The 70563-nt window shown below is 43.7% G+C and overlaps 7 protein-coding genes across 9 annotated transcripts; 2 read left to right on the top strand and 5 right to left on the bottom strand.

Moving 5' to 3' along the window:
- Positions 1-11235: 11235 nt before the first annotated feature.
- Positions 11236-12948, bottom strand: LOC117580178 (cytosol aminopeptidase-like). Its single transcript, XM_034266537.1, has one exon. The coding sequence runs from the start codon at positions 12860-12862 to the stop codon at positions 11297-11299; it is 1566 nt and encodes a 521-aa protein (XP_034122428.1). The 5' UTR covers positions 12863-12948; the 3' UTR covers positions 11236-11296.
- A 13302-nt stretch (positions 12949-26250) lies between these two features.
- Positions 26251-27699, top strand: LOC117580179. Of its 2 annotated transcripts, none has more exons than XM_034266539.1 (3): positions 26251-26368; positions 26435-26557; positions 26695-27699. In XM_034266539.1, exons 1-3 carry the CDS (start codon positions 26268-26270, stop codon positions 27185-27187), a joined length of 717 nt encoding a protein of 238 aa, XP_034122430.1. In that variant the 5' UTR covers positions 26251-26267; the 3' UTR covers positions 27188-27699. The 2 variants fall into 2 exon arrangements, with proteins under 2 accessions (XP_034122430.1, XP_034122429.1); XM_034266538.1 differs by having other exon boundaries at positions 26432-26557.
- A 1550-nt stretch (positions 27700-29249) lies between these two features.
- Positions 29250-29915, bottom strand: LOC117580182. Its single transcript, XM_034266541.1, has one exon. The coding sequence runs from the start codon at positions 29913-29915 to the stop codon at positions 29373-29375; it is 543 nt and encodes a 180-aa protein (XP_034122432.1). The 3' UTR covers positions 29250-29372.
- Positions 29916-41879: 11964 nt separating this feature from the next.
- LOC117579417 (cytosol aminopeptidase-like) lies at positions 41880-43725 on the bottom strand. Its single transcript, XM_034265296.1, has one exon. It carries the CDS (start codon positions 43720-43722, stop codon positions 42142-42144), a length of 1581 nt encoding a protein of 526 aa, XP_034121187.1. The 5' UTR covers positions 43723-43725; the 3' UTR covers positions 41880-42141.
- Positions 43726-43808: 83 nt separating this feature from the next.
- Positions 43809-44391, bottom strand: LOC117580524 (cytosol aminopeptidase-like). The gene has a single exon (XM_034267116.1). The coding sequence runs from the start codon at positions 44373-44375 to the stop codon at positions 43809-43811; it is 567 nt and encodes a 188-aa protein (XP_034123007.1). The 5' UTR covers positions 44376-44391.
- A 1494-nt stretch (positions 44392-45885) lies between these two features.
- Positions 45886-46608, bottom strand: LOC117580523. Its single transcript, XM_034267115.1, has one exon. The coding sequence runs from the start codon at positions 46606-46608 to the stop codon at positions 45886-45888; it is 723 nt and encodes a 240-aa protein (XP_034123006.1).
- Positions 46609-47486: 878 nt separating this feature from the next.
- LOC117579415 (probable ATP-dependent RNA helicase DDX20) lies at positions 47487-51325 on the top strand. Of its 2 annotated transcripts, XM_034265295.1 has the most exons (4): positions 47487-47824; positions 47875-49503; positions 49690-50147; positions 50202-51325. In XM_034265295.1, the coding sequence occupies exons 1-4, from the start codon at positions 47629-47631 to the stop codon at positions 51318-51320; spliced, it is 3402 nt and encodes a 1133-aa protein (XP_034121186.1). In that variant the 5' UTR covers positions 47487-47628; the 3' UTR covers positions 51321-51325. The 2 variants fall into 2 exon arrangements, with proteins under 2 accessions (XP_034121186.1, XP_034121185.1); XM_034265294.1 differs by having other exon boundaries at positions 47493-47824; positions 47875-50147.
- Positions 51326-70563: the final 19238 nt, after the last annotated feature.

The following is a 70563-nucleotide window of genomic DNA, read 5'->3' as shown; positions in this document are numbered from 1 at the left end:
CAAGGAACGGTCTACTACGAATGTTGTTAGCCAAATGTGAAATACAGTTAACTGTGTTTTGCCACTCCTCGCATATATGCATAACTGAATGAATGTGGCTGGGGCAGAGTGTGAGCGAGCGTTGCATGGCATTTGGTTAACAGAATGTGTGCACGTGCAAGCGCTGCCAAAGCAGGTGCAACTCTAGAAGTATCCCATCAGTCGCTTTCAATAGCCATTATGGTCGCTTCCCCTCCTAACTCTCACTCTCAGTGCTTGGCTGCTTCTTCGTTATATTCCCTGCTGAATAGAAATGCACTTCTAATGCCCATTCGAAGCAGACAAAAAGTTATGTTGTGAGCATTTCACATGTGCATGTACATCTGTACGTGTGCACTTGTCGAAAATATAGGGTTTAAATGCAGATTTAATTTGTATTATTTATTCAATAATTTACTTAATTTATTTGCTTGACCCTGCACATGGTTTCCCTCATTCACTGGCAAAAAATCTACTCTGGGACTGTTTACCCTCCTTTTTTCTGAGTGTATGCACAACCGACTAGCTGCTGCTCCTCCTCCTTCAGCTGCTCCTCCTTGTTGCCTTACTAGCTCCATGCATTTTCCTGTTCAACCAGGAGAGACCTACATGGGTGTGTGTGTGCTGGGGGCAAGTGAATGTGATTTGCATGGGGTTTAACAAATTGAAGTTGTTGCGGATGGTGTTTTACAGTTACGGCTTGCTTATCGCCTGGCTTCGAGGGCCTTGCCTTGAAAGTGGATTTGTAGCAACCACAAAAAGAAAAGAGGAAAAGTTCCAAGTGAAATTGTTACCCAGGGAATGCAACCTGTACTCGCAGGCACTTGCCCACCATTAGCCATACTTGGCCTGTGTTTGCTCAAATATTTTACATTTTCCATTGATTTCTACTTGCAACCCTATTCCTGACTTTTATTTCTTATCGGAGATTTCATTATTTAATAGTGAAACTTTTGGCGGTAGAACTTTCACAAGTTGAGTGTTTTTTTTGTTTAAAGTAATTATTTTGATACAAATCTGAAGCGAAAATAAGTTAAAACCCAAAAGTTTTCCCTGTGGTTTTCACGCACCTTCCTTTAACCCACTTTCCGTTTAGTTCTTTGGCTTTCTTTAAGGATATTTGTGGATTGGATTGGAAGCCTTAAATGGCACAGAATTGCATTGAGAATTGCAAGGCAGCAAATGAAATGTGGAAGAACTTTTTGAAGGATTTCCCCGCTCTGCCGGCAGAGTTCAAAGTACAATTTTTGTGCCTTTATGATGAACTTTTCTGGCAGCGTAAAAGTTTTCTGTTTTCTGTTTACTTGTTGTTTGTTTTGTGCCGTTTGTTTTCACTGCTTTCTGCTCTCTCTCTCTCTCTCTCTCTGTGTGTTTGTGCTGTTTGTTTTGCCGGGGAAATTCCCGTACGAAGGGCTCCCCCAACGCAACAAAACGTTCCGCTGTCACGCGTAAAATATTTTCACAATTTTCACCCTTCCCACTCGTTGCATGCAACGTGACTTAAAGAAGCAAAATGTACATTCTACATACTCACATGTTTATCTATCTACAAAAAGCATTTTTTGGCAACAAGTCTGTGGACGATACCCTGGGACTTTAAGGGCAAAAGGATGTGCTAGATCGCGCAATAAAATACAAGATTGGGGCATTAAAAACTCAGCTAAAGGTGGAGACACACGTGTCTGTGACTTCCTGAAGCTATCTAGTTATGAAATGTGTAAACAAGGACATCCATCAGTCGTTTCGGTGCATCTCACATGTTTTTTATACATTTTTCTCTTCACTTTTGCTTTATTTTTTGTTGTTTTGTTTGCGGTTCGGTTTGTTTTATGTCTTTTAATATGGCAACTGTGGTGCTCGTAAATTGTCTAAACCCAAAAGAAAATATGCGAGAGAGAGGGCAAGGGCTGGGCAGACTGTTTGGGGGTGGTGTGTATATCCTGCTGTGCAGTTGACAGCCAACCCATAGGCACTCCATGAAGTCGCTCAGCTGGCAATTGAAGGGGGAATTTCCGCTCTTCATGCAACATTTTCCGCACACTTTATGACAATTTTTGCCTTGTGGCCACTGGAAGCTGCGAAATCGTTGAACATTGTTGGCTCTTTGCTATTGTTGCTGCCGTCTAATGTTTATTTGTTACGATCGCTGAAAAAAGTTTGCTTAGCCCTTCACATTCAGCTTTTTGGGGAATACTTCATAGACTTTTATGTGTGATTTGAGAGCAAATATTAAAGAGATTTGAAGGAAGGAAAATGTGGCTAAAAGTTGCCTTGGGAAATTAACATTTCAATTGGCAAAGTAAAATGAGAAACGGACTCCAAAATGATCTCAGTTACTGCAGTCTTGATGCTTCCATCTTCTGCCTATCTTTTCTGCTTTTGTTTTGAATATCTATTTCAACTATTAATTTTCCTTGCACTCACATTTCCACAGCCCTGCCCAACCACTCCTTTTCTTATTTCAATCAAAATGCAAAATGCCATAAAAGTTTCCTTTCCATATAAAAACTGTTGACATTTTTTCCTGTGCGATTTTCGCACATCCTCACATTTGGCTATAAACGAAATGAATCTTTTATTTGAACGCAGCAGCTGATGCTGCAGGATTGCTGTCTCTGTGCTCATTGTGGTGCTTGGCTTGGGATTCTCCGACTTGATTAGTGGTTGGGAATGGAAGGCCAGGGCAGGGAATTACCCATGGGATTCCGCTGGCTGATTGGTTCTGTGCGAGGTTTGTTTTTCTGATTTTCTGTTGTTTATCGTTGGCCCGGCTCCCCCCAAACGCAAGGGTAAATCGAACAGCAAACGAACTCGCACAGAAATAAACTAACTGGAATTATTATCCTTGAGGGAAATTTTAATTTCGAAAAAAGGCAAAGAGGAAAAGGGAAAATTTAAATGGCAGAAAAAAAACTATCGCACCTTGCTGGTAATTTCCACGTAATTTGATGGCAAATATTTACTCAGGGTTTTTTAGTGTCCTTTCCATTAAAAGAACCCCTTTTTGTTTGCGCATCAAATTAAACGCGTTGGCAGGCCGCGGCCAAGGGTTCCGCTTCCACTTCCACTTCCGGTTGCCGGTTTTGTCTTTTACGTAAAATTGAGAGTCCAGCACGCTGCTGGCTCTACTCTGCTCACACCGTGGACCGTGGACGCGTTTCGTGTTCTGAGCCCCAGTCCAAAAGCAGGGGCCTGCGTCTCAGGCTAAGCGCGTATAACAGTTTGGCGCTCTCGCACAAAAGAGAGGCTGAAAAAACTGCCGCTCTTTCTCTTGGTGTGTGGGCGCGCGCTCTCTTTGGCTGTCGCTTGCTCTCTCGCTGCTGCTGTTGGGTTTGTTTACATTTACAAATTGCTGCGCAGGATTGAAACATAAAACGTGTGGCCACAAGCAGCGGTGTGGCGACTAGATGGTACCCTTTACAGCTCGAGGAATTGAAATTAATATGAAAACTACCAGCGGTAGCCCTAGAATTCATATATCTATGATTTTATAGGATTATCTTTGCCTGTCACAGGCTATCTCCATGTACACAGCATACCCTTCAACTTCACCATTACTGGTACTTGTTTTCTCAGTTTCATTTGTTGCACTTCTTCTCGTTTTCCTTTATTGTTTTTTCTTGCCACTGAAATGTTTATCGCCTGGCGCATTAATCTTTGAATTCTGGCTACCGTTCCCCCCTGCTCTGTGGCTTGACCTCCAATTAATTGCTTTCCTCTGCTGCCCTGACATTGAAACAATTAACGGTGGCCACCCCTCTGCACTGTCACCTCTCACCGCTCACCTTTCACCTCACCATCCATTCAACTGTCTGCAGTTTTTGCCTTTTGATGGAGATTGAGAACTGCAGTTCCATTCTGCATGGCAGCTAGTGGGGTCGGGGCGGAGGGTTTAAGCAATTAGTCTCTGTTTCAGAGATTGTTGCATTGGACAACCCTTCGGATAGAGATTTATCTGCTCAAAGGAACAATGGAGAACTGTCTGCATGGATTTTGTGGCATACTTTTGTGCGTCTTTGAAGAGTGATTCGGTTAGCTCACGTTCTTGACGTTCTTGCCATAGACTGAAGGATTGATTTACCAGATTACTTTATTAACACAAAATTAAATAATTTAATCATTTTGTACACAATTCTTTACTGCACATATTTTAGCGCTGCTTCAAATACTTCCCATAAATTTATTTTTACTGCCAACAACATATTCCATAAATTTTAATACTAAGCACATGACACCACATGTCACACAAAAGGTGGACCCAAAATATAAACACAACAACAAGGCACATCCTGGGGCAGGAGGACCCAACACATGTCAGAGTTTTGTGTAAAAAACTTCTTGAAAATGTCCAAGCGGCACACAGATGGGAGGAGACATGGGAGGAGCCTTGTCATACAAGGCTCTTATTTTGCATACACACAAGGACACACAATAGTGTTGGCCTTAAAAATATGCAAATATCCATTTACATAAACCAGCAGAAACAGGGAAGCGGCCGACGATACGAGTAAGTGACGACAATTTGCCAGACATGAGTGGGAATAACAAGCAACTTTTTGAAAATACACATACCAACATACACATGTACACACGTATAGCTATGTATTTGCATAGCTACACACACATGTACATAGATGCTGTCGGTCGTCGTATTTGAATTTAAAATTTGCATTTCCCACTGCCACTCCTCCTGCGGCTGCCGCTGGCGCTGCGATTTTCCTTTTGTTGTTTAAAATTTGCAAAGTCAACAAACTCTAAAACCCAAAAACGGTAATCGATCGATAGAGGGGAAATGCGAGACCGCAACGCGTAATTATAGCAAAATCCACTTGAATTTCCATTTTAATTGAGCTGCAGGCTGCAGCGGCGGCATTCAATCATTGCTAGAGACAGAGAGGGAAAGGCAGAGAGAGAGAGAGAGAGAAAGAAGGACACTCTGACGTTTTTTAGCTGGATTAAGTGGACATGCCATAAATATTTCGTGCTTTTTTCTGCTCCTCTGCACTCTGGCATTCAAGCGAAGCAAAGTTAAAAGCAGACTCGGAAAATGGTCGATGGCAAACGTCTCTCTGGGTTGCTTGAAGTGAAAAATTTCTTTGCCTTTACAGATTTAATTGAATTAATTTATGCCATAATGATGGATAATATGAAATATCACGAAAGGGTTTGTGCCAGGACATTCTGCGGCATAAGGAGATGCCACAGAGACAGCTTTTTCCTAATCGATGCATAAATATGTAATTGCACTTTAATGCCCATAAATTTAGCTGCCAGCAAATGGTATTTAAATGTTAGAAATACCTTAATTAATTGCCATTTTTGTGGCAATCAACGTTTAATTGGCTTTGCATTGAAACCACCCAAACAAAAGCTAAGCAATTCCTGAGATTGCTTGGGCCAGGCATCTTTTGCAAAATTCTTGTTGATAATAGAAATTTCCTAGAAATGTATACAAAATGGGAAACGAAACCCAACCCACTACTCGTTACTTCAATATCATTCTTGTTGCTAAACAAATATTTGCATAGCCGCCTGGCCGCAGTGGATAAGGAGGACAGCAGGGGGGAAGGAAAATTCAAATTATTGTTTTGTGTTGCAGAGATTTGGTTTCATATTTCTGACAGAGATCTATGGCCAAGGCTGAGTGCCACGACAAATGGGATGCGCTGTAAATATATATATGAAAAATATGTATCGAAAATGGTAAGATAAATGTAGCCAAGGGAGTGGAGTAAGATGGATAACGTGGAGAAAATGAGAAGAGAAATTGCATCTTATTTTCGGCATTGCATTTTTTGAATTATATAAATCCCAAATTATTTTTCTTAATTTAAGAAGTAGCTTCAAATCTATTTATGTCGCACGATATCTTGTCATTAATAGTCTGTTACCTACCCTTCCATGAGTACAACATGCCCCTTCACAAACTTCACTCTACATTTACCTTGGGCAAATAAACACAAAATGCGTAACACCAACAATATTTAGTAACAGAATTTTTGGACAATGTTGATGGCGCGCCGCAAGCGTTGAATTTTTAATTGGATCAACGGGAACAAAAGGCAAACGGGGCAACGTTATGGGGCCATACAGGGTGTCTGTCTCCTTTTATCTCTAGCGGCACATAATGAGGCAGAACATCAGGCTAACGACTTTTCCCAACAATGACTCTGCGGCGATGTGGCTAGGGGGGCACGCGTAGCACTTTCTAGTGTCATAAATGGCACAGAAGCAACATCAACAGCAAATGGCAATGGGAAAAACTGCGACAAGGAGAAGTGCCCTCTGGCAATTCACGTTTTCCATGGTTCACAGGAAGACAGCGAGAAAGTTGCGGCTAATTTCTACAACACAAAATACCACAGCAATGCGGCAAGCACAAATTTTACACAAAAAAAAGATGAACAAAAGCGATGTTTGTGTGGCACCTTTACGTAAGGAAAACTCTAGAAAAATGGTCAGAAAATTAAGAAATTGCGAAGAAAAACTAATTGAAAAATAAAACAACAAAACAAATAAAATGTGGAAGGAGTGTGGCTTGAAGTGCAGGAAAGAATATTTTGGAAATTCTCTGCTGAAGCTTAGCAGAATTAAGAATTTAAGAAATTAAAGCCCGAGGCTAATGCTATGCAAATACAGCTCCTGCAGAATGCATCCTGCAGCCCGCAGTCCACTGTAGAACCCACCCAAAAGACTTCAGCTTCAACTTCAATTTGGGCGCCGGGGAAGCGAAACTTTTTCCTGTCAAATTTAGCATTTGCTGGGCAGAGATGACTTGAAAGTTTGTGCTCCTCCTGCCAAAGTCTGCCGTCTGCCGTCTGCTGTCTGCTGTCTCTTGTCTGCCTGACCAAAAGCGTTTCTGCATCCGCTCGGATGCGAGTGCGACATCCATAAAACGGAACATCCTGGCCGGGTCTTACAATTATGCAAAGAGATTTTGCCAGCGAGACAAGACAGTGGATACTCGTGGGTTGCAGGAGCTGGGCATCTTCTTTGAGCAAATTTACATTTAATTTTCATTGTTAATTATGCAATTATTCATGGGCAAGTCAAATGTTGATTCTAGGCCAGATGTTTGCTCATTATGTGGCTTTGGGGGATGGCCACTGACTAGAGTAGTTTATGGCATATTTTGTACAATTATGTCAATAAGCCAATTGGCTTATAGACCAACAATTGTAGCCAGAACTTGGGTCCGAAAAATCATTAATCATTTGACGGCCCAAAACAGATTTTTATGTCGAAGAAAACTCATTCTTTTCCACTTTTCATGAGGCATAAACCAAACGTTTATCCCACAACAATGGCCACTGAGCACGTGCCAAACTATTTTCCAATAGCAGAACATTTCAGCTCGGGGGCATATGGCTGGCCAGAACCCTGTTATTAATGCCAACCAATCAGCATAAGCAGCCGATGTGATGATAATACTCCACGGAGGCAGCCCCAAAATATAGAATTGAGCGGGGTGGAGGCATGGAGAATTCATTTACAGACGTTCTGCCCATGCGGTAGTCATAAATTTTGGCCAGAAGCAAACGAAGAACAGAAGAAAACTAAGGCAAATAAAGCTTAGAGCGGGGAAGGAAGACTCTGCCTCACTTATCGCTGAAAGCAAATCAGCTTTGGGGGAAAACTAGTTTGGCCGCAGAAGTCAGTAGCGGAAGTGCTCGGAAAAATATGGAGAGAGTAGCACCAGAAGAATGCACACAAACACAAGCAAACAAATACACACAAAAGACTGAAAGGAAGTTAAAGAAACTGGAAAAATGAGGAGGAGAAAAGGAGGAATGGGAAGTGGAAAAGGAAGTGGCGGAGTGTAGTTCACAATATGATAAATAACTGATGAGCAAAGGGTGTTGCCAGTTGCCAGTTGCCAGTGTAGTCTACGGAGTGCCTGCCACTGCCTGGGGGAGGCTCCTGCCTAGCTTATTGAATGTAAGGACAACGATGCAAACAGTAAACCCCAAAGCAAAACAGTTGCACAGGCGACAAAACTCTGGCAAAAGCAAACCCAATATATGGCCAACAAACTGTCAGAGACTTTAACTGTAACGCCGCCAACTGCAACGGCCAGAAGTTGCTCTAAATTTTACGGCAAGTTTCTGTAAAAAGCATTCCCCAGTCGATCTCTACACAAACTTTTGCCGCCTGACAGTTGTTTAAGAGCAAACTGTAAGGATACATCAGGAACATTTTCAAAATACATTGACTGTGAGAACGTCATGAATATTAAATTGCGATTATTGCCTTTGGCAATGTGTTCCGTACTCGAACTCGTCCGAGTCAGCGTCGACATACTCGTCGTCCTCAGCCGCTTTGTGGCTGCCTGTCGTCAGTGTCGTCTCCCACGTCGCTGACAGGCAGCTGCCACACCCTCTGGTTGGACCCTCGTTGCGAGCTTAATTGAGAACCCACTTTAATTGAGTCAAATATTAACCCAAAGCTTTAAATTCTGTGCCATATGCAAGGCAAGGCAAGGCATGGATCAATCCCACCCCAAAGCAGCTGACAGCTTCCGTTTGGCATGGTTTTCGATCTGGTTTCCTAGCCCCAACCAGCGACGAACTTCCTCTCACTTTTATGATTGATTAATGGGCAAAGTGTGGGGAGAGGACTGAAAATTGGTTTGATGCCTCTTATGTGATTGGGAATTTGATTTATTGGCAGCAAACTAACTTTTTTGTGGGTGCAGTCCAATCAGCTTCCGAGGCAGTCAACCAAATGGACACACAGACTAAAATCCATTTGAACAGTGCCCCTGGGTGTCGCAGTGGCCTTTGCCAAGCTTCAAAACTCAAAAGTCAAACAAATTTCCCATCATTTTCACATTCAAAGTTTAACGCTACTGCCGTTGACTTTGTAGTTTTTTTGTTATTTTTTTTTAAGCTAAATTTTCAGTTATTAAATAAATTTTGAAACATGCAACGCACTCTGCTGGCTATGCTGCCGATTGTGGTCAATCGGGTTTGGAGCTCGACAAAACTGGTGATGGGTCGCTGCGATGGCAATCGCAATCCGCAAGAAGCACTCAAGATGTACCGACTGGCAAAATTCCCAGAAGCTGCCAAAAATAGCCACAACGGAGCTGGAGACGTAAGCTATATATTTTGGGTGCTGTAGTTATGGTTCTAATCGCTTTCATCTTGCAGCACAACCCGCAAAAGTATTTTTAAAAGAAAATTTTTAATGTGTCATTTAAATATTAATTGAAGTTGGCAAAAGGCCGGAGGGCTTTTGTATTGGGTTTCACATTTGTTTATGCCAATTGCAAATATAAATTTTTAGTAGACTTTTGTATGCATTTTATTTTATTTTATTTGATTAATTTTTGAGTCAGAGTGAACTTTTGCCTGCGCAAAACCTGTGCAAAAAGTGTGGCAAAAAGCGAAGAAAATCAAATTGAAAAAGTTCCATGTGGCACCCATACACACATGGCTACAACGTCTAGTCCCAGCATAACCTTCTTTTGTTGTAATATTGTATAGGCTGTGGGTTGCCCCTACCCCTCTACCTTTCATATGAGTCTACATATCCTAAGCACATTGTACTTGGCTTGCAGGATGCCTGGTGCCTGGTGCCTGCTGCCTGCTGCCTTTTGTGGCCGCTTGCTCAACTGTAATTGAATTTTGGCTTTGTTAACAAACAAATTATTGTTGACTTAACCAGGCAGTGGGCGTGGTCCGCCCATTAAAGATGTAAAGCCGAAAGCCTCAACAGCATTATGTTAATTTGCAATATTTTTCCACCACTTTTGGTCTTTGGTTAAGAGCTTAATTCAATTCGTTTGAGCGTACAAGTCCAATATGTGTAATGAAAAATGAAATAAATGGAAATTGCCGCATGGCCAGTACGTGTCAGGCAGCAAAGACCAACTATAGAGAAATGGCATCAGGCACGTGTATGAGCAACAGCAGCAGCAAGGATAATGATGAAAATGTTTAATATCCGAACAAAAGAGAAGAAACATTTTCCGCCTTTTCTGCTTGGTGTCCTTGTCGATTTATTGTGCAAACGGAAAGGAATTTTAATGAAATTTTAAATACCAATCAATGGGAAAATCTGAGTAAAAGTCTCAACCGGAACTACCGCATTTCTCTCTGTTGTTTTTGTTTTTTTAAGTGGCAATCCATTTGCACTTCACTTGGCATTACGTACATTAACCAGAAACAACAGAAACCCATTGAGTGGGGACAAGTTTAAAAGATTATCACAAGATATCATGGCAACAGAATAAACTGATAAATATATGTACATATATTAGGCCCCACCATAAAGTCCACCTGATACTATTATCCCCCACACATCCTCTCGTATTGCTCTGTTATTTATGATAATTCAAAGTAATATCCTACAGCAATTTCATCAACAAAGACACGACACAAGGCGACGGCCGGGGGATGAGCTCATGTGTAAATGCAAATATCCTTTTAGCTCTTGGGGTTCCGTGTATCAGCCCACGTCGTGCCCATTGAGGTGTCCTTGTGGATGGGCCTGAAAATGGCTGGAACGTGTCAAATGTGTGAAAATTGCCCACAATTTGTTTACCTAATTGGAGTGGGCAGGGGGTAAAGAGAGGTAGTAACAGGTTGAGGCTCTGTATCTTAGGTGGAGTTGGCTGAAAGTGATTCTTAAAGGTAATCGAAATTTGTTGATTGAACATACAAATGCTCGTATAAAATTGGCAAACATTTAACGGGTTGCTCGTTTAGAAATAAAAGCTTCCCAGGCAGTGACATTTTTTTGAAATATATTGAAATCAGTCGAAAATTCCTCGGACTTATAGAATTTTACTCTATTCAGAACTAGTTTAGTATAAGTGCAACTAATCATAAAGAAAGTGGTTCCTAGTTGCTACTGATAGTCACTTTCTGTCCGTGAAATATTTGAAAACAAAATCCAAACCGTAAAAATTGCTCCTTCATGCTGCACTTTTATAAGAACTAGTTCATTAGAAGTAGAACCACCAATAAAGCAGCGAGTTAGGAGTAATTTTGTTACTGAGAGCCAGCAACTGGCTGATGCTATGTCCCAGGCCAGTCGCAATTCCACGAAATTGTTCGAACTTTGTTCTACATTTTCATTTGTTTTAAGAACTAGTTCACTACCATAACTAGCGGAACTACCATAAAAGGTGTACGCTATTTTCCACGAAATAAAGGCTGATCTTTCGAAACTGTTTTAGAACCACAAAAGAAAGAATTTCTTAGTAAACTCCTATAACATTTGCTCTCATATTTATTGGTTAAAAATCAAATCGTGATCAATATTCGGACAATTACTTTTGTGCCGGGCAGGCCAATTGATAGATAAACTGCACCATGGTTCGCACGGGTCGCCCAGTCATGCGGCCGTGTGTCAGATAGGGTATGATGCCGTATTTGGTGAGCATGCCAGTGCCGCGTGTATCGAGATGTGCCCAATCGGAGCAGGGCACCAGTTCGTGCAGTATGGCAGCCGCCAGGCAGGACGTGGCAAGGCCACGGCCATTGTTGCTCAGATCGTAGCCCAATTCGTCGGTGACTTGCTTCTTGTAGTAATTCCACAAAGGCAAACGCCAGACACGATCGCCAGTGAGTGCGCCGGCACCTTGGAACTGCTTCCAAATGTAATGGGAATTGGAGAAGATGCCAGTGGCGCCGCCACCAAAGGCCTTCTGCACGCCGGTGGCCAGTGTTGCCACATCGACGACGAGGCGCGGCTTGTAGGCATTCTGTCCGTAGATCATTGGATCGGCCATCATCACGACACCGGCCTTGTCCAGGTCCCGCACAGCCATTGACTTGGCATTGAGCAGGGTGACGACATCGCCCGGCTTGCACGACATTCCCGATGGCAAATTCTCGCACAGCGGGATAATGCAAACAACATTAATCGGTAGCGAGAGAGCGGCGCAGCAGCGCATCATTCCCACGCAGGCAGCGGCGCCAGACATGGAGCCACGATACTCGTCCATGCCCCTGCACTTGCGCAGATTGAGGCCGCCCGAGTTGAAGGTCATGCCCTTGCCCACAAACAGAATGGGTTTGTCCTCGGGTGAGGTGCCGCAGTAGCTCAGCTCCATGACGACGGGCGGCTCACAGCTGCCCTTTGCGATCATTAGAAAGGAGTGCAGCTTCTGGTTCTCAATCCAGTCCATGGTGCGCACCTCGACAGTGATGCCACACGGACAGAGAGCGTCCACGGTGTTCTGTGCGAATGTTGTGGGCGTCATGCAGTTGGCGGCGGAATCGCTGAGCCGCCGCGCCAGGTTCTGGGCATCCGCCTTGAAGATGCCTCGCGTCCAGTTGTCAATGTCCGGGGAATCGTACAGCTCCAGTTTCGGTATCATTGGGGTATTCTTCTTGGCCAGCTGCTCGGTGAAGCGCCACGTGGCGAGGCCAGCGCCCTCGGCCGCCTGTTCGGCATAGTCCATGCCATCGACCCACACCTCGTGGCAGCCAACCTCCTGCAAGGATCGAGCACCAATGCCGGCAGCCTTGCGCACATTCTCCATGCCCTCGTCCAGCATCTCGAGCTCATTGAAGCCAATGCCCTCGAGCCCCACACCGACCACAGCAATGCTGCGATAATCCGGATCGACGCTGTTGAATACTTTGCCTCGGCCCAGCGCCCCGTTGATCTTTGTCTGGCAGATGAGCTCCGAAAGTTTGCCGTGCAGGCGGTCGTCCAGCTTCTCGCCGCTGGGCGTCAGCCTGGGACCCTTGTCGCCCTCCTTCTGGTAGAGACCCACCACGAGACCCTTGAAGCCAGCCGGCTCGCCGCAGGCACCGCGAATGAACGAGGACCACGGACTTGGCAGCCGAATGACTGACTTCAGGAAGCTCCTACGCAAACGATTCATTTTGAAAATTGCAGAGTGAAAAGCCAAAGACGTCGCGATAATAAAATCGAAATTCCACACTTGGACGTAAAAAACAAACACGAAGAAATGCTACGAATGATTTTTAAAATAAAACTAGAAATTTTTCACACAAATTTTTTGGGAAAATATACAAAAAACGTTAACGAGCAACGAACAGAACAAGACTAATGGAACATTATGGTTTGGTATGTGATGAATGACATTTAGACAGTCATTCAGTGACTGCTTTGTTTTTAGAGATAAAATATGGGACACATTCTGAATTTGTGACAGAAAAGATGGCCATCAAAATTACTTCAACAAATATGTCTACAACTGGTTCTACTGGGGTTTGCCTTCGTGGTGGGCCAAATATCCAGTAGAAATAATGTTCGCAAACAGAGCCAGATCCTTCAGCTTGATCCCGTGCCTGGGTCATAGTTGTCGCCAATCGTAAGTGAGTGGAACAAGGCACAGGCAATGGATCATTGCCACTCCATTGAGATCCGACTTGAGGTTTGTGTTCAGAAATTACCGATGCCAATCCACGCAGAAGGCTCCAAACACCTTGAATCAATGCAAGTGAAGCTGCCACTTACGCATGGCAGTGCTCCGTGGGATTTTCATTGCAGAAACTAGCGAAAGATTTGTACAAATTTCAGTGATTCAATAAACCAAAACGACTAACAGCTGCCACAATTATGTCATAATTCTTGATGAGAGCATCGGGGCAGCTCCTTTTAATTTATGTAAATGATTATCTGATTGATTAAACTACAAGCAGATTGTCAGATCATCTTCATTGCATTTGCTGGCAGCTTGATTAAGTAGCCAGAGTTCAGTGCAATCGCTGGTTATTATATCATTGAAAAGTAACACTTTTCCACTCTATTTGCGTAATTAGTGCCAAACAAATAGTCCATAAAATGGGCAATTAACATGCACAAATAATTATGGAAACAATGCTGTGTGTGCCGTTCGAATTGCAATGTTTTTATTGAATTATTCAATCGGAAGTTTATTGGGTTAAATAGTGTAAAATGGAGAAGCATTGAATAAAGGTAAATATTTGATGCGGAATTGGAAACAGCTGGACCATATGGGTATAACTTTCGTATGAGTTCTAGATAGTTGGATGCGCAAGTTTCTTACAGAATTCTTGGCTAACTTTAAAGTAATTCTCAAAGCACATTTGATTTCTTTCCTTTCTTTTCCCTAATCTATCCCTAATCTTTAATGTTTAAACTCCGCAAAATGTCCCTTTTCTATGTCTCTAATCTTTAATTTTGTAACTCCACAAAGTCACAACTGCTAGACTTTTGCTGTAATTTATTCAACTTATTTGGACCCAGACAACAAGCGCTTTTGGCTTAATCTACGAAGTTTTTTGAATGTCTGTTGAAATGTTTTGCTTTAATTTGAAAACTTTTATAGCAGAAACGAAACAGCTTGGACAGTGCTCCAAAACTTTGCCAAACAAATGTCCATTGTGGACCCCAAAGAGGACTGTAAATTAATGTGTGTGTTCGATTTTGGGCTGCTTAAAATGTTTAGTTAAATGCACCACAAAATGTGTGACTGCCAGCCAGGAAATCCAACCCAAAACTAGACATTTTATTCAATATAAATTCATTCAGATCTTAAGCTCTTGAAATGGCAGTAAAGCAAAGCAAAGCGCCAAGCGTAAGGATCCCCTGCACACTTTTCAGTTATAGTGTGGCTGCTGCTATCCTTTGGCCCTTGGTCCTGGCGAAACATTTTCGTGGCGCAACTTTTTGGCTTACCGGCGCAAAAGCTGCGGGAAGTTGCGCTCAGACCGGAACCCTGCCTGCCATAAAATGGTGTTGATGACGACTGTCTCGCTGTATGCTGTTGCTGCCAACAATTTCATTACCGCGCATTTAAAGTTTTGGCACACACAGACAGCAAGGATACACACACTCAGATAGCTAAACTCCACATAACCCACGGCATTGGTTGCTATTTCTATTTGTACAGCAGACTCATACACTCTGGCCCTCTTCCGCCTCTGTCTCTATATGCTCCCACTCGAGTGAACCTGAGCTCGTTATGAAGGAAAAACTTTTGCTGCGTTCTCAAGTGGCTTTTACAGTATCTGCTGCTGCTGTTTTTTCGGGGCCAAAGTTTTTCACCCGCTGCTTGTTTATTTTACTTTTTAATGAGAGGGACATGTCGAGATATCGAGATCCCTGGTATGTCCCTGGTAAGCCATTGCTGGAGCATTTGACGATTAGCCATTTGAAATGGTTGGTCAAGTTGTTGGGACTTTCGTAGCAAAAACTTTGCCAGCAATCCAATCCACACACATAGACAAAACTTTTGGCCAAAGACAGCAACTGAGAGAGGGAGACTCGGAGCTGAGTGTAGAAATTTGTCAAGTGCCCATTTTAGTACCCCCTTTGGGTAGGGCGTGCAACAGTTGAACTGGCAGTCAGTCGAAAGTCCACTCATCACAATGAGCGGCAGTGGATGATGGGCTCTCGTTGTCTATGCTGTCTGCATAATATTGATTTCAGTTCCTTCTCCCTTTCTACTCTTTTTTCCTTTTGCAGCTTATCCTCTTTTGAATCGGAATCCACACTCGTATTCCATCTGCCATCTCATAGTCTAGTGGCACAGTTGGAGTGTTTTTAATTCCAACTTTTTCCTTTGCACAAAAACGCATTCGTCTATCAATGAGAGTGAATCCGATGGAGGGCCAGCAAGTCATTGAAGGACACACAGGACAGGACTACTAACATTTGAATGTTGAACATTGGACACAGGACAGGACTACTAACATTTGAATGGGCGAACATCGGATACGTAGGATATGGAGAACTTTTGCCTTGATTTGTGTTCTATTGGATGTAAAGGTATTTTTATTTGCCTTTTTATTAGCACGGATAGCTGGAGTGGAAGGTGAATGGGATCTTCCTCGGTTGACCTGGATTTTATTTGGGTTTTCCCCTGCTTTTTATTTTGTTTTATCTTTGGTTTTGTTGTCTTGAAATGTGTTGCAGTATTTTTGGCACATGTTTGCGACATTTGGCCTGACATTTGCCTGCAATATTTGTGTGCATTTCATAATTGATGGATTTTCGAGCATTTTGTGAAGTGCAATTGACATTTTGGCCCGTCCTCAGCAACTTTTGCGCTTTTTACCAACTTCAAAATCAATAAACAAATGGGAAATTAATTCAACTTATATCATTGAAGAGACAATTATTTGTCCATGAATTTGTTTATTTATGCAAATGGGAAATGCTCATAGATGGCATATTTCTGGCCAATTTCTAGCATATTTTTAGCAAATTATTAGCTTCTCTTCTCCTTTAGCAATTCAAACTAATTGCCAAATGAAATAACCAAACAAAACTTTTCCTAACCCTTCCGCTTCGCCTTTCCCTTAGCTGTTTAGCCAAAAGTTTTTGCTCAGATTTTCGCCCATTAGTTTTTCCGCTTAGTTGCAGTTTTCCGCTTCCCAATTGGAAAGCTCGGACGAGTTGCATGTAAATATATAAATAATTGAGTTATATAGAGGGGGTGGTTCTTCTCATCATTTAAATTGAAGGCAAATATGTGAGAACGACTGCAAATTGAAAAGTTTAGCCCGCTCTCTCGAGCAAATTTGCAAAAGGTCCACACAGATAGAAAAAAAAAGAAATGAAGGAAATTGGCTGGCAGAAGCCAAGCCAAAAACCAGGCTAACACATACCTATACATGGAGTGTTGTGTGTGTGTGTGTGTGTGTGTGCCAAAGTAAGCTGCAGCTTAGCTGCCGAGGGATGTGAGTGGATGGATGGCTGGATGGATGCCTGACTGGCTGGCTGGCTGACTGCATTGGCATGTGTTTGATTTCCTTTAACGTTCGAATGATGTTTTCCTGCTCCAGAAAGAGCAATCAGAAAGTCGGGCTTGCACCTCCCCTTTGCTCCACATTCATCAAGGTTTTCTAATTGAGCATCAAACTTAATTGAAAATCATCATTTAGCTGATTGATTGATGGAGAATCCTGGGGCACACATGGCCTTCAGTACACTGTGCACTGTAAATAGTAGAAATTGCACTCTCACAGCGTAGCTTAGCGCAGTAAGGGACGAGTTTTTCGATGGGAAACGGTTCCTTGTGGTTTCATCTACTCTGGGATTGCTCTTTTCTTTCTTTCGGTGTAAAATGCTCCGCTGGACGTCTTAAATTTATCAATTAGCAAAGTCCTAGGCCTAAGCCGATTATGAAACAGACCAAAGGAAAGGTCTACGCATCTTTGCTTGTGGTCCAAAAATTCTGAATGGCCTGAAGAGAAATGAGCCCAAGTCGAAAATCTGCTTGTCAGCAACTTATCAAACAGGGAGATAGAGAGAGACAGAAAGAGAGAGAGAGAGAGAGGGAAACCAGAGAATTGAAACAGACAAAAAATGAGACTAATTAATTTAAAAAGCTCTGACAATCAGCGTGCCGTTAGCCTCTCACTCTCTCCGTCTCATTGTGAGTGCTGAAATGTGTGCAATATGTAAAACTTTGTGGGAGAGAGAGTGAGTGGGATGGCAAAGCCGCACCCAACACACTCTGACTGCAGTGCACTGGTATCCGCAGACATTTATTAATGTTAACGCATCAACAACAATAGCCTCGAATGTGGCAAGGGCGGTAGCGGAAGGAGGAGGCGTGGAATTAAATACGCATTTGCTCTGTCAGCTTTCACTTTAGCTTCCGCTTCAGCCATAGCACAGCCCATCTACGGCCTTTTGTTTTCCCCAAACCCAAAACGACTTTGAAAAGAGTGCGCAGCTCCATAAAAGTGGTTCGCAAAGGAGTCCTTGGGGTTAGAGAGGCTTACTTGAGTATCCACAGCCAACCCACTGCCACCCCACTGCCACTCTGCAGATAATAAAAATGTTAAGGTGCCTGGGCATATTATGAAAATGACATTAAAGTGACACACAGGATCAGGGTTGGGAGGAGACGAGCGCCATCTAGAGCGCCTGTCAGTCAGTTATTAAAGCTTAGGCCATCTATCTCGCTGAGGATTTAGTTCGGAACACCGAACGACTGCCTCCCCTGTTGTCTCTGGTGCCTGCAAAAGGCAATCATTTTCCGTATTTTACTTCAGCACTTAGCCAAAGAGCAGTCCAAAAAATATGCAAGCGGCTGACACTTGAAACGATTTGCCGGTTAAGCACCATTCAGCGTAGCTAAAGAACGCTTATAATTGATAGAATTTAGGGGAAAATTATATGCTAAAATGTAGCTAATAAAACAGAGGACAGAGTACAGTTTTGGTTGAAAAGTTAGATGTGCAAACTGATTATCTCCATTTACATGTAAATGCCCGAAACAATGCACTCATTTAAAACTTTTTATTGGAATTCATTAGAGCTATTCGAAAGTTTTTAGCGCAAACTAAACTCGGTAATTAGTACAAATTTATTTGTGGAAAGCTTTTGATACTGTGCAAAGTGCAAAGGCGAAATTTCGATATTCCTTAGCAGAAATATTCCAGAGCTAACAAATCTCTCAGAGGTAGAGTTCTATTCCAAGAAAGTCTTTCATTTTGCACATTTTTCCTCTGCTTTAAAGCTTTTTTGTTGCATTTATTTTTCACGTTATTTTTATGGTTTTTTTTTTGGCAGTTTCATTCCGCATTTTATCCCCGAATCATAGATTTTGCTTTCTTTTTTATTGTTTAGCCTCCAGAGTCACCTAATCCCATGCACCTGCATGTTGAAGCACTCAAACATAACTCATATGTACATTTCTTTTATGGTTTTTTGTGCTTAACCATTTGGCGCCAGTGGCAATTTGGCGTGCAAATAAATAAAACAAACAAAAGGCCAAGAGAAAAGGGTTAACCAAAGACGCCGAAGGTGGAGATGCTCTAACATAATAATAGTTTCATAAGGTTTTAAGCGAGTTCGAGGGAGTGTTTTCTTGTGTCGAAACTCCTTCCTTCTCTCTGTGCCAACCTGCTCTAAAATGCCACAATAGCCCCCATCAAAAGAAAGGGTACTCGACGTACAACAAAGGTTTATTTTCTGTTGTTGCCTGACTGCCTGCCTGCTACTGCTTGTGGCCACAAAAGTTATGAAAATATCAAACACGCACACACGGATGCAGAGTCGTGACAGCAGCAGCAGCGCCCAAAAGTCTGCATTTGCTAAACTGTTATAAGGCCAAAAAAAGTCCAAGACAGCATCAGAGTAGAACTGTGCTACCAGAGCGCATGAGCAAAGAGAGATGCAGAGAGGCAGAGTGGATATTGGGTCGGGCAGGGCGGATGCATTGGCAGCAACAGCAGTGGCAGTGGCAGCAAAAGTTTAGGCCAAAAAACGTAACAGCGGCCTGACCTTCATCATTCCCGCAGCAGCATCAGCATCAGCAGCATTCTGCTTTTTCTTTTTTTATCCTGAGCGCAGCAGCGAGAAAAAAAAATGATTTGCCTGTGTGTGTGTGTTGGCCTCAGCTTTTGTTTGGTGCTTAAATGCTTTTACGCTAAATGGAGCAGCAGAAGCCGCAGCAGCAGTCGAGCGCGGCACGGCCAGCACGTCATTGACGGCATTGATACGCGGAAGTTGGGCCCCACGCGGCGTATGCTTAATGTGCACGTGCATGGCTGGCTAGTAGAGTGTGTACATGGCGCTGGGGTAGCATGTCTAATGAGTTTGTTAACCCTGATCCTGGGAAATATGGGTAATATTTGTGGCTGGAAAAAAAGAACTCAAAGGGATACCCAAAAGGGAACACAAGTTCAGGAAAGTCCTTCCAGATATCTGCATGTTTCTCTATCTTCCTTTATTTTCTTCATTCAAATAACTCAACAGGGAAACTAGTTTCCTTTCACAGAGAGTGGAAAAGCCAGTCAGCACACTCGAATAACATTTCAAGCTCCTGCACAAATCATTTTGCATACAATCGATTTCAAATTTCCGTCTTTTTTGTCTGTGTTTTCATGTGGCAAGCCATTTATGCGACATTTACGATGTGTTTTGGCATCGGTGGAAATATGCTGAACATGATTGATGATTCGTCTGATTGAATTCGGTGGCACTGAAGTGCTTGATGGATTGTTGTCTGTGGCAAGAGCAGCATCCGTCGCAGCACAAATGCTGCCAGCAGGTTGTCAGGACGAAAATATATACCCAGAGACACACAGAAAACGAAGAAAAAAACATTTAAGCGGATTTCCCAGCAAACCGAAACAAAAGGAGTTTTTGTTTTCCATGTGGTCTGCGTGTGCGGAAAATTCTGTTGGTTTTTTTTTCATTCTGTTTCTTGCTTTTGTTCATGGCACAATGAATTTAAGAAGGAAATGCTCTTTCGTTTCATGAAGAGAGAAAGAAAAAGAAGCGTTTAATCAACTTTATGTGAAATAAATTATATACACGTATATTTTGGGTCTTAGGCAAATGCCATTAGGCTTATTAGAAGTAAAAGGAAAATGGGATGAAAGCCATGAGCAGAAACCAGTCAAAGAAGTCAATGAGATTAAGATGGATGATGCAGAAAAGTGCCAAGAGGTTGGGCTCATGAGCTGGAATAGAAAGGATGCAGAGAAGAAAAATGTTGTGAAAAGGGTAGAAACCTCGAGAGTCTAGGAATTTTTAATGAATTCAACATAAATAAACATAATCTCTCATCGTTTTGGGGTTTATGAACATTGGAAGTAGAATAAACGATGGGTTCTAGTTAATTATGAAAATGATTCAAAGGCAGTTGAAATATATTCACAAATCTGCGAAACAAATAGAAATACTCAGCCTTTTCCCTTTAACTTTACAAGTCCCTCCTAACCTACATAAATTCGACATAACACAGCCATTTAACGTTTCATACATCATCTCTTATTTTTTAAGTACACATTCAACCAAATCTGAGCAACATTTCTTTGCTTTTTGTGCACATAAAACATTCAGTTTCCGCTTTTATGGAAATTTTGCCCTTCAACTTGTTCTGTGCCACTTCGCATCACATCTTGTTGTACGGAATATATTGTTCAAAATATGTTTTACAAGTCATGTGCGAAAATGTGCTGCATCCAGAGCCCCCCCCCCCCCCCCCCCCCCCCCCCCCCCAACGAAAGCAAACTTTTCGCAGGGTCAAAATAAAGAGAACGAGAAAAAAACTTTACTTTTGGAATGCCATTTGTTCATTGTCCTATTGTTGCTGCTCATTTGGGTATGGGTTTTCAGTTCTTTCCGGCTGGTGTGTGGGTGGCTCGGTGTGTTTCAGGTGGTTGTGTGTACTTGCTGGTGCCATGGTTTGTCCTCAGTTTTTGCTTTAAATTTTCCCAATTTTTCTTCCCTTACTTTGACAGTTTTATTTTGGGGCCATGAATAACGCAGGTGTATGCAATCGTTTGGCTGTTTAATTGTCATTATCTTTTTGCTGGATAATAAATTTAACGGTGGTATTCGTACGATGCAGGAAAGTGACCAAAAAAGTTGGAAAAAGTTATAAAGTACGTAAATAATAGTGTACATTGATGAGTACAAGGCGAAAGAGGTCTCCGGTTGTAGTCCTACTCAAAGAAAGGCCACCAGAGTGTTTGTATAGAGATGATAAAGAAGAGCATAAACCCCATCGATTTCTAAAGATAAAAACAACAATGAGCCGATTCCATTCCTGCTGGAGGATAAATCTAAGCAGGTTTGAATTAAATGTGGAATAATCACAAAATAGGCAAATCCTCCAATCGATTTAATTTTAAGGGTATCTTCCATTGACAAATTAGAAGAATCTGTGAAGAGATATAAATACCTCTTGGGTTAGCTGTAAGCTGTTCTCCTTCAGCTGTTGGCAAATATTTATTTGAAGCTTACAGTAAACAAATAAAACCGCCTTTGATTGACTGATTAAAAGTGCTCAAAGCAGGCAAAAAGGGAAAAGGCACAGGCAAAGTCAAAGGCAAAGGCGGTTACTTCTGAGTGGTTGGATCAGTTTGAAGTGCTATAATTTCTAAAAGTTATTATTGTTGCTGATGTCTGCCTGAGGAGTTGGCAAACAAAACACACAAAATGTTGCCGTCACTGAAGTGCCTCAAGTGGGAACCAGACGTGGTTTTTTTTTTTGCCTTCTGCCCCACTTGCTACCCTCACTTGCACACCTCCCCTACACTTATTCCCCTACTTGCTGCCGTCTCTATCGCTCGCTCAGCTACTTGCAGCAGCCATTGCCCCATCTCATCATTTATCCCAACTGCTTTTGGGGGTGTGGGCGGACGATGACGGAAGTTTCAAAGTGACAGACAATTTTTGCGTTAACAAGAATAACAGCAAAAGTGAGGTGGAAACCGGAGCTGAGCTGAAAGCAATGGAAACTTTAGCCACATGTGTGTAAATATTTTTTTGTGTGTGTGCCAGCATCTCCCCTTCCCCTTGTAATGTTAGCAGTGGGGGTAGGTAGCATGGCGCCTGGCTCCTGGCTCCTAACTGCCTGCAATCCTGGCTCCCAGCTCCATTTTTCCCTCATCATGAGGAGGCGGCTCATCGTCCGCTTAGCTTCCTCTGCTTCCACGCTTTGTTGGCTGCTACAATTTTACAATTGACTGTTCTCTGCCCCAAAGGGGCGGGCGCGGGTGCTACACACCAAAGGTGTGGATGGAGGGGGCGCTGAGGAGGGGCTTGGAAGCTCATGAGAAATGGGAGTGTTCGTAAAACGCTTGACTTGTTTTACGCATTATTTACTTACTTTCGGATGCTGCCACATGCCGTCGCCGACCCAACTACGTGTACACGTGCTTGTGCCAGTATGTGTGTGTGTGTATCTGTGTGCTTTAATGGGGAATAGGAATGGGGCTAGGGCTAGGGCTAGGGGCGTGGCAAATGAACTAGCATGAAAGTAAGTTTTGTGGCAGACAGCAAAACGTTTGCTACCAATTAATTGTGTACTCTGTGGATGGCTATGAATGAATGAATTAGGGGTTGGGGCAGGGTGCGAGCGGTGCAGGGTGGGTGGCTTGGGTGGCTCTGCTGTAAATGTGGTGATGTGGCTAATGACCTTCCATTACATGTGGGTACTACATACCTTTCTACCGTACCCCTTAATGGGTCTGCCGTCCAACTGCCTCGTTTTATTTTCCACCCCTTGGTACAGCTCAGATGAAAATTAAAGATAAAATTATATGGAAATTCCCCCAAGACCATTAACACACGAATTTATCCAATAACAGCAGCAAGTAGGCCATTAAAAAAAAGTCCAAATATCAAATCAAAATTGCATCTACCTTTGCCATAAAGACAGCCAGAAATGGATCATAAAAATGTTTGAGATGTGACAAGATATCCGTTTAGCAATGAGCCAGTAAAAAAGAGAAATATTTTCATTTTCAAATGGTTTCAAATGCGCAAATAAAATGTGTTTAATGTCACTTACTTTTATCGTTAAGTAGTGCGCAGCTTGCAAGTTCTATTGAGAATCCTTGTCTAGACTTTGTCCAAAATCTTGAATAATATTCCAGAGTATAAACACACGAAAACACTGACACTCAAGATGCTCAGGCCACACACGCAAGATGCTAAATGACAGCCGGCTTATGCAACATTTATTTGATATTGTATTAATTATTTAACGCACGACACGATAAAACACTTTTGCCTCATTAATCCACAGAAAGAGATACATAGAGAGAGAGGGAAGACCGGAAGCGGAAGCTGCTAATGAAGCAGGCACAACGACACAAAACTGTGGGGAAAACCACAACCTAAACACACACACACACACATACACCGCACCAATACAGATGCAGCTGCAAAGGCCCCACGCCTTTAGTTGATTAATACGTGAAGGCTCAAAATAAATTTGAGGTTTTTGCTCCTTAGAGTATGGAGTGGGGTTGGGATGGACTTAAAACCTTACGCGACGGCAGCACTGTTGGTGAAAACTCGGCGCAAAATTCGACAGTATCTCTGTTGTTTCCTTGTCCGCGTCCGATGTTTTTGTGAGATACATTTAGGCGTAGATGGAAATTGAAAAACATAAAGTGGGAAAAGGACTCAAACACAGGTCGGAGTTGCATACGAGTGGCGTGTTGCGTTGGTCTCGTTTTGTATGCATAAAAGACTCAACTCCACAACGCAAACTAGCTCGAACATGCTCGACGTAAGCAGCGAACATGGCATCGAACAGCCGACTGGGTTCGGCTGTAAGCACCGCTGTAGAACACTTTGGGTGTGTATAAAAGTTTCGCAGTGCTGGTTTTTGCGTGTGGGGTGAAAGAGAGAGAGGGAATGTGAGCAAGTAGCGGGCTTGAGATTAGCTGTAACTACCTGAAAGACGAAATAAAACTGCCTTAATGTATGACAGCGCGACCTTGATTCTTTTGCCTACTCCACGAAAAGCATCAGCATAAACTTTGTCAACTACTACCAGGAACATATGTGTTATGACTAAAAGAAACCCCCAAATCAGTTCCGCCAATTTCCTTTTATTGATGCTGTCAGTGAACACAAAACTTTATGGATGCCCTCATAACGATGATGATTATGATTATTTACACAGCTCTTTTTGTGTGTGTTTGTGTGTGGGTCACATAATTAGGCCATTAAATACACAAGTTAAGTGTATATCCATTCGGCCGCCCAAACAGCAAATCAAAGAAGATGATAAACAAATTTCACTCTTGACAACCAGAAACCTAGGGCCATTTTAAATGGAGATGGCCATAAGGAAATCCATTTCAGACACAACTTTTCTTTTGGCGGAAAACGTAATTGAATTTTTATTGACATTTCTAGGAGAAGCGACCGAATCGAGAGGGAGGTGAATGACAGAGTTGCCTGGAAAATAAAGCGCAACTATTTTGCAGAAATTGCCAAGACAGACAGACAGACAGACAGCGAGTAAAAGGAGGAACCAAAGGAAGGAGTAAGAAAAGGGAGCATGAACGAAACAAAACCAAAAACTTGAGAAAATCCCAGGCAAATGAGAACACTGGATTTTAATTTGGTTTCTTTTCTTAAGAGGTTTCCCAAATGGGCTTGTGGTGTGGGTTGTTTATGGGGTGGGGGTACCAGGAATAGCTACAAATGGTAAATGCCTCGAGGGACGGGAGGTAGATACGATTCGAATGGGAATTTAAGCAGCTTAAGTTGCAAGTTGAAACCGAAATAATCTGTCTGCTTAATCAGGTTCATTTGAAGGGGAATTTGGCTAATTATACTCGTACTTACATATTGCAGTTGATGAATTAATATCAGCGCAGCCATTCTCAATATTGACTTGTGTAAAGTGCAGCAGCCTCAAGAAGAAATAGTATTTGATAGAGGGAGATGGCACTAGTGTTCTAGAAGCTTCTGTGCGCTCTCTCCACTGTTTCCGCTTCTCTCCAGCTTCGCTGTTGCTTCTAAGAGTATGCATTCTGTTTGCAAGAGAGGATTCCAACGGTAAAAATCATGCCTCAAGCAGGAGAAGTGTTCTAACATCATATATTCTGCTTCTCTGCCGCTTCTTTATGATTTTTTTGTTGAACGATTTCAGCGATGAATACAAAGAATTTAGCCGGTGAGCGATATATACACGTTATTACCGTTGTTTTTTTAACAGTCGGCTCACAAAGATTTAAGTCGCAGCCTGTTTTAATATTTACATCACGCGTAATTCACTTTTCGCGTTGGTGGTTGCGGCGTAATGAAAGCATGTGGATCGTGAGAGCGAGAGTAGGCGTAAGCATGGTGAAATTACTAATAAGGTGACGTCGTCCGCTGTGGGGAGGACCATGGTGAAATTACTAATAAGGTGACGTCGCCCGCTGTGGGGAGGACCGTGGTAAAATACCTAAGTTATTTCACCATGGCAACAACAATCGCTATTGCATTTCTTCGTGTGCTCTGCTCTGCTTGCGTCGGCGCTGAGCTCGGCACTTGGGGGAAGCTCTCTTCAGCACCACTTTGTTCACTATCAACAAGGTTTGATCTCCCTGCTGCATTCCTGCCCAATCCCCTTGATGAAGGTGATGGACTGCTGTTTCGCACTGCTATGACTCAGGCTTCACGTATGGATCTGGTCCCTGTTTCTCAGTGGGGACTGCTGGTCTGCCTTAGTTGAAATGGTAATTGTCTGTTGAATAATATTATGCCCATGAGTGTAACAGTGGCAGTACTTTTTAACTAAGCATCATATTGTTTAAATTATAAGAATATACCAATGCAACACCATGCATGGTCTCATCAACAACTATCGATACTCAAGAAAATATCGACAGCCCCATCATCGAACTGAAGTATCATTCAATTTCGCTGTAGCGATGAAATACCAAAAAAATATATACATCACAATACAAGTATATTTTTATTTAGAAAAATATCGATGTATTGATACATTTTTGACAACCCTAACTTTAATCCACTCGCTTCGCTTTTCGCTTGTCATTGCATTAATTTTCATTTGAATCGTAAAGTCAAAAATCAAGATGAGCAAGAAGAGCAATAAGAGCAATAAGATTGTGAAAAATAAAGCCAGTCGAGGCAGAGTAGAGGACATTGAAATGGCCAAGCAAGTGGCAACCCAAAGGTAAGAGAAACAAATATAAAACAAATACCGGAAAGCATATTCAGACGAAATGAAACATTCTAGCAGCACAGAGGAGCTCGAAAACCGCAATGAATCTGAGGCCAACTTCTTCCGCGACTACGTGGCAAAGCAAAATGGCTGCATGCAAGAGAAGAAGAACCTTGCAGAGGGGGAGAAACAGTATTGCTGGTAATTACATTTAAAGAATATATTTTGCAAATCCTACTAAATGCCGTACAAAATCATAATATGATTGATAATTCGCGGTGTATCGAGGGGATTCATTAAACATTTCTTCAACACCCTTTTTTTTTTATAATTTACAGCTCTTTTCATGCCGAATTGTTACAGAAACGCAGAAAGCCACCTGCCTCCTATCCCCTAATCAGCAATCCCATCTGGAATCGAGCTCTGGGCCCCATTCCACCCACCATTTCCACGCCAGGGTTCTCTTTCAATATTAAAAATCGGGACAACAAGAAGACCGGCGGGGTTGTAGAGGTGCCTGAGATCTTTGATACATTTGCATTTGGCGCGGAACTTGAGAGAAGGGGCTATAAGTCAAAGATTCAGTTGCCCGACTTTCGCAAGATTAAGCCAGGTCTATTCCAGAGGGCAATGATGGATGAAGATCGCCCTATCCTAGATGCCAAAAAAGTGCAGGCCAAGCCATCCACATCACAACACTCCGCACAGCCAGAACTGCCGCCTGATGTAAAACAAGCCAATGCCCTGCAGAATAAAATGCCAGGGCAGGAAAACAAGAAAACAGGAAAGAAAACACAAAATAAGTCCACCAAAAAGTCCAGCAACAACTAAATGTTGCAAAAAATACACACACAAAATAACACATAAATACAGATACAAGCAACAGAAACCGATACAGATACAGATTGAAATAGATATGAGATATGAAATCCAGAAACAAACAAACAAAAACAGGTTGGGCGACCATTTTCGCTCCAAGCTCCACCATAGACATATCTACGGAGTTGGTTGCAGCATGGAACCCACTAGATGATACGATGATAAGATGATAACCGCAAATATTTATTCGGTTTTAGCGCAAAATAAATAGTAAACCAAAATATATAAAACAAAAACCGACAAAAGACCAACGGAAGAACAAGTTTTTTATAACACAATTTTTGGATTAACAAAATAGAGATACAAAATCTCTCAAAAATCGCTCTCTATTCCTCATCCCTTATGCAGTGCACGGCCTAACTGAAACTGAAAATGAATTTCCATTTTCCTCTACATGGAAAATACGCTTTTCATTAGTTATGCTACCTTTTGAATTACCGTACAGACAGACACACACGGAACCCACACGTCAAGAACTACTTAAATTGAAGAGAATTACAAACCAAATGTTTGTTTTCCTAGGAGGGGGAAGCCTCTGGGTTCAGGATCGCCGCTACTCGACTTATACCCCCCGCACTTATACGCCTCTTTGCCATGAGCAAGCCGAGCCCGTTGTATTACATTTGGCATTCCTCTTCGACACAACAACAACAACAACAACATTGGCTGTTTTCGCTCTGCGCTTTGTGCGAGGTTCGCACGGCTGCTGCTGGATCGGATGGCGATGCTCTGGCTGGAGCTCTCTTTCGATTGCATGGCAACAACATGAGCGTAAGCATAAGCTGACTCTTAGAGAGCGCTAACAGTGAGCTGTAAATTGCAGCTGCAGCGAGCGCAAAGCAAGTACAGAATGTTAAGCTGTTAGCCCCTCGGGCTGTTGCTCTCGCTGTAATTAAAGTTTTGGCAAAGCCAAATATTAATTCAGATTTTTTTTAGCTTTCTATGGCTGTATGTACTAATTTTTGTTAACATTTACACTAATTGAATACTTGCGCTTTGCTCTTTGAGCACCTGCTGCAGTACCGTAACTACTGCTTGGTCTATCAACTTGTGTGTGCCCTCTGCACTGTCTCTCTCTCTCTCTCGTTTTGTCATTATGCTAGCGTGTCTGCTCTCTCATATGTGTATCTAATTGGTCTATTGTGCTGATACCTTGCCATTCCACTTCCAATTAAAGCCGGACCTGGGCCAACACTTTGTCATGGGCTATCTGCTATCTCCGTCCCCCCGTAATATGTGCCACTATTATCATTTACAGTCACCCGCTTTATGGCCCCCCCAAACGTTTTGTTCATTACCAGAAGATAGCCCCGCTCCTCCTCCACCCACCAGTCGGTGGTGCCACTCCCACTCCCACTCCCACTCCACCCTAAACCCCACTGTGCTGAACCACAGAACCACTTTCCCTGGCTGGTCATTAAATTATTTTATATGGCACATTAAAAGCACACACACAGAGACACAGAGACACAGCCACGTGGGGAAATGCATTTGCAGGCGAGGGTCAAAGGCGAGGGTCAGCGCATGGGGTTGGAGTTGGTGTGGCAAGTACTCATCTGTGGCAGCTTCTAGCTGCTATTACATTATCATGGCTGGACCTGGGTGCTTGGACTGTGTGTTATTATTGTTATTAGTGTGTGCCACGGGGCACTAAGCAATTATTTAAAGCACCACAGAGAGGGAGAGCCAGCGAGAGAGAGAGACAGAGAGAGTGCTGCAAATGCCGCACATTTGCATGCAGCTCCACCTCTGGATGGTGTCCTCTGGGTACTGCCTCACGTTTGCTGCTGAGATTTCAATTTAAAAACATGAAAGGGGAACCCACCCCAGACCATGCCACAACGTTGCTGTGCCAGCAGGACATGCCACAAGCTGGCAGGCTGGCAGGCTGGCTGGTTGGATGGCAGTCTGGCAGAGCCCCCAGCCTGTGATGGAGCTGCTTGCTCGCCTGATTGCGGGCCCATTGTTCAGAGATGCTCTCACATATTTATTTACAATTTAAATGCAGCAGCAGGCCACAGCAGCACTGTCTACCTGTCCGACCCGTCGACAGCCGCCTTTGTGTCGCTTTAATTGGGCCAATCAATTGAGCCAACAAAGAGGTTAAATGCTTAAACAATTGTTGGCCACTCCAAAACTATACGCGTCGTGGTTTTTGCTTTTGTACGGCATCCAGCAGCGCACACCGCAAGTTTTGCAGCGTCTCTGGACTATGATCATCGTCTGGCGGATCCGGGATCTCCTCCTCTGGCTTTGCATGTTCGGCGGACCAGGGCCAGGCAAAGAGTGTGCTCTCCCTGCCACCCAACAGGCTATGCCAGAAGAGTTTGCGACGCACAGCCTGCACCACATGACGCTGCCCCTGGCAATCCTGCTCCGACACCTTCTCCTTGATGTTCATCACATCGTCAATGTTCTTATACGGCGTATGATTATATTTCTCTATGGGCCGCTGCGCGTGCAACTTGTCCAGCAAGCGTTCAAGCTGATCCAAGCGCCAAAGAGTGTCCTCCCAGTGGGCCGTCAGATTAGTGGAGCGCGCCAGGCACTCAATAATTTCCGTGAAGTTTGCCTCCTCCATGTGCAGGTTCCTCGCGCAATCGGAGAAACTTTTGCGGCTCTCTCGCTGGCACTGGGCGAGGGCCAGTAGCTGTAGGAGGAGCAGCAGAAACAACAACATCTTCGGTTCGGAGTTGAAAAAAAACTGATATAAAGTTGATGGCTGCTCCATGACTGCTCTATCGCTGCAGTTTGCCCTGCAAATTGATTTGTTTCGCACAAAAGCAATACAATTTCAGCGGTGAAGCTCCATAAATTCTGTGGCTATTAATATCAGTTTTGCACTTGTGTTGAATCGTGACTGTTGCGGTGGAAAAACTTGCAGCTCATCCGGCTTTGCAGACCAAGTTTGGGGATCATAAATAATCCATAGAAATTAACGCTCTGCCAGCGCGCAAAGGAGCAACAGAACTCGAGTAAAAAACTGAAACCGAAGCCGAAAACCGCGAAACCGCGAAACCTCTTGGCACGTAGAATGTTTAGCTGCACAAAACGTGGAAAAAGAGAGGTGAAAAAAGGCAGTTATGATACCCTGTAGAACGATTAAGCTGTGGTGGGTACAATTTGGGACAAGGAAGAGAAGTGGACTTGGTTTTATTCGTGCTTAAATGCCTCCCAAATGCTAGCAGATTTAGCAGCACTTTTCTATGACTTTTGCCCCCCTCTTTTACAGTGATTAAAAATTACACAAAATTAATTTATTAAATCAAGTCTACCTAAACTTATGTTTATTGCAGTATTTTCTATTCGTTTTGGCACAATTGTTCCTAAATTTTATGTTTTCTTTGCAAAATATCGCTTAAGTTCCACTTGGAAGCCTAACGAGTGTTTGGTTCCGTAGCTTCTGGCGGGCTTCTTCTTTTTCTTCTGGCTGTTTTTGGTAAGCAAAATTTATTATTTGCGGAAGCTGTCTTTAATGGTGCGCACCCCGGCAGCCACGCCTCAAAGCGCACTCCACCACCCCCCTTTGTCAGTGGCCCAACCGACAATCCTTAGAGTCCGCATTTAGTTGACCTTCAGCTGGAAATAATTTCAACTCATTGAGTTTAATGTCCTGTGCCTTCTGGGCGTGTCCCCAGAGCCATTTGTGGAGCTTCATTTATTTCCTTTATGGACTACAGTGCGTTATGAAAGTATATGCATATAAATTGGAGCTAAATTGAATCAGAGAAACGAATTAAAAAGGTTTCAAGTGGAGAAATACAGAAAATAACTTTCCCATTATTTCCTCTCAGAATTTCAGCTTTATCTACCATGAAACGCACTGTACTTTGTCTCTGTATGGCCACGTGTTTTTATTTTGCTTCCCCTCCAATAATCGCATGATTTATGCCCTACATTGGTCAGGGAACACATTTTCCTCTCTTGCTCATAAATATTTTATCTGCACAAATTTGTTTTTTTGTTTTGTTTTTTTTTTTATTATTTATTTTCGCATATTTGTTTCTGGCTTGCAAATTGTATTTTGATATGGGTATTCGGCCCTTTTCTAGTCGCCACTTGGGGCTGGGTTGTGGCTCGATCTCCCCTAATGCGTTTATAAAGTGTTAACATTGCGTATGTGTAATATTTAATGGCAGCTGTGCGGATGAGTACCTCCCCGCTGAACAGCTCTACCTACCCCTTGCTCATAGTTTATGTCTCAAATTTGATTTATGCTTAGGCCACGCCCAGTTTTTATTGCCTCCAAGGCGAGGCGGGTCGTAAAAATGTTGAAGCTCACTCGAGCGTTTTGTTGAAGCTGCCGCTAAGAAGGTCGTAAATTTAATTGCTGCGATTATTGCCGGGAAATTATCGCAGATCGCAGATAATCACATTGCCCGGCAGCACCGAGAAGACAATAAATTTCGCAAAGTTTATGGCAAAAGCCACTGGCGCACTACTGAAAGTGAAACTTGATTGGCATTGCCCCAGCAGCGGAGAGGCCAGCTGACGGGCAGTTTGAAGAAGAAAATTGTGCTTTAAAAGTGGTTAAAAATTTCAACTTTTAAATGGTTTCATTTGGTTAAAACTGTACTGCAACAATTGGGTTTAAATGGTTTAAATAAGGCAATACTTCTACTGCAAAAATCTCAATTATAAGTTGGATTCTTAAGAAATATATTACAATTGTTTGTATAATTATACACAAATCTACTAAATCCATCATTAATTCTTAGTTTTATAATTTTCTATATTTATTTTTAGCACTAGAAACGAACCCCAAAACCATATGCAGAATTTTCTGGTCGAAAAAAGGAATCTCCGAATATTTGGTGTAATTTTTTAAACTCCAAATTTTATTTTAAAAGTGCTAACCATTATCTATCTCCTACAGGTTAAAGATCCATTTAAGCCAAGTGATTAAAGCTGCCGCTACTGCCGCCGTGTCGTCCAATTCCCAGCAGCTGCACAGGCCAATAATTTATGCTAATTCACTTGACTCCCATGCAACCGGCAGTCGACCGCAGGGAAGAAAAAAGGAAAACACGCCCACAAAATGACAATGAGAATGACTTGCTGTAAGCGAGACTTAGCCGCAGGCACGTGCCACACTCACACACACACTGACACACAGATATATACGGATAAACATTAAATCGAGTCCCTAGTAATTCAGCCAATTTCCATGCAAGTGGCCAACTAATTGCTTGGGGGATTTAGACCAGGCCAAATGAATTTGCATTTTGGTTAACGCACTTAAGTATGCAGTAAGCTGAGACCTGAGACAGTATTTAGGAAGAGTGAAAGAGATGGTTGATCATTTATTTTTTGAGAAGAAGTTACAGGAAATGTTTTTATTTGAGATTTTTCCCACGAGCTTCATGGCCACTGGCCTTCATTTTATTCCCATAAAAGTGTTGCTGAAAAACCCATGGTGTATTAAGTGACAGCTGCTGCAACACTATGAAATAAAAACCAAGCTCGAGCATAGTTTATTTAAAACAAAAACAGCAGCAGGCAAAAGAAAAGTAAAAGTTGGACAAGGATAAATAAAGGCAACAGAAGTCACACGCAGCAAACGGTCTCAGTGGGTTGTGTGCCAGCTGTGTACGTGTGTGTCTGTGTGTGTGTTTGCCCAATATGCATGAGTGTGTGTGCCATCTGTGAGTTGGTCTCATTACTATGCTCAACACTTAGTTGGCAATATTTTGAGACCCACGTCGCGACGCTGGCGCCACGCCCACGACCTTCACACACACCCAAGCAGCCACACAACAACACAACACAACAATATACCTCACACGGGTCAGTGAAAAATGCAAACAAGTAAGGGGCGTGTACACCCTACACACACGCCTCTTCCGCTCCTCTTCTGCTGAGCAGCGTTTTGTCTCTCTCACGAGTATTGCTCTGTTTCCGTTTTCGTTTCTTTTACACATTTCTTATGTGGCATTGTTTATGCTTCGAAATACCCTGTAAATGCTGTGAGAAAGGTGGTGTATGATCTCCATTTTATTTTACTGTATTAAATCTGAATGTCCACCTCCATATCTGAATACACCAGAAATAGGTGAAGAAGGGTTCAAAGAGCCAGCCACTTTGGAGGGTTCATTCTTTCTTGGAATATTATGAGGTAGATCGAAAACGTGTTTCTCCAATGAGATATATGGGAAGAATTAATGAATCCTTGTACTTCTTTTTTAAATTATGTTCTTTAACTATATATAAATAAAACAAAACAAAGCACTCAGTCTTTTATCTTTAATTCTTGTGGACATTCCTTGGGTTTCTTACTGCTCATATAAAACCCATTTAAGAGAGGCATTTCCCTAGTCGCCAAACCATCCACATTCCTTTCCTTTAGCACTTTGTGTGTGTATATTTGTTCTGTTTTTGTGGTCTGTTGTAGTCACTTAAGGATTCATGCAGCACAGCAGCCAGCAGCACCTTCTGCATGTACTCCCGTCTGTCAGTCAGTCACTCAGTCCGTCAGTCCGTCAGTCAGTCCGTCAGTCAGTCAGTCAGTCACTCAGTGTGTCAGACGCCTTCAGGCATGCGCTGAATTTTCAAATAGCCTTCATGAACCTTGAGAGCAAGCCAGTGCCCGCAGGCATGCCCCTGGGGTTCTTTGTTGTTTCAACCATTTATCATGCGCGTATTTATTTGCACTGATTTTATTTTAATTTCATTGAAATTATGCGACAGTATTTAATTGGTTTTGCATTGTTCAAAGGGGAGACAAAAAGTGGGGGAGGCAGAATGTGGGAAACAAACGAATTTAATCGTTTTATAAGCAAAGATGGCAGCCATCTGTTTGCCTGTCTGTCTCTGTGCTCACACAAACGAATTGTTATTGGCAAAGTTATCCAATTTCGTGCCACAAAAGATTTTGAGTTCCAGCACACAAATGAAAAGTTCACGAATTTCTTCACAAGTTTTCACTTTTGTGTGTTAAATAATTCCATTTTCCATGCTTCAATTTGTTGTCAAGCTGTTTCGTGCACTTGCCATTAGCATATTTTATTTATCAATTATGCATTTCTACTGCACAGTTTAGGTAATTAGCTTGCCACACTTTGGGGCAATGCAGAGTGCATTATAAACAGTTAACTCCGTAAGCCAGTGTGTGGCAAGGCAACCAGAACCTGTGGGTTGTGGGGTTCTGCAGGTCGAGTCAACTCATTCAAATGCAAATCCTGCTCAGGCACACACAATTGTAATGCGAGGCAAAGGACAAACGGAAATGTCAGCTGCAGCAGGCGCCTGACCCTGCGCCAGATTAAACCAAGATGAAGATGAAGATGGCAGACGGCAGATGGCAGAGGCCATGTCCTTTGGTGCGCTGCAATAATTAGCAATAATTTGGGTGTCAATAATAAATAAGTAGTGCGATAAATACGTAAATTAAGCAGAGTCAAAGCTGATTCAGTGCCAAAAGCGGGACAGCAGGAACTAAGCCATTTTCGGGCTTTAAAATTAACATTTTCATTAGCAAAACTTGCCACAAAAGAGGCAAAAACAAAAGTTAAGCAAACTCTTACGACCAGACAGTCTCTTGGCAATGAAACGCACTGTAAGTAACTGCCTCAAAACTGTCCTAAATCCTTTCCAGTAAAGTTTCACATATCTTCAACAGTTTCTGTTCCCTTTTCGCATAAATTTGGAGAGACAGCCAAGGAAACTGCACATTAGGAGAGCCATCAGTGTGGACTGCTGCACCCCTTGGTCATGTGTGTTTAAGGGGCAGGCAGCCATCCATACAGCCATTTGGATGGAAATTACAAAAGGCCGCGAGAGCTACAGTGCAGGAAATAACAGAAAATAAAGAGGAAATAAGCAACAAGCAAAACAAAAATGAATGCAAAGATGTGGCGACTGTTTGCCCAGTGAGTGCAGGACAGGGTCGAGACACTTTCACCCATATTAGCACAGAAAACAGAGCAGAAAATGGCACAGAAAAAGGCACAGAATATGATACTTCACAGATACAACTTTTGCATACGGGGGCAAAGGAAACGCAGCTTTAAGGACATCCATACGCAGCTGCTGCTGATCTACAGTCACTGGATGTATGAGCTGTGTGCTATGTGCCATATCGAGTGGGATGGCACAGATAATGAGCCAGCAATCAGCATGCAATCGGGCATGTCCTCGACCTGCAGTTTGTGGTGCTCTTGCCAGGGGCTGCTCCAGCGGGATTTGCATCTTTTCGTGTCTCGCCGTGCTTTGACTTTTGGCCACAGGATGGGCCATGGCAAGCCGTGCCGTGCAGCAGCGAGATCGCTTCTATGATGGTACGTGCTGTGCATTGCTGTGTGATTGCCATTGCCATTGCCATGGCATTTTCTACATAAATTAATGCAGTCGTAATGCAACACAGGCAGAGAGAGAGTGAGCGGGAAGTACAGAGAGAGGGAGAGCGAGAGTGAGGGAGAGAGACAGATGGGCACTGAAATGCTGCAGTGTAATTTCTCTTTTTGGCTGTTATTAAATAGAAATTTCTCCTTCATGACTTGTGTCTGTGTGGCTTTGTGTCTGGCGATGTGTGTGTGTGTGTGTGTGTGTGTGTGTGTGTGTCTGCGGCAATGTTCTGCCAGAAAAGTTGCCTTCATACATTCTTCCTTTATTATTCATCCGCTCTCTCTCGTAATTCTTGTCTTTTATTTTCGTTTTACTTATTTTTTTGGCACTCGCATGGCACTGCAGATTTTTTTTGCTTATCTTGTGGCACGCCTTGTGTCTGTCTGCTGTGTCGTCGCCTGCTTAAATTCTGAAGCCAAACAACTGATTCGAGTGGGGCAAAGTGATAAGCAATTTGTGCGAAATTGTTGTCAATTACAAATGCTAGAACTAAGTTCTTAAAGTGATTTTGATGAGGCATAAATATACATTCGAGAGTGGTCTCAAAAATAGTCGAATTACTGCAGAAAATAACAAGTTTGTTGCACTTTGTATTATTATTTGTTAAGATCGTTTTTTTTTTAATTTATCCAATTTTTTTTATTTAATAAAAAAAGGTTTTGTTGGGCTGCTAAAAATTGGCATTTATTGTCAGTTGACTTCAACTTTGAGCACAAAATTCTTTCCGCTGAGACATTTCTGACGGTTGGGACACAAAAATAAGTCACTGGGGATTAGGTCCAGAGAATAGTTTGGTAAAGGCAGAAATTTGTAGACTACTAATTGTATTATTCTGCTAATTAATAACAATTTCTCGCATGCAGCAAGCGGCCACATAATTAATAATATAAAGCCCCAACAAATTAAGAAAAACGTTTTTCATTTAGCTTTTATTTGGTGCATTTGTTCAATGGTTTGTATGCTGAAACTACACCAAGGCAAGTCCGCCCTCTTAGCCGTAATACCCAGTCAAGCAAAAGATAGTTTACACACACACACACACACACACACACAGCCACAGCCACACACTCTTTTGGCAAAGTGAAAAATTCCAAATACAAAAAATCAGCCAGGCGTATAAAATCAATTTTAATTCTTCGCCAAACCCACACAAAAGATAGAAAAAAATACGAAAATATACTTTTGGCAAGTCACTTGCAAGGCAACCTATAAAGGGCCCAAAAATAGCAATAAAATTTAATGCAAAAGGCAGGGAGAGAGAGAGAGAGCAGGCACTCGCCACAAATGTGGGAAAAACGTATAACAGTATAACAGAGAGAAGGACAGAGGCAGAGGCAGAGCAGCTGGAGTGGCAGCAGCAGGCTGGCTGAGCCTTTTTCTGTGTTGAAAATTCAACTCTGCATGCAAATTTCGATTGGAAATTCATTAGTGTCCACAGCATACGGCTCACCCACCCACAGCCAGTCGACTAATTAGGCAGATTTATTGATAAACTTTCGGCAAGGAAAATATTGAATTTTTAATGGTAATTGCGAATGGAGCGCAGCTGTGAGAGCAGACGAGCGACAGGCAAGCGGACGGAAAACGGGTTATTATGAGCATTTTCCAGGCGCCAATTACGACCAGCTGGAGGATTAGGTCAATGTCTGTAACTGAACGCGGACTTTGCGTAGGATCTGACCTGTCCTGCCTCAATGGGCTGACAGCATTTTGGGCAAACGGCGCACAAAGGCCCTCTGGCAACATAATTCAATAGGATTGGGCAAAGGATATTTTGATAGCCCCATGTGTGGGCCCCCCCCCCCAAACACTTACCTTTGCTGGCTGTTTTTCTCCGTTTTTCCTCTTTCTCCCACATTTTTTTTCGTCTCTTTTTCCTTTATTTTTCCTTGTTTTTTTGGTGTGGATATTTATCCTGGCATTTTGCTGTTTCCGAATTGGATCAAGTTGTCGTTCGTTGCTTTTGATTTGGGTATTTTTCCGGCTTACAAGGAACGAGCTTATCAGCGTGTTTTGTGCGGCTTTGTGTTGGGACAACACACACTGCAGTGTTGGCCCACCACCAAGCATGAATATTTTTCAGTCATAATCAAAATCAATTATGTCAGCGGCTGACAGATTTTACGGGCCATTAATGTTGCGTTCTGCCTCGCGCTGTATTTCCCACTTTCTAAATATCAATTTGCATTTGCTGCAATAAAAACAAATGACATTTTGTGGGTTCAAATATTGCAAACTGAAATTAGTGTATGAAATTACAGCAGCCCCACGGCCATAATTGCACATTTAATTTGTGCAAAAAACATTCCAACTGCATAGTTGATTATTAATTACACTGTACGACAGATTATTTTATGGACAATCTAAATATTTAGCAACTTGTTTTATTAAGAATAAGTGACATTAACGTTGCCACGTCTAAAAATATTACCATGCCATACAATAAAATATTTTAAAACATTTTCAAAGGTGAAGCAACATTAAAATTGGCAGAGAAATGCAACTTGGAGTGGCCTTATGTTCGGATGTGTACATTAAATCAGCAGGAATAAAACATTCCGTAAATTGTTGGCTTAGTTCTTCGGAATTTGTGAATTTGTTTCACAGTGTTATGCATAATCGTAGCTGCTGTTTGGGGCTGCTCCAATTTCAATGCAGTTGCAGATACAAATGTCTGCATAAATGAGATACATTTTAGAACATGTATTTGGTGTTTTATTGTAGCATTTAGGGCTGTGGATTTAGCGCAGAAATTTATGCAAAATATATCAGAAATATATTAGATATAAATCAGATATGTATATTTATTGAAAAATCATTATTTGTGATTCAATCTTCTTTTTATTATTTTAAAACTATTTTAAATTACTCTCTACAGAGCATCTTTTGACCATCTGTTTCCCCCATTTCAATTGTATTCCCAGCCGCCTTGACCTTTGCTTTTGCAGTGTGATTACCGTGACTGTACCCGTGTCCATCTTGGCTTTCTATTTTTTCTCATTCACTTCTTTGAATTGAATCAAGTTTGACTCGTTTCCGTTGAGCGTGAATCCTTCTGCCTTCTTTTTTGTCTCCCTTTCTTGTTCGTTCCGCTTGCCAAGAGCTCGAGCAGCGGCAGCCAAGTTTTTTCCGCCGGAAAACACAGCATCCGCTTTTTATAAATTTTCAATTGTGCGCACCAAAAAAAGGAGAAGAAATTCCGCAGAAAAGCTCCACACAACAACAACAAAATCCACGAATCAAAAGTGTAAAGAAATACACGAAAAAGAGCAGAAAAATCATGAAAAAAAAGAGGCGTCAGTCAGTGAAGGGGCGCGGCAGGTGACAATTGTGTTCTAGGGCAGCCATTTTGTGGATTGTTGCTCAATTTTTGTCGCCGCTTTCTGGGCGGTGAGGGGTTTCCTGGTTCTGCTACGGGTTGCTGCTTCCTCCTTTCTATGCTTTGCGGCTCTGCCGAAAACAGGTGACACTTTGACAGTTGGCAGTCATTTTAAGTGGATTTGCTGTGACAGCCAGCCCCTGAGTGTGTTTTGCCTGCTGGCTGTACAGCGCTGTAAAGTATGCCAGGAATTATTTGGCAGTGCCAAAAGGTTGTTCTTGGTGCGTCCTTCATTCTGTTTTAGCTCAACTTTCCAGTAGCTTCTATGTACGATTATTATCACATTCTAAACCAATTAAAGTGCCTATGCCTGGTCCTTAAATAACTCAAACGAACTCCATTGAAGCTCCCCATTCAGCGCCCCCAAATCGACAGTCAAACTGCGCTTTGGCTGGCCTCAAAAATTGTGCAAAAATTCTAAATTTCCATGCACCTTCTACTGCCTTTATTTTCGGCACACTAAGCACAAATTTATGCGGCATGAATGTGCTGCAGCTGCTGCTGCTGCTGCTGCTGCTCTTTCTGTGGCATTAATTAAAAGCGACGCGGCTGCGGCTGCCGGTCGACCCTGACAGACCGCCAACATTTATGGGCATTACGCATGTTGCATGCAACGCAACACAAACAGCCAACAAAAACGCAGCAGGAGCACAGCTTAATAAGCGCTTTAAATAGACTCATTTTGGGTGTTTACTTTTGCCACTGACTGTGTGTGGGCTGCACATTTATTTGGTTTGCTTTTTTGCCTCAAAAGTTACCCTTTGTCGCAACCAAATTGAGCCAGAAACTTATCGACAGCATCACAATTTGCTGCACAGCCTCTGCTTTATGGACACACCTATTTCCCTTCTGCAATTGCCTCGCTGTCCTTTCCTGACGTTCGCCCATCACAACAGGCAAAACTGCGTTCGGGGAGTGTGCGGCGTGCTGCAGTGGCTGTGTAGTCATGGTCAAAACGATTCGTCGAACGACACCAAGCGAAATGGCAGCTGTCCGGCATGGGCAGGACACGTCAATGTGTGTGCCAGTATCTGCAGCATATCCGTTTCCAGTCATAAATAACAATGGGGAGAGAGGGAGAGTGTGGGATAGGGGGTAGATCCTATCAAAGCGACAGACAAATGACAGGCAAATGGCCACTGAATTCCAGTCTGACCTTTGGCCTTGCTCTGCTTTATTTTGGGATAATTAAATGCCAGAATGGAGGTAAAATGTCAGGCCAAAAAAAGACCTAAACCAACAAACGTCAGCGTTCCAAAAAGCGGACACTTTAATAGTTTTAAGCCGCCCAAACAAAAAACGGAAAAGCTGCCAAGCGCTGACGCAAACTTGATGACAGTTCCGCACAAAAAATTGGTAGAAAAAAAAAGTCCACGTCTCGTGGGAGGCGAAATTAAGCCATAAAAGTTTGGCACAACTCACAGGGGTGAAGAACAGAGCAGGGAACAGGTGCGGAGGGGGCAGGGACAGGTAGCAGGTGTAGGGTCTAGGAGCAGCCTCTGGGGCTGCGCTGATGCTTGCACTTTTTTGCATTATTATATAATGTGCAACGAAATGCTTTACCATTACCCAAAGTTGACAGCAAAGACCACCGAATTTTTGCATTCAATTTACATTTTATTACATTTTCCCACATCATAAATATTCATAAATATTCAGCACAAAGCCTCTCCCTAACGCAGTGACAAATGATGTGTGAGGCAGTGTTGTCACTGGCAGACAGGCCTCTGTGATGGATCATCTTTCCCTTTTTTATACACTTTTTGGGCTGTGAATTGAATTAGCACTTAAATCGAGTGCACAACATTTCAATTGGCCTAAAGTCGGTTCGGTGGCGAGGCACGTGCAGGCCAAGAGTTGCGTCGTCGTAGGAGCATCAATAACGTGCGGCAAACTTTTAGCCACAAACTCGGTGGATAAAACCAGAGTCATGTCATGCCTTGCAGCACAAACTTCGCTCTCCTCTCGGTCTTCTCTCTTTATCCCTTTCATTGGTATGCCCAAAGCGTAGAAGGTCAAGGCATAGATAGTGGCAGAGGCGGGTGCCACAATGAGGTCATTGATTTGTGCGACCTGCAACCAATCTCAGCTTGAACCTCTGACACTAATCGCACAAGGGGCCTGTGCCTGTCCACTTGGTAACGCATCAAAAGTAGCTGAAAGTTTGTTTAATATTTGGCCTGAAGGGAAGCTGAACGAGCGGGATCCTAAGGGGTCTTTAAGAAAATTTCTTGAGAAATAAATGCTGCAAAAAGTGCAGAAAGATGTGTGGTTGAAGCTATTTAAATGCTTAATAAATTATTTTGATGTGTGGTTTACTGAGTTAACTCAAAGCCAGATGCATATTTATGGCCTTGGCTCTTAAATATCATTAGAAATCATTCGTAAAAGCAAACTGCCAAGCAACTGCAGCTGCAATTTTAAGACCCTTGGCCCTTGAAGTAAAAGTTGGGCAAGCTGTCAGAAAAAGTCATCGCAGCATTTATATTAATTTGAATAAGCCAAAAGCATTAATCATTCAAACTCAACAACAAAATGGATAACATATTTATATATTTTATTTCAGCTCTTTCTAGACTTTAGAGACATTCGTCACCCAAAATATGTCCCTGCATTATTGTCTTTCTTATTTAGATTTTTTCACATTTTTACTGTATTTCTTTCACAGTTCTTTCCATCAAAGAGAATAAGAACATGTGAGAAAAGAAGTGTAAAATCAAACTAAAATAACTTACAAATAAAGACCAAAGCAAAGGAACAAATTGAAAAAAGAAAAATTCACATTTTGATCAAAAAACAAAGAACAAAATTCAAACATAAATTCTGATAAAACCCACAAAAGAAAACAATAAGAAAAAACATTTTTCTCTAGGATATTTCTCAGGTTTACTGATGGGGTTCTTTGTCCTCAAAACAATTGAATTTAATTTGTGTTAAGGCCAAAATATTCCAAAATATATTTACTGATACACTTACATCAATTTTCTGTTCATGTGTTGATACATTGATGTCCTCTCTGCTGCTGCTGTTGCTGTTGCTGTTGCTTACCGAAAGACATTTAGTGTGTTTGTTGTGTGTGCTGTGTTTGCTGTGTACATTCTTCTGTCTGCATATAGAAACAAATCAAACAATTAAAACAAATATCTATCCACACCCAAACGAATCAACAGCTGAAAGGCTGCAGCTACTCGTTGGGACATGCCAACTGGTACAGAAATTGCACCAAAGTGCGTGTGGGGCGTCCCGTCATTTGTCCCGCTCGTAGATATGGAATCAGTCCATAGGTGGTCATCAGGCCAGTGCCATAGGTGTCGAGATGGGCCCAGTCGGCGCAGGGCACCAGCTCGTTGAGCACTGCGGCCGCCAGGCAGGACGAGGCATGGCCATTGCCATCGTTGGATAAATCGAAGCTCCTGTGATTGGCCACGCGGCGCTTGTAGAAGTCCCACAGAGGAAAGCGCCACAAGCGATCTCCGGTGAGGGATCCAGCCTTCTGGAACTGCTTCCAGACGTAGTGCGAGTTGGACCAGATGCCCGTGGCGCCTCCGCCCACTGCCTTCTTTACTCCTTTGCACATCGATCCAATGTCCACGACCAAACGGGGCTTGTAGGTCTGCTGGCCGTAGATGAGGGGATCTGCCAGGACCACCACTCCAGTGCGATCAATGTTCCGCACTGACATTGTCTTGGCATTCAGGAGGGTCACCACATCCCCCGGCTTCACGGACATGCCCGAGGGCAGGTTCTCGCAGAGCGGCAAGATGGCAGTAATGTTGATTGGGAGCGACAAAGCGGCAGCCGCTCGCATGGTGGCTAGGATGGAGGCGGCGCCATTCAGATCCCCACGAAACTCGTCCATGCCCTTGCAGGGACGCAGATTGATTCCGCCAGAGTTGAAGGTGATTCCCTGGCCCACCAGCAGGACGGGCTTGTCCTCGGGCGAGGTGCCGCAGTAGGCGAGCTCCAGGACGATGGGTGGCTCGCAGCTGCCCTTGGCAATCGTGAGGAAGGAGTGAAGCCGCTGCTGCTCGATCCACTCCATCGTGCGCACCTCCACGGTGATGCCGCAGGGGCAGAGGGTGTCCACGGCCACCTGGGCGAAGATTGTGGGCGTCATGCAGTTGGCTGGTGCTTCGGCGATGCGGCGCGAAATGTTCTGGGCCTCCGCCTTGAAGAGTCCACGAGTCCAAGAGTCACTATCAGGGGAGCCAAAGAGCTCCATCTTGGGCTGGATGGAGCGATACTTCTTGGAGAGATTCTCCTCGAAGCGCCAAGTGGCGAGGGATGCGCCCTCGGCTGCTTGTTCCGGGTAGTCCATGTTGTCCACATGGATCTCGATGCATTCGATGGCCTGCAGGGAGCGGGCACCAATGCCGGCGGCCACGCGGACATTCTCCATGCCCTCGTCGATCATCTCGAGCTCGTTGAAGCCGATTCCCTCCAGCCCCACACCGACCACGCACACCGACCGGAACTCCTCATCAATATTGTTGAAGACCTTTCCGCGTCCCAGCCTGCCACTGATCTTCGTCTCGCAGATCAGTTCCGAGAGTTTCCCGTGCAGACGATCATCAAACTTCTCCCCCGCTGGCGTCAGACGTGGCCCCTTGCCCGCCTCCTTCTCGTAGAGACCCACAAGGAGGCCCTTTCCGCCCTTGTGGGCATCAGCACAGGCAATCGCTGCCATGCGTCGCTGGTTAACAGAACGAAGACAGTTCCTGGCCAGGGCCATCGAGCCGGCCATTTGCAGCATCCTCGAATTCATATTTGTATTTTGTCAATGTTTTCTGTTGGGAGACAAAATAAAGATTATTGATGGCAGAGTTATACAAATTATACAAAATATGAATGCTAACTGGAACTGAGTTGAGCGACTAATGAATGATTTTGGTAAGGGGTTTTGGTGTCAACCGNCTCGAAGCGCCAAGTGGCGAGGGATGCGCCCTCGGCTGCTTGTTCCGGGTAGTCCATGTTGTCCACATGGATCTCGATGCATTCGATGGCCTGCAGGGAGCGGGCACCAATGCCGGCGGCCACGCGGACATTCTCCATGCCCTCGTCGATCATCTCGAGCTCGTTGAAGCCGATTCCCTCCAGCCCCACACCGACCACGCACACCGACCGGAACTCCTCATCAATATTGTTGAAGACCTTTCCGCGTCCCAGCCTGCCACTGATCTTCGTCTCGCAGATCAGTTCCGAGAGTTTCCCGTGCAGACGATCATCAAACTTCTCCCCCGCTGGCGTCAGACGTGGCCCCTTGCCCGCCTCCTTCTCGTAGAGACCCACAAGGAGGCCCTTTCCGCCCTTGTGGGCATCAGCACAGGCAATCGCTGCCATGCGTCGCTGGTTAACAGAACGAAGACAGTTCCTGGCCAGGGCCATCGAGCCGGCCATTTGCAGCATCCTCGAATTCATATTTGTATTTTGTCAATGTTTTCTGATGGGAGACAAAGTAAAGTAAAAAATTTATGGCAGAGTTATAAAAAATATACAAAATATGAATGCTAACTGGAACTGAGTTGAGCGACTAATGAATGATTTTGGTGTGGGTATAAAAAGTAAAAAGTACTAGATTGATCAGGGTATTGGCTAGAAATGTGTAATTATTAGAAGCCAAAAGCATTATATCTATAAAATATGGGAACCATCAGCCGCAAGATAATTCTTTGCGTGTAAGAGTGTTGAAAAAGTGTAGCTAAAGTTATTGTAGATTTGACTGTAACTACGAACCACAAAGATATGCTATTAAGCGTGTGAAAGTGCAGCTAGAAAGACCCCAAGGGGTTCCGCTTAGAGTTGCGCCACAAAAAGCTACCCAAAAAAGATGAATCGGAATTCCCCCAAGCAACATTCAAGGTACTTCTATTTCTCTTATTTTACTGCTAAATGCAGTGCCCTTTGGCATTCTTTAAACAATTTAAATGGGAAGTAGCAAATTTGGTCAAGTCTAAAACTTTATCAAACCAAACAAATATTTAAAACAATTTTTAAAGTAGAAGAAACATTTTAATTGGTAGAAAACTTCAACTTTGAGTCGCCATATCTTCATGTACATCACTTCCATCACCAAGAGTCAAAAATCTTGTAAAATATGGTAGAATTTTATTTCCAACTCAGTTTATTTTGTAGACATCCGCGCTGCAATTTCGCTTATAAAATTATAAAAGTGCAAACAGTCACAGAGTCGCGGTTTTTGATTTTTTAAAACAGATTTTTGGTTATAATGCAAATTTTAGCTATGAGGAAATGATCTACTCAGCGAGGCCTACAAACTAATTGTTGTTTCGTTAAATTAAGTGTAATAAAACTCACCAGCCAGTCCAAACGATGCACCGAATAAAGGGAATTGGAAACCCCAATGATCCTTGCAAGTGCTGCCTGCGGCTTCAAAGCACTGAAATGTTACACGGTACTCAATAAATTGAGTTGAAATAAATCTATAAAATATACTACGGACTGTTAACATCAATATAAATATATTGAAACTGATTTGAAATTGTGTAGAACGCTTGCTGGGTTTGGTTTTAGTGTGAATTAAGGTAGAAAAGGTCATGTGATGGGGGAAAATAATTCGATTTAAGAGCCACAATCAACATCAATCTGAGCATATTTGTAGCTCTCTGTAGATCCCACCTAGGACCCACCAATTCCCAGTGCCCAACGAGCCACAACTACTAGCCATAGCAAAAGCCAACAGTCAACAAATAAAACTGGGGAAAAAACAGGACAGCTAAAAAATGATTTCTGCATATTTCCCACGTGGTCAGAAAAGTTTGTCGGGGTGAAGTGCAGGGGTGGAGGCCCGCCACAGGTTCAGGGCAAAAGTTGACTCGTTTTTGTTGTTAGAGAATTGATTTTATTTTCAGCTGCAGCGGGTGAAAGAACAGGATATTTTGATAGGTGCCAGGACGGAGGAAACCTCCACTCATTCCGTGGCTAGCAAATGCGTCTCGAAGCTGATGAAATTGCTCTGCTTGAGGCTGGGATCCTCGACGGCGCCGTGGAACTGCCGCCAGTAGGTGGCCAGCGATGCCTCAATCAAGCGCCGCAGAAAGAGCAACTGAATGTGCAGATACAGCGACACCGACTGCCAGTGGGTGAGGCAAAAGTGCTGAATGACCAGATAGAGTCGCCCGTAGTTGAGCATTCCCGTGACGACAAAGGTGAGGGTCCAGGGCAGGGCAAAGAGCAGAAATTTCTTCCAGGGAAAGAACGAGCCCTCCGACTGCTCCAGCTCCGTGTCGAGTGCCGCCTCGTCCGCTTGCAGGTCCGTGATGGAAGCCTCCTTGCGACGGCGCACCCAATCGTTCATCACCTGCTGCGCGGTGATCCAATGGCTGGAACTTCGACCCAGAAGGCTCTTTCTACGCGCTCGCTCCTCGAGCAGCTCCTGGCGACGCTCTGCGCGACGCACTGCATCGCGATGGCGCCCGTACCACACACCAAACAACGTCAGCAGCGAGTACATCATGGCACGGGCCAGCATCAAGGGACGGTACTGGTAGCCCACATTCAGTCGCAGGCTCCGATCCACATACACGCTGCTCCAATTGAGCCGAGCGTGCGCCTCCACAGTCGGCTGTATGACGGCACACACATGCAGTCCCGTGAGCACCACAAAGTAAATTATGTCACGCAATTTGAACATTGCAAATATATTTAGAATTTTGTGTGTATTTTCTGTAAAATTTGTGTGAGTTTTGTGTGAAACCAAAAGGTTGATGTGAAGTTCTGATGTTTTAGGCTTAGAGTTGGTTTTTTACTGAAAGTTAGTTGAACCCAGTTGCCAGAATTGCTGGGGAAAGCAAAAACAAGTAGAAATCAAATCACAATTTAAATATTCCCGCCACGCGATCACATGCTGCGAAAAGTAAGCGGCAATGTTCCTCAACATGGGCACGAAATGAGCAACATTCTGGTACCCTTTTGGCGAGAGACATGGGGGAACATGGGATTATGTTTGGCATCTTAACCAGTCAATGAATCTAAATGGAACCATATGTAGGGATGTCATTCCATCATAAAGTCATTATTAATGTTCAAGAGTAGCATGGAAATCGAAATTAGACTCATATTTAATGAAAATAGGGTATACAAATACCCGTACTACCGGTTAACAAGCAACAAATTGAGCAGCATTTAATGGCATTTTTTTTGTACCTTGTTCGCTTGAACACTATTTTGTAAGCCACCCATTATAATATAGTCAGGGAAACTAGCCAGTCTTGAGGAATATGATTCATCAATCGCATTCAATTATTGTTTCAGTGCTGAAAGTCCTAACTAAATGGTAATATTAAGCAGAACATCAAACTCGAGGAAAATATTTATTATCTACGGTATATTTGGAAGTGAACGTATATTATTTTTGGTATATTTCTGGGGTATTTTTGTGCTCACATATGCAACGCAAAAATGAGTCCGGGAGAATAATTGCTGACCTAATCTGATTTTAAGAGTTGATTTCAATCCAAATAATGTGCAAAATGTTGTCTTTTTTCTGGAATGAATCTTAAATGTTGATACTATACATGGTCGTCAAATTTTTCAACCATCGATAGTAACGATGTTTTCTTCCAGCCCTGGTCACGCTGCGTGCGACGCCAAAAACCGCGTTTTTGTTTTTATTTAAGAAATTGCCTGAGAAACTACAAAGAATTGCATTGAAATGGAGGGCGGAAGCGCAATTGCGCACAATTTAGCGAATGGCGAGAAGCGCACCAGCGACGTGGAGGCTGGACGACTGCAACACTTCTCGGATCTGCATCTGCGGCCGGTGGTGCTCAGCGGCCTGACGGCCAATAATTTTAAGACGCCAACAAAAATTCAAGCTGCAGCCATACCCATGGCGCTGACTGGCATGGGTAAGTGAAAAACAACCAAGTGGAATCCTAAAGTAAACATTTTGTTGCAGATCTGCTGGTGCAGTCGAAGAGCGGCACGGGCAAGACGCTGATTTATGTGGTGGCGGCGCTGCAGGCCGTCAACGTGAATTGGAATCATCCGGGAATTTTGGTCATTCTGCCCACACGTGAGCTGGCCATACAGGTGCACGACACATTCCGCTACTTGGGCCAGAGAATGCGCCAACTGACGGTCAATTCGTTTATTGGCGGCACCGATGTGACCAAGGATCGGGACAAGCTGCGGAACTGCCATGTGGTCATTGGCACACCGGGCCGCCTGCTGCAGCTGCACGAGAAGGGTGTGTTCAATCCATCCCGCGTGCGTCTGCTGGTGCTCGACGAGGCCGATCAGCTGTTCATGACGGAGAGCCTGCAGAGGACGGTGAACGAATTGATTGCGCTGCTGCCGCGACAGCGTCAGGTCATCGCGTGCAGTGCCACCTTCGATCAGAATTTGGATGAGAAGATAGCCCGGATGATGGAGAAGCCCATACTGATATCGAATAGCGAGCGGGCCACCGTGCTGCTGGGCATTAGGCAGTTTGTCTACGAGCTGCCGGAGCAGATCAACAACATGCTGGAGATGCGCCTGAAGCTGGAGGCGCTGAAGAAGATCTTCACGCAGCTGAACTACGAGCAGGCGGTGCTCTTTTCCAACTCGAAAATGCGCGCAGATTCGTACTGCAATTACCTGAACGCCGGCGGCATACCCTGCATGCTGCTGTCTGGTGATCTCGCCCAGAGCGAGCGCTCCGAGGTCTTTGAGAGCTATCGCACCTTTTCGGTGCGCACCATTGTGGCCACGGATCTGATTGCTCGCGGCGTGGACTCGCATCATGCCAATCTGGTGATCAATTTGGATCCGCCCAACGATCATGTCACCTATTTGCATCGCACAGGACGTGCTGGGCGCTTCGGGTCAAAGGCCATTGCCATCACTTTCATTTCGTCGCCGAAGCAGAGCGAGAACTTTAAGCGAATTCTGGCCAAGGCCGGCACTGGCATGTCCGTTCTGCAGTTTCCCACTGAAGGACCGCCAGCGAAGGGCTTTAATTACTTTGAATTTGACGCTTATGAGTTTCCATATTACTTCAAGACGGAAGCCAACGAGCAGGACGAGAATGAGTTGAATCGAATAAAGAAACCAAAGTCCACCAAACTGGCCATCAAAATAGCCAATGAAAAGGCATCCAGAGATGTGTCTCCAGTGGAGGTAAAGACGCCGAACACAGACACAGATGCAGCACAACAAATCGTGGAGGAGTGCGCCCCACGAGCAGTTCTTATCGCTCCCACTGTAGTGAAGGAGCAAAAGGCCAACAATTTAGAATTTGAGATTAACACATATCCGGCAGTGGAAGATGCCCAGCAGCCATCTGAATTGCTTCCTTTGGCCGCACCAGTTGAATACATTTTATCGCCAAATGATGACAAGCCCAGCACCAGTTCGGAGGCCAAAAAAAGGGAGAAACTGAGGCGCAAAGCCGAGAAACAGAAGCACGCCAAAAGCAACTTAAGCGCGCCAGCAAAGGCCAACATTAGCGCTGCTCAGCCACGCTCGACAGACAACAAGGAGAATCGACCAGCTAATGGAGCAGAAGTGAGCACAGAGAAGCCGCTGGACAGCCACCAGACAATCACGGAAGTGCAAGACTCTGCACAAACATCACAGGCACCATCGGATGTGTCACAAGAACCAACACAGACCTCGACAGAAGCAACACAAACCCCGACAGATGTTTCCCAGGAACCAACACACCTCTCGGTCAGCTCGGCTATAGCCGAAATCACCGCAGAGCAGCCGCTAGAGACCCCCCAAGCCCTCATGGAAGTGGAAGACTCTCCGCAAACATCACAAACACCAACAGATGTGTCCCAGGAGCCAACGCCGACCCCGTCAGATGTCTCCCAGGAGCCAACACAATCGTCGGGCTGCTCGGCTGCCACTCACCCAGCACCGCCAGCAAATTCAATCAATACGAAAACTTACTGCCTCGTAGTCCCCGCCATGGACAACAGTTCGACCACGCTGCAGCCTCATGTGCTGTCGAACACGGTGGACGATGCCAGCAGCATTGTGTCGGACAGCCTGGAGTGCGGCTATGGCAGTGATGCCTCATATGTCAGCCACTACACGGAGAGCGATGGCCAGATCATTTGGCAGCGCTACAGGGCACGGCGGCAGGTGCTCAAGCGGCGTCGTCGCTCCCTCAAGACACGTCCCTGGTACCACAAATGCTCAACGTTTGTGCGTTTGCACACAGCATTCAGGAGCGTCAAGGTATGTGTGCAATTGATTATCCTTCTGGTTCGGGAAATTAACCTTTTATTGCAGAGACCCGGCATTGAATCGCTGCTGCCAGTGCTGGCCCATCATCAGTTATTGTTGAAATTTGACAACAGGGAGAGCATAATCCAACGCTTGAATGCCTACAAAAGGCGTTTCAAGGTTAAGAATGAGTCGGACTGGCTGGACGAGCTCTACAAGACGGCAATGGAAGTTTACTCTACGGATTATGAAAATGCCACGGAGAAGGATAAATCAGAGAAGCCGCAACAGCAGCAGCCACCAGCAGCAGCGATGGGTAAGCTGAGCGTTCATGTTGCCCATCAGATGAACATTCCAGCAGTAGCAGTAGCAGCAGCAGCATCAGTAGCAGTAGCAGCGCCAGCCCCAGCACCTGTAGCTGTAGCAGCCGTGCAGGCAGCAGTGGAAGATTCAGAAACATCCTCCGAATCGGCTTTAACATCAGAGGAGGATGAGGAAGTTGTTGAGGAATTGAGTTCCCCGTCGAGCGGTTTTGGTGAGAGTACAGAGGAGAGTGCTTCATCTGGCATTGAGACCTCTGTCTACGATCCTTCTTCCTCGGATCCACTGGAAAATGATGATGAAGATGACGAGGACACCGAATGGGAGGACTATGGCCATGAGGAGGAGGACCCGGCCGACGATTCTTATAGCGATATCAGCGGCCTCAGCGCTATTAGCTCCAACAGCTATGACATAAGACATACACGCTTTAAGCTGGTCAAGCGGCCACTCAAAGAGAGCAGTTCCAGCTATGAAAGCGATGACAGCGATGAAAGCAAGGGAAACAATGCCAGAGATGCAGCTACTGCTGCTAGACCCATTGCCATTGCTGTCAGACACAATGCCAGCGGCACAAAAAAAGCAAAAGGTTTGACCACTGGCCCTGAGCAGGCTGGAGGCAGTCGCCCAAAAGCTGACCCAGAGGGGGCTGCAGAAAGCAGCGCCACAGAGGAAGCAGGAGAAAGCAGCGCCCAAGGCGAGCCAGACGAAAGCAGCGCCCCAGAGGTTCGGGCAACAGAACCTCCGGACTTGGACCACATTAACCGCGCCATGCAGCTCTGGGAGGAGACCTTCAACAGGCAGTATCTGCTGATAGCCAACCATGTGGCCGCACACATGTCACAATTTCACGAGGAAGATTAGGCACACAATAAAACATCAACCAACACTTCTCTTACCGATGAGCAGTCGGCAAGTTAGTCATTAATTATAAATCAAATGCTCAAAAATGAAAAAAACGGAAAAAGTTCCCAGAGGCTGCAATAGTCTCGCTCTCTCACTCTTTAGACTTCAACGATTGTAAACTATACTTTAACTACACATTCTGAAATGTAAAATGAAACTTAAGTTAATTGTTTCCTCAACGTATAACGGGGATTAACCCATACACTCATACTCCATAAAAAAACGTTGTTATAGAAAAACCGTTATATTGTGACAAACAAAAAGAGCAAAACCCACACTTATAGACCAGTATAACCCTGTTGAAAGGCTATGTGATTACATATAATATAAAATATACATCAATAGAATAATAATCATTTTCATACGTAAAGCAAGGCAAGATAGATTGAATATTGTACTGAAGACACTAAATATTGAATATTGAACTGAAGGACAATGAAACAGTTAAGTTTTTGTTATGAACTGAATGCAGCGAACCTCCCATTTAATCAACATTGAATAGTTATAAATTATATTATATGTTCTATAACCATTTAACCTTTTTGAATTTATTTTGCAAGCACAACTGAAAAAGTGCATTATGAAAATTTAATTTAATTTGGAAAACAAATGCAATAAAAAGTAAAATTTTCTACATAATTTTTTTAAATAAAATTCAATTTCAAATTAATTGGTTATAAAAGCATATTATATTATATTTTTTATAACCATTTAAAGACAATTTAAATTGTTAAATGACAGAAAATCATAAATATTTTTCCGTTTAACAAGAAAACTCAAATTTAAATTTGGAAACAAATACTTTCAGAACAAAAAGTTTTTGCTCATATAATTTTCAATCAAATTTAAATGAAAACTAATTAGTTATATTTAATATTATATTTTTTATAAACATTTAAAGAGCATTTTTGAAATTAGTTTGTCAGCGCAGCCAAAAAAAGATAAACATAAAACTATATTTCTCAATTGAACAAAAAAAAAAAACAAATTCATTAAAAACTAACATATTCACCACCTTAAATTTGCAATACAACTCGTTCAATAAACTAAAAACTTCATAAACCATAAACAAATAAATACCCTAAAAAGTTATTCGTTTTTTGCACTCATTAAATTTTCAATACAATTTTTTAATAAAGAAAAATTTGTAATATGAACGAATATTTGCGTAATTAATTTTTAAAAATATGGTAAAGGCGTAATTGGTAAGACTAAAATGTGGAAAAGAGTTTGACTACCTATAGGACCTCTTACTAAATTAGTTGTAATCTTTATCTTAATTCTTATAGCAAGAAATATTCCCTTTGGGGGCGCCAGTCCACTGCCTCGCGCATAAATCACACATAAATATGTTTGGTGAACGGGGCATGGGGGCAGCATCATCAGCTGTGGGGCAACAACATTGTTGCACAGCCATGCTGTGCCGCCGCCGCTCACTTTGAATTGATTGCAACTGAATGCGGCATCTGCGTCGGTGGCAGAGTCCAATGCACATTCGCCCTGCGGTGGAGCACGCAAAAGCTTTTGCCTCGTCGTTGTAGTTGTCGTCCCCCAGCTGGATGGGGCAGCAGCAGCAGCAGTTCGCGTGCACTTGCGTTCCACATCCAATAAGGAGCGTGAGAACCTGCCGCATGAATGCAAAGTGAGTTTTGTGGCTGCGGCTGTGGCTGCGCTGCGCTGCGCTGCGCTGCGGCGACAACGACAACATTTTATAGATGCTAGAAGTTGCATTTTGTCGCTGTGCTTTTGCCCCAGAGCCCAATGCCCCATGCCCCATAGCCATACGCGATTCGATTAGCGATAAATGCAAGATGCGAAAAATTGTTGTTGGCCAACTGCTGTTGCAGGTGTTAAGGCTTTATAATGATGTTAACATTTTTATGGCCCACAACAAAATGAACCTAAAAATTTGTTCAGCGCAATAATATATTTTTGCGGTTAAAGCTTCTCTTTGCCACCATATATGGGGGCACAGGCAATTGGCGTTTGCCGTTGCTGCTACTGCTGCTGGCGCGCGGCTTGCCTTTCGGCTAAGTGGAACGCTCCAGGGGCCAAGAGCCAAGTCACAGATACAGATACAGGCCTCCACAAAACTAATTAAAATTGCTGAACGTCGTAAACAATTATGGCCAAATTACTGGAAAATTAAATAAATATTAAATGGTTTTTTTTCCCCTGTATAGATTGCAACAAGAGAGGCATGAGGAGGATGCAGAAAAGCGATGAATGGGAACAGCCGAGGACAGTGTGAGGAAGAATCTCCAAGGATGTCTGAAATATGACATATTTTAAGAGAGATTTGAGAAGGTTTTATATGAGATAAATGTTTTCTAGATGCCTCAATGGCTGCTCCACTCGTTCATATTTTTGTTAGCGGTTAAACAATATTGCAGCTGCTTAAATAAATTATAAGTAATTAAGAATTAATCTTCACCCTACACCTAATTAGAATTTATTGCCTAAGCAATTCCAACTATAATTATGAAATATTAAGCTAGCGAAAAGTTCTCCATTTAGATCCCATCAGAGCCAATCAATTCGGCTCTTAACTCAGCCCAGAGTTAACCCAACAGATCCAGTCCCTCCGCCTGGTGGGTAGGAGTGGCCTCTGGGGCCCAGCGCCCGGCGATTTATGTGACCGAATGCCTGACGCCTGGCCACGCATTCATAAATAAAAGTCATCGTTAATTAAATTTAGTATAAACAACATGGCATGCCTGCAATTATTCACTCACTCAGTCACTCACTCAGTCACAGTACCACTCCCAGCAGAGCAGAGCAGAGCCCAAAAAGCGGCGACAGGCGGCCAAAAGAAACAAAAACAAACAAACAAACAAAAAATCGCTAGGGAAACTCACGCAATGTTTGCCAGTGACAGCCAAAGCAAAACAAGTAATAAGGAAAACGGCCAGGGAAGCGACTGGACAATGGGAATACCCTGTAGGTACACGAGAGCTGCAGCTGCAGCTGGCACGGGAGATTCCTCGAGGAGTTTCTACCTATGGACGATTTCGAGTGTGAGAGAAATGTAAATGGAACAGAATGAGAGCACGGGAAGCATTGGAATGGCATCAAGTCACGTACGCATCTATCACTCTCTCTCTCATTGCTTTTGCTTTTTACCGTTACTTTAGCTTCCATCTTCCTCTGTGCCTAAAAGGCGTGGAATTTTTTTTGTTTTGTCCCATCCGTGCCCATCACACCCTTCCAGCTCGACAGCGCGGCCAAAAAGGGGTATCAAAACAAACGTTGACAAAAATGATCTGTGGGCAATTATAATGAATTATTTTGACACTTAGGGCCTGTGCAAATGCATAACTAAAATCGCATAAACGTAATTTATGCACTGCCCCTCCGTACACCCCGTTCCATCCCTCACTCCACAGTGGAAATACTTTTTATTGCATTTTAAATGTGATAAATATCCCAAGCGGTTCTTTTTGGTGCCACTTGCAACACAAATAAAGACCTACGCAAAATCTCTGGCTAGAGGAGCGGCCGCAGTGGCAGCATGGAATTTTTCACTTAACTACAAGTGCAACAACTAGTTGCACATGCACCAAGGGGCGGCCATACACACATATGGCTCGGAGGGGTCTCTGGTGGCATGGAGAATTGCGGAGAATCCGTTTTTAATTGGTGAAAAATAGCTAAAATTTTCTACGCCGATGCCCCAAAGGGTTTTGCGGTGTTTGCCAAGTAGCCACAACCGGCCTCACCTTCATGGCCCCACCATCTCCCGCCACCCCTCTGCCGCCCTCGTGTCTTCTCTTTGACCATGCATAAATCGCACTCTTAATGGCCATAGCAACTTGGTCGTGGATTTGTGCGGGACTTGTATGCGATTTACATCGCCCCAAAGATTCGCAATGCTAATAAATTCGTACACCTTATGGCGGGTGCTGGGGTGATGTTGATTCCAATTGCTTTTCCAGAGGTCTTGTCATGAAAGTTGAAAGGTTGAGCCCCGTAAAGCATCAGCAACGGTATACTTTCACCTGACAGTTTGAAATTGGGAAAGGTCTAAAACAATCATAGGAATCCATGCATATCATACGTTTGTAAATATGTATGGCTATATGCATGGACATCGCTCTCCCACCAACAGTTAAGCGAGCAATTAGAAAGAGAGCATGCGATGAGAGAGCCACTAAACCACCTACGCATGTGGTTACATGTGTGCGCCTACGCCGAAACCTCTCCCACTCCCCTCTCAATCAATCTCCCAATAACAGCAGCAAATAAGAGAGTTAATCGAATAAGCATCTCTTTCACACGTTCACCTAGAAGTTGCCATTTGCCTTGTGTTTGGGAGAGGGAAACGAAGACGAGCAGATACAAACGTTATTTTCCAATAAGAAAATTTGCGGAGGAGCAATTAGGAAACGAAACAGAATGAGAGCACGGGAAGCACTGGAATCGGAACGCACAAAGTCACGTACGCATCTATCACTTTCTCTCATTGCTTCCGTTTTTCACTGTTATTTTAGCTTCCATCTTCCTTTGTCTCCAAAAAGCATTGAATAAAAGCCCCCAAAAGCGAGACCCAACAAACTGCGAAAACTTCCACTTGATGGGATGCCTTTATGTGGCAGCCAATTGGTGGCAAGAGTGCAGCAGTGGGCACAAAACTTTTTGGCTTTTGTGGTTCCCAGGCGACTTGGAGCGAAACATGCGAGTTGCGGCTTTAATTGTTGCCACTGCCGCGGCCGCGACTGTGGCTCTGGCTGCAGCCAAGTGGAGTTTCTAATGCAATTTTCCAAAAGAGCCTTACGCAATGCACCGCCACACCAACAGCGCGGCAGCAGTGCACCAGAGCAGCAACAACAATGGCAACATTTTGCAACCTACCTACCGCTGCTGTTGCTGCTGTTGTTTTTGTTGTTGCTGTTGTTGCTGTCGCTGCCTTGAACGTGTTGCGCGCATAATTACCAAACGCAGTCATTCAGCGAGCAGCCCACAGTTCCATACCCAGCAATGTTCTCAGATCTCGGGCTCTGTGCCGGCTCAGTTCCAGCTCCAATCCCAGCTCCAGGTCTCAGACCCAGACAGTAATCATTCCTTACATACGCGCATATTTAGCATTTTTAAATTGTTGCATTTCGCGCATTTTTTATGACAAGAGAGAAGTCTGAACCACCACCAGCAGCCGCAGCAGCAGGCAGTATGTAGTACCACTGAACCACTCAACCACCTAAAGTCTGTCCAGGTCCAGTTGTGGACAGCACAGACCAGACCATTCTCCTCTGGCCAGCTGCTGCCCTGCTGCTCTGTGGTACCATGCCGCACACTTGTGGCCCATAATTAAAATACATATTGCAAATCACACTAAATAGTTGGCTGTTTCTCAGGTATTTCGGCAGTGATTGTTGTGTGGTTGCTGCTCGGCTAGGGGGGTACAGAAGGTGGAGAAGCTGTGTAGCTTTAAGTAAAAGACCAGTCGGAAATATCAAGAAATATTCCACCAATAGGTGGACATAACCGCAACATTTCGATCTGATTTTGCATTAGTAGAAGAGAATCATAACATGCGCATATTTCAAGTGAACATCGCCATCGCTCTCATTTCTTATGAGCAGAGGGGGGAAAACAGCAATGTCGATGTTCAATAAGAAAAGAAGAGAGCGGAGTGAGCACCCAAGCCGCTGACCTCTCACTCGCACTCCCAGCAACAAATGCCCTTTTTCTATTTCTTTTACACTGACCAAAAGGAGAGCATGGAAGCATTGGAATTGGAACGAGATCTAAGTCCCGTACGCATCCGTCACGCTCTCCCTCTCATTTCAATTTTTTCGGCGGGTCAAACAATCGTTTTTAAGTCAGCTCCGCGTTTCGGGTCGCGAAAATCGGGAAAATGGTGAAAATCTAACCGGAAAAATGTCGCGAAAAATGTATTAAGTAGTGGTGCAGTAGTAAACATTAAAAAAAGGTTAAAAATTATGGCAGAAGATTCCAGAATAAATGCAGCGGAAATATGTGAAAGTTCAGTGAAAGAGTGCAGTGGTTGTGGTTGCAGAAAAAGTGAGTGAAAAGTGAGTGCAGTGTTAGAGTGAGTAAACATTTCAAACAGTTGAATGCAACGCATGACTATAGAAAGAGCGGAAAAGAAAATCTCACTCAGTGTTAAGTGCTAGTGTTGACGGTCATTTTGACGGCAAGGAGGGCTGGGCGGTGCGGCCAAAGTGAGTGAAAAGTGAAAAGTGAGTGCAGTGTTAAAGTGAGTAAACATTTAAAACTATTGAATTCCCCGCATGACTAAAGAAAGAGCGGAAAAGAAAATCTCACTCAGTGTTAAGTGCAAGTGTCAGTGTCGATGGTCATTATGACGGCAAGGAGGGCTGGGCGGTTGCGGCCAAAGAATCCAGATTAAATTCAGTGAAAGTGGAAGTGAAATAAAAAGGGCATAGCGGCCGTCAAAAAGTATATGGCATAATAAAATATTAAAAAATATATGATGAGTGAAGTGCAACAAGTAATATATCCAAATATAGAAAACATTATATTATTTTTAAATATATTTTTTTATGTGCAAAATATGCCGAGTAGCCCATTGTGTCTCCCCTGTCCCATTAAAGTGTCTTCCCTATTCTTTTCGTATTTTTGGTGTGCGTTGGTGTGAGAGGAAACAAAGTTAAGAAGGGCGCGCAATTTTTTTCTTTCTTGTTCATATTAGGCAAAATTTGCAAAATGTGCGAAAGTGTAGGTGCACACGTGTATTTTATCTTTGGTCAACAGATCTCTTGTTGTGTGTGTGCGTGTATTTCTCACTCCTACACTATTGGTACAAGCGCAAAGAAGAAGTCCAGAGAAGAAGAGCGTGAGCGAGTTTAGCGCTCTCCATGCAAGTTATCGCAGTATAAGGTGAGGCCTTCCAAGTCTTGGAAATATGTCACTCGCTCTGGTTTAGGATGCCCCTTTGACCCATAGGCAAGCATCGTGGGAGGGTTCCTCTCATGCCTCACCTCACCTAATAATTTAACAAACCAAAGTGCGCTCTTATTGGAAATTCTCTCTCCGAATCGATTTACGTTTGTGCGTTTGTGTGTGCGTGGAGCTGACTTCGGTAGCGAAAAAAGGCGGTAAAACGGTAAAACTCGCGCGCAAAAACATAATGAAGAAAGAAAAGGAGGGGTTATGGATGAAGAAAAGGTTAGTTTTACTTATTACTTGTGTCGATCTGTGATGTTTGCGCTACTTTTTATAAGTTTAAAATATTTTCAGCACAAGCGCATGTTAAAATTCAGCCATGCGGGTGCGTGCCACAGCTTTGTAGATGCCATGGCCCCCATTTTCCTAGGTCAGTTCACACCAGAAAACAAAAATAAACAAAAAAAAGTTGGCAAGCGTAGTCCGGGGCCAAGCCCGCACCCCGCACCTCAAAAAGAACCCGCCCACATCCGCCACCCGTTACTCGGCACCCCCTCTGCCACTTTGCATAACAAACGACTTTATTAATTTTCAAATTACCGAAAGTCAGAGGCCGCCCGAGCATTTTTTTGGCCTTTCCGTGAATATGGATTGAGCCGCCACGAATGGGGGTTTATACAGATTGTGGTCGCTCTGTGGGCGTTGTGAGAAAAATCTTTGCCCGAAAATGCCAAGAAAATACTCCGTCTGTCTGTCTGTGTGTTTGTTTGTCTGTCGTGGGGGCAGTGGCAGCTGCAACAGCATCGGGTGCCCCGAGGGGGGCGCTCCAACTGGGAGATAAGATGTATGAAATATTCCGGCTTATGCAAATGTTGGCTAAAAGCAAAATGTCGCTTCGTGCCGTGTCGGGCTCAAAGTTGGCTAATAAATCAGTGGAATTATCCAATGGCCGATAGATTGATGAGCATTAACCATTTGACAAGTTGTCTCGTCGATTCAGAAGAGGAAGCCAGTGCTGCTGCAGCAGTCGAGGAGGATGGGGAGGGCATGACTAAATTGTACACATCAAAAGAAATAAAATGTTAATTTCTCAATTAACATTAACATAACGCGAAATGCGAAAAGCGAATCGCGATTTTTGCAATGCCATAAATCATACAATTAAAAACTAATCAAGCGGTGACACAAGGCATCAAAAATACATAAAAAAACACACAATGGCGACAAAACAACAATGTTGCTGCAACAAACACACACAATTGGCCCGTTGCAGTGCAGCAGCAACAACAAAACAATCTCTTGCTGCTGTCGGGCCCACATCAAAAACAAATTTATGTATTGTCAGAGACCCAACAAAGTACAAACATAAAGGCAAAAGCTCACAAACGGCATAAATCAAAAATCATTAGAACCATGTGACGGTTGCAGGGGGGTGTCGTGTGACAGGGCTTCGAGGGCAGCTGTGAAGAAAACCGCAGAAGAAAATACACCTTTGGGCTGATGATTTTGTTTTTTTCGGCTGAAACATCTGTAGATGGCATGTTGTGGGGTTCATTCAACAAATTTGAAAGCAGTTTACATTTTTTTTTACATTTTTTAAAACAAAATTTATGACTATTTCAAACATTTTCCAGCTACAGATTTATATTTTCTATTCAATCAACAAACAAAAATGGTCAAATAATACCTAACAAAGAGAGTGAGTGTACGATATGTATAGGAAATAAACCTTCCATTATCCATTAATCCATTAATTAGTTCGCTTCAGGGTAATAGTCTTTCCCCCTCCACACCATCAAGCATTTAGCCAAGAATCCGCATGGGAAATTAATCTGTGTGGCGTGGCATTTGTTTTGTATTTGTTTCTGTTTTCAACACCTGCCTCCTGCCAGCCGCCTGTCTGTCTGACCGACCGACCGTCCGATGGGGGTGGCTGTCGGCTTTGGTTTTGTTTGCTGGCTTTTGGTCAAATTAGAAGCCGCCAACAGCAAAATTGCTGGCTAATTAATGCCAATTGGCCAAAGGCAAGCAGAAAGGAGACGAGAGAGAGAGAGAGGAAGAGAGAAACCGCACGGTGGCGGCGGTATCGGAGACACCAAATGTGGGCGCAACAGCCGGCTTTTACGGCATGCCACTTATTATAGACTGTTATTATTACTATTATTGCTGTTGCTGGTGGTGCTGGTGTTGCTGCTGTGGCATTTGCATGTGACATAAAAGTGATTGGAGTAATTGATAATTGTGCAGAGACACGGAACGATCCCCCAATTACGGGGTGGCTGGGGAAGGGTACGCCACACGGAAGATTTCTCCTACTCACTCTGAGGTCTATCTGGGCTGCAAGTTCGTTGCCTAAGTTTTTGGTTTTTTTTTGGTTGAGAGTTGAGCGAGCGAAAAAAAACCAATTACAAATGCAAATTGAATTAGCCGAAAGCCATTGACCATAAACCCAGAAAAATCCCCAAATAGATTTATGAAAATATATTGATAGAGTGGCTCAACAAAAAATATATATCTAGCATTTGAAATGCATTTGAAAAATGTTTCTACAATTCCGAATGCAATGGTTTTGGCTGGCTGTTTGCTGGTTTGCTGGCCAATCTCTTGCCATAAATCAAAGCCATAGAAATGACCGCAGGCGCCTTGTAAGCGAGTCCCGTCCCCCAAGTGACTGTAGCTCTAGCTGTAACTGTAGCTGTAACTGTGACTGTGACTGACAGCCGTACGAACCGAGATCTTGACCAACAGACGACGGATAGACAGGCGGTCAGCCCGAGCAGACCCACGCCAGCTCTTGGCAAATCAAATACAAATTCAAAATCTAGCTAATTTCCAGAGCCCGAAACTCATTTAACTTTGGGGGCCTCAAATGGAGCAACAAATACAGCAACAAAATGTTGTACGACCACGAGTATATCTAACCGCAAAGTTAATTTTATTTTCCACCTACTGGCAAAATCAATTTGGTTCGTGTGGCACGTGCGCCAAATAGAATGAAAACTTTAGTCCGAGGACACATGGTGGGGGGGCGGCCTGTCGTGTGCGTCACTCCAAGCCGGAGAGATCTCTGTGTGTCTCTGTTTTGTGCCACAACGGTAGCCGAAGAGACTTGAACCCATTTTGCAATAACAACCAGCAATTACAATTAACAATTTTCGGCAGCCCCCACAAGGCATTAAGAAATTTTCTAGCAGAAATGTTTTGAAAAATTACCCAATTGTAAAATGGACAGTGTTTTAGCTCTGGGGTTAAGACTTGTGTACCGTTCTTGCAACATATTTAACAAATGCGTATTTAATGTGTCGAAAAAGGGGGCTACAGCACTCGAGAGGGGGGGAGGGGAATTGTACCGGCATCCAGTTTCGATTACCATTTAAAGCGGCCCGAAGTAATTCTCTAGTTTATGGGTGGCATGGAATCGTGTGGAGCGTTGAAAAAGCCCTCCGGGGGCATTTGTGCTTGCATTTTTAATTCGTTTTTAATCAACACTCGGGCACGGATCGAGGTGCACACTGTACACTGTACACTGTACATACAGATGCAGTGCAGCCAATGATATATGTTTGTATGCAACTAGATTATAGAGAGAGAGAGAGAGAGACCCTCGATCGTGTAATTTGGAATTCAACACCCGACCAACCAGGCCCAGGCCCACTGCCGGGCCAAATGGTGGGTTGTCAGCGCAGTTTATGGCTGCCAGAGATGGGCATTGGCCAAATGGCTAACGACAATTCCATGCCTCAGGCTAGATATTATATCATGAGCATCGTAGATATGTTATTTGTGGGTTCGAATAGCGAGGCAAGAGTTACCCTGGAAAATCTGGCTATCTACAGTGTGTAGCAAAAGAGTATACCCTCACGGGGTACCTATTATAGGGTACATTTTCTTAGATTCAATTCCCATTTCCAGGGTCATAAGATTTCTTGGATTTTCTTGGAATTATCTTGGAAATTGCCAACTTAATGAGCAACATTTTGCTGCTCAGAGGCCAAGATCCACTTCAATTATATAATTTAAGCGTGAATTAGCAAACAGCATTGAGTCGATAGATAGATTGTTAGAACAACGACAACAGCCAATAACTGGAGATTGTTTTAGAGAGAGAGAGAGAGAGAGAGAACATGAAAACATGTTAAGTGCAGGCCGCCGCATTATGTTGCAAAATGTCACTTTTAATTGGGAGACGAGAGACCTTGAAACATCCAATGTGAAAAACGAGCGAAAGAACGAGCAATAGCAATAACAACAAGAACATGCATCCAGCAACATGTTGCTGAAGGCCAAACAACACCAACAAAGAGAAACACAATGACAACAAAACAACAGTAAGAAAAAAAGAAACGATTTATGGAATGGAAGGGGGAGGTGGGGATCAAAGCAATCTATGAGTAAACGAAAGGGATAGATAGATGCATAAGAGACCAAACCAAAGCACAAAGTTGCCAGTAGAAGGGAGAGCTATGGGCCATGGGCATGTGTGCACGAAAGGGATAGATAGACATATGAACAGTTAGAGAACAAGCTCTGGGCAGGGGAAAAGAGTGGGTGTACGTGTATGTGTGTGTTCGTGTTACAATTAGCAAAATGCACATTTATGCTCGCTCACTTCCCCACCCCGTGCTCTACCCCCCTCCACTCGACTGACAATATAAATCAATCATTGACCGTCGGTTCGTTCTTATTGGAAAGGCAACCTTGAAAGCTGCAAAGTCGCAGACAGAGGCAGAGAGCTTTTGCCTCTCTATCTCTATCTCTGTCTAGTAGATTGGCACAAAAGCTTGCCATTAGATTGCAAAATCAAACACACACACACACACACAAAGACGATTGCGTATGTGTTAACAATAATATATGGCACATCATTTATAATTTCCGCTCGAAACTTCCAATACAAATTCGAAATTCAATTAATGTGCATTTCCTGTCAATGCTTTGGGCCCCTCGAACACAGGAAATCCCCCAACCCCAAAGGCACGGGCACTCGTTAAGCAATTTGCGATGCACTAGCCAGAGGCCTGTCATTCAGTTTATACTCCAATTGCAGTTAACCACTGATTTCCAGGCAAACAGATGCACAGATTTTAGGTGAAAAATTCACTTTCAATTGCCCTTTAAATCAGAAACATCAGAACAGCAGTCAAACAAAAGGTTGTCTCGCCTCACCGCTACTGGCCTGAGGCAGAAGCCGAGTGGCAGCAACAGCAGCAGCATCAGTGGCAGTGGCAGTCGCTTGTTTGCTCTACACCTTTCCCTATTAGCCCGCTTTGGGGGCCAGTCAACTGGGTCAAAGTGGCACAAACCTCTAGGCACCTACAGTCCCCCGTGCGATCATTAGGCGAGTCGTTTGCTTTGCGAAAAAAACAGAAACAGAAACAATCTTCAGCCCACAGGCCAGGCCAGGCCGGGCCAGGCCACACCGCCAAAACCGAAACGAAACGAAACGAAATGTTGACAACCAAAAGTGCAGGCAAATGTATCATAAATTTTCATATAATTTTCCAGTCTGGAGAAGGAGCCTGTTGCCTGCCAAACACTTGCAGCAGCACCAGCAGCAACAGCAGCAGCTGTGTGGCAAGACAAACAAATGCAACAGCAACAATGATCACTGCTTGTAGTTAATTTTTCACAAGTGACTGCCAGATTTGTGCAACAAACGAGAAGCGGGTTTCGGTCTGCAAACGGGGGGAGGCCACAGTCACAGCCTGACCTGTCGCGACTTTTGCCAGGTGCACGGAAAATACTTCTCTGAGACTCTTTTTTTTTTTGCTGTTTCTTTTTTCTTTTCTCGGCTGGTTGGGCTTTCGGCAGTCACTTAACGTTTTTTCTTTTCTTTTTCGGCTCTTTGCAGCTGAGACGATAATTAATTCGGAGCACAAAACACTCGGCATACCCCTTGTATTTCTATATATAGCAGCCTTCGATCCGGTTCAATTATGTCCAAGGAATTTCTGTTGTTCGCGGGGAGGGATCTACGGTAGACCGAAAGTCTGAGATTTGGGGCAGTTCCATTTCTGTGGAGGCAGCTGGGGGCCATTTTTGACACTGACATGCTACAAATTCTATGGCAAAACAAGACCAGAAAGGAAGGCAGGCAGGCTGCTTCGGTGCTTTAGATAACCTTGCGGCACATAACCATAAGGTTTCTATGGGCAGAAAGTGTTGCAAAAGTGCTGGCAGGCTGATAAAGAGATGCGACTCCCAAAAGAGAGGTAAGATAAAGTAGAAGAAGGTCGAGTAGAGGCTGCAGAAGTGAGACTCCATGGCAATGAGCTCTGAGAATACTTTTTGAAATATAAAATATATTTTATAGCTCCGAAATTGACCGAAATTCGAGGACTCTTCCTTCCTGAAAGCAGCTTGGAACACAGAAATGTATTCAAACTGCTCCACAAATAAAGTTTAAACCACAAACATTCCCATATATTAGGCCTAATCCATCGATAATTTAACTTCAAAGCAAGGGGAAACATTACATCATTATATATCAAAGAGAAAAACACTTAACAATCGCTAGAAATGTCACCATTTAATTACGCACACAAAACAGTTTAATGTTGCTGCAACTTGTGGCTGCAGCAGCCGTCACAGTGACAGCAGCAGCAGCAGCAGCAGCAGCGGCAGGAGCAGGCAGTAACTTGCGGCATTGCACAAATCTCGTCAGAAATTAACATAAATTCAATCACAAAAGCCCGCGCACGTAGCACGTTAGCCGCCACGAGGGGAGGAGGGTAGGGAGTGGGGAAAGCCGTAGGACGGCCATCGTTTAAGCTGTGCGGCAAGTGTGGGGCAGGGGCATGCAGCGAGGAGTGTGGGGATCACTGTGGATCGGATCGAATCGGATCTGTCTGCCTGTCCGCCTTGGTCTTTGCATCTCAAACGGGCATCTGTCTCTTGTGTGTTGGCCGTCATGTTGCGCCTGTGCCTGCGTCTTGCGTCTCTGCTGCTTGCAACTGCAACTGCAACTGCATTTGAATCTCGGCGACTCTGCGCCCACGCGACTAATCGCGCAACTGTGCAACGCCAACTGCAGTTACGTCTGTGGCACATTTCTTGCTGCTGCTGCTGCTGTTGCTCTCTGCATGTGCCTCTGTGTTTTGATTGGTTTTCTGTTTCAAGTTGACAGTGGCAGAGAGGGTAGCCACAGGGTATGCCAGAGCTGGAGTGCAGTTTGCCCTAAAGAAACAGGAAAACCCAAGAGATAGATGAATTAGAGGGTATCTATGAGTTTATACACTAAAATGTATGCCTTTTGTGAATAGTTTTGGATGTGTTTTGCATGTTGGCTAACTGTCTGATCTGCCACATTCCCCCCTAAAGGACAGAGAGAGAGAGAGAGAGACACTTTGCGTTCCTTTTATTTTTATTGGTCGGGAAATTGTGATTCTGTGGACGCTGTGGCGGTTGCAGCGGCAGCGTCTGTGGCTACTCATGCCACATAAATGTTGCATTCAGCCGCACCGAAAAACAATTCAATTATCAGAAAATGCAAATGCCAAATGGTGTCTTGAAGGAATGCCTTGAGAACTCGAAATGCTCAGCGAAAGGGTAGAAGGGTAGTAGGGGAGGAGAATAGCACTCGTGACATATTCGGGCGTGTATCTTGATTTCATTTTATTCAATTTTCCAACAACTAACTGAAAGGAGGAGCTGGAGGAACCTTTTAGTCATGAGTTGGTGGAGACAGAAGGCAGCAGTTCAGGTGGAGGGGAGGCAGCAGAGGAGGATGAGGAGTAGAACGCTCTACAACCTTCAGTGATCAGCAGGAGGAGGCTTAGGAGTAGGAGTAGCCTGCAGCACGGCCAGAGTTCGTCCGCGTCAGACGCAAATTATATGGCCTCCACTTGCCTTGTAATCTTTGCAACATGTTGACAAGGCGCAACCAACAGCAGAGCAACAAAAACAACAACAACAGCAACATAGAAACGTGGCTTTGGAGCGGGGGGCCCATTTCCGTTTCACAATTAACGTTCTACGTGACAAGTGACACCGATTTTACCACCTTTACCAGCTTTAGCCGCTAGTCTGTTATGTTCCATGTTGCATGGTTGTGGTGGGGGGGACCACCATCAGGGGCCGCCCCAGACCAGAGCGTGCTGCAGATGCACGTTCAGCGATTGTGTGCGCAGTTTTGTTTTGGGTTAATGGAGATGATTTGTTGCCCTATTCTAATGCAGCGCAACACAATGTGGCACACAGACAGTCACCACTGCCACACTGCCACATTGCCACTCTCTCTCTCTCTCTCTCGGTGCAATAAAACTGCCGACTCTTCTGGCCTTATATGGTGGCACTGGTGAAGAGCCACAAACTCTCGGAGTTTTTCCAAGTTATGAAATTGACAAATTGCCACAGCAGCCGCTTGACCTCTGCCGTGTGACCCTGTGACGACACGCCTAACCATGAGTGGTTTTTGCCTCTGCCCCTGCCTTTCTCTCTGTGGTTGCAAGTTGCCAGTTGCAAGGGGGTCAGTGTGTGGATCTTCCATGCCGCTGCTGCTGACAATGAACTGAGTTATGGCCATGCAGATGGAAATTCGTTTCGACCAAAAGCGAGAAGAGTGTGGCAGCCACAGAGGGTACGGCAAGCTGTAGAGGCTGTCACACATGTGCGGCCCATAACCAAAAGCCACCATAAACGAACATCAACGTATGTGGCATGTTGTTTTCCAGGGAAATGCAAATGGAAATGGAAATTTAAGAGAGTTCACAAAAGTTCAGGGGAACTGCAGCAAAGAGATAATGTGGTGTGGTGGCAAGGTGAGAGAATGTTTCAATTAGTTATTGTCCACAGAGGATGGGGGGAGAGGGGGAAACAGGGGGATAGATTATCTATGGATCTTTTGAATAGATTAGAGCAGAAGCAAAAGCTAGAGCTAGAGGAAAAGTTGTAATAGAACATTGACAGAATCAGCAACATGAATCTATTTGCTATCAAGCATCATCCATCACACTAGCAACATCACTCAAAGCAGCCAGCAACAGCCACAGAGCACACAGCAACATCTTAAGATGTCTCATAGTAGACCCGATATCTGGGATAGATCGGTGTCAAATCAACACAGTATTTTGTCGAGTTTTTTCTCATACGAAATTCATGCAAAGCGTGGCAACAGCAAAGAGCACGCGGGGCAACATGACCATCGATCGATTGGCACCTCGCAACATCAGAGATTTAAGATTTTAGATGGTTAATTTATGCTACGACTATCGCGGGCCAAGGCGCATTTGCATAGGCGTTGATTACAAAATGCCAAACTAACACACACACAGCACTCCCCTCCCCGTCTGTGCATTCGTCTACTCTTAGATGGGGTGGCAACAAAGTTGTAGTTGTTGCTTGCTGGGAACATGTCGCCTTGCACTTGCTGGGCAACATTTACCCAAGTTTCTTGGGTACACATGATGCATTTAACACCGACGGCAATTGAAATTTAATTTTTACATCATTCTTAATGCATTTTCAATAGACTGTATGATTGGCAAAATAGGCAAACTCAGTAAAATACCGACGGCAGAATACGCATCGTGTGGTGTTGGAAACAACGTTTTTGACAGGCGGAAATTGTGCGCCCGGCTTGGCGGGGCAGTGTCTGCCTGTTGCCTGTTTGTTATGGCAAATTCAATCAGCGAGGAGGGCAAGCCGGGTCAAATGCCACTAATGAGTTGCCCCACACGCAGCCACGCGAGGCCATGTGGCGATGGGGCAGAAGACCAGCCCAGCCCAACCCAGCCCAGCCCATGCCCCAATCTCGTAGCTGCAACAACACTCAAGGCTATTTTATCAATGTGTGGCTGTTGATGCTGTTGCTGTTGCTGTTGCTGGTTTGCGGTAATTGCAGCATCATCTTGAAACTTATTACATGCCCCAGCCATGCCACAGCCTCTGCTGCAACAACAGCAACAACAATGATAAAGCCGTTGCTGATGACAATCGGCTAGACCTGGACATGGACATGGCCTGGTGGGACTCAAGCTCTGGCTATGCCTCTGGTCTGCGAGTTGGCTCTTTTTTGTTGGCCGCTTCGATGAGTTGAAAAGTGCAGCAGCAGCAACGGGCAACTGCAGCAGCTGCTTAGATTTATTGGTCTTAAGTAGCAGCAAAATGCGTCTTTTGTCGTAGTTAAAGTTTATTGGCCACATTACCCCCTCCCTGCGCATGGATATTTCTGCTGAGTTGTGCCTCAGATAAACATCATTCATTTGAGTACGAAGTCAAGTCGAGAGTGTAGTTTATTTATGCCACAAGCAACAAGAAACAAGCAACAACAAAAGCTGTGATGACGACAACATAAGCGTTTATTACAATGCATTAAAATATCAGATGATCGGCAATTACCTGGCCAGCGAAAGATCTTTCAAAGCGTTGAAAGAAAGGTGCAAGCATGTTGAGATGACAATAAATAGTGGGGGAAAGATGCATATCTTAAGGTGTTGCAAGTGTTAATTAAGTTGTAAAAGTGAGTTTATGCAAAAATATAATTATTTAATAACTGAATTTAAGGTATTTGTGGGGTATATAAAATCCATACCAAAAAACCAACTCAGCTACAATATTCTACCACAAAATCCAATCTCTTTACCAATTGGAGCCACTAAATAACTAAATAACTCAATAACTAAATTCTAATACAAATATTACCTTCAAATCTTCATCAATCTCTGCCTCATGCCTTATGACCATAAAAATACATTTTGCTGCAGTTCCATTTGGGTCGTAGCCACACATTTCGTGACAGCCACAACAACGCTCCAAATTTAAACCAAACTTTGCAAAAAATAGAAAAATGCTTACCCAAAAATGTTGCATTTTGTGGTTGACCTTTTTGGTTATAAATGCATTTAAAATAAATATGCCATAATTTATGCATAACATTAAACAAACAACAACAAAAAAGAGAAGAAAAATCCAAATATTTCGATGGAGCTACCAGTTGCTGGTTGGTTGGTTGGTTGGTGCCTGGGGGGCTATATCTGTATTTGTATTTGACTGTTGTCATAAGCCATGAAAATAAACTACATTTACCACCACCACCTCTCCTCTCCTCTTCACCCCACAAAGCTGTTGCTGCCACAGAAGCCGAACGAATGACAGAGCAGCCACCTAAAGCCCTAAGTGGCAGCAGCAGCAGCAGCAGCAGCAGCTCTCCTCTGAAGCTTAAGATTCGGCAGCGGCAGCGGCAGCAGCAGCAGCAGCAGCCTCGACTCAATCGTCAACTCATTGAGATATTGATCTGGCCACCCCACCAACCCGCTGCTCGGCCAGCTTAAGTTTCCTTTTTTTGTTGTATTGTTTTTTGGCCAAGAGTCAGATCATCCAGCCGCCGGGGCTACGATAGTGAACTATTGTTATTTCACGAACTGTGACACGTTGAATTTTTTGTTGAGCTTTGTTTTTAGTGTTTTTTTTTTTTGTTTTCGATGTTTGCTATAAGTTTTTGTGCTCTGCAAAAAGGGTATATAAGACTGGGGAGAAGGCGCAAAGGATGTTCATTTTGGCTGTAAAGAGAAGGGAATTTAAGGGAAATACAAATTTATTTTTGACGATAATTGTAGTAGAGAAGAGAAGGCAACTGCAATTTTAAAAGTCTTTATTTGGCTGCACCAAAAGATACAAGAAAATATTATATTTATAATTAAATTAACTATAATTTCTTACGAAGCTTTAATTTAAATCTGAAATTACAATAAAAAGGCGAGTGTTAGTATGTTATTAAATTGAAAACAGCAGCTAAAATTATTAATTTGATACGATGAGTGGAAAATGTTGAATGGAAGGGTGTCTCATATCCTGCAGAAATAAATCTATAAAATGTCTAAAAAGGCTTCAAATTTCCAGGGTATACAAAGCTTCGGCCCCTACAGTCAGCACTTCTTGCATGCCTTCTTGTTGTTGTTATTATTCCTTCATTTTTTTTGGTATTATTTATTTCTTTATTGTACAACGAGTAAATAAATTCGGTGCTACCGTTGCTGGTGCTGCTGGTGCTGCTGTACCCCACCCTCACTCGACCTTTTGTGGCAGTGGCAGTAGCCAAAAAACCTGGCTAAATGTTTGGCTGCGATTTATCATTATCGTGACTTGTGATCTCCCGTTTGAGCCTGATTCCAACCTTTTTTCCATTTTTTGTTTCTTTTTTTTGTTTGGCTGTTTCTATTGTTGTTGCTGCTGTTGTCTGGAGGGGTATTTAAGGCTGTTTTGTTTGTGTTTTTTGTGTTGTTTTGTAAGTTAAATTAACATGTTTTTTGCTTTGAGTGACATTTGTAGGTGTACAATGTGGCACAAATGAAGTGAAGTGTGCAACAAATATGGATAGTCAGCCAGCCAGTCAGTC

This window comes from Drosophila guanche, unplaced genomic scaffold (genome assembly GCF_900245975.1).
Source record: "Drosophila guanche unplaced genomic scaffold, DGUA_6, whole genome shotgun sequence".
Taxonomy (NCBI): domain Eukaryota; kingdom Metazoa; phylum Arthropoda; class Insecta; order Diptera; family Drosophilidae; genus Drosophila; species Drosophila guanche.
This window is presented reverse-complemented; position numbering and strand designations above follow the sequence as displayed.

Excerpts from the sequence above, each read along its gene's own strand:
- LOC117579417 (XM_034265296.1), bottom strand. The coding sequence starts at position 43,722 with ATGAATTCGAGGATGCTGCAAATGGCCGGCTCGATGGCCCTGGCCAGG.
- LOC117580523 (XM_034267115.1), bottom strand. The coding sequence starts at position 46,608 with ATGTTCAAATTGCGTGACATAATTTACTTTGTGGTGCTCACGGGACTG.
- LOC117579415 (XM_034265294.1), top strand. The coding sequence starts at position 47,629 with ATGGAGGGCGGAAGCGCAATTGCGCACAATTTAGCGAATGGCGAGAAG. Across the intron at positions 47,825-47,874 it reads CATGGCGCTGACTGGCATGG|ATCTGCTGGTGCAGTCGAAG; the intron begins GTAAGTGAAAAA and ends ATTTTGTTGCAG. Across the intron at positions 50,148-50,201 it reads CAGCATTCAGGAGCGTCAAG|AGACCCGGCATTGAATCGCT; the intron begins GTATGTGTGCAA and ends CTTTTATTGCAG.
- LOC117580179 (XM_034266538.1), top strand. The coding sequence starts at position 26,268 with ATGAGCAAGAAGAGCAATAAGAGCAATAAGATTGTGAAAAATAAAGCC. Across the intron at positions 26,369-26,431 it reads AAGCAAGTGGCAACCCAAAG|CAGCACAGAGGAGCTCGAAA; the intron begins GTAAGAGAAACA and ends GAAACATTCTAG. Across the intron at positions 26,558-26,694 it reads GGGGAGAAACAGTATTGCTG|CTCTTTTCATGCCGAATTGT; the intron begins GTAATTACATTT and ends TATAATTTACAG.
- LOC117580182 (XM_034266541.1), bottom strand. The coding sequence starts at position 29,915 with ATGTTGTTGTTTCTGCTGCTCCTCCTACAGCTACTGGCCCTCGCCCAG.
- LOC117580178 (XM_034266537.1), bottom strand. The coding sequence starts at position 12,862 with ATGAATCGTTTGCGTAGGAGCTTCCTGAAGTCAGTCATTCGGCTGCCA.